Genomic DNA, 72,089 nt, shown 5'->3' on the forward strand with positions numbered 1-72,089 from the left:
CCTGGGAAACGGAGGTCTGCTCCAGAGCTTCTGTTAATCCAGATGAGGAAATGATCTGATCTGATGCCCAGAATCTTTATAAGTCGGATCTAGGACCAGATGAAGAAGGTTCTGAGCATAATGTAGACCCTTGTTCCCAAACTGTAACTCCTGTTGGTGGAGACAATGATGAAGACGATGATGAGACTCAAATACATGATTGGAGCGACAACTTGACTTTTCGGTCAGGGCAGGAAGAGGTTGGCTCTGAGGACGACGGGTGTGATAACACACAGGGTGATGATGACGAGGTTGGAGATCCCACTTACTGTCAACCCACAGTCAGCCAGTCGATGAGGTCAGCAGAGGAGGTGGGGGAAGATGTGACTAGCCCTGGGGATGGGGATGACTCGGTACCCGGGCATTTGCCTGGCCTTGGGGATGTCGCGGTGGTCGGCTCCCTGGCTCGTACCCTGGGGTCTCTCTTTAAAAGGGTGGATAATTGTTAATTTTATAAGAGTTCATGACGCCACCTGTGGTATCTGGTGACAAGCACCAGCGCTGCAGCAGTCCACTGAGGCCGGTGATAAGGCAGCTCGATGGTATAGCTCCCCACAGGTGGAGCTAGGTCTCAGGGCAGCGTATGCAGGTGGAATGCAGGACAGGCGAGACCCAGCTGGGTCAGAGCAAGAACGGGAACGGACACAGTAGTCACTTCAGTACCTTTTACTGGTGGAAATTCAGGCACATCCCGGAGCACTGTAGGGTGAAGGGTGCATATCAGGATCCTCCCCAATGAGCGGGTGTAGGGCCTCCTGTTTCTTGCCTCTGCGTAGTAAGTTTCTGACCTGCCTGGAGCTAGGCCTAACTTTGTCTCTGTCCTGCGCTGGCTGACCTTGTGGTAGGGCCTTCTCTTGGAGTTCACGCTCCCAGTATGCGGGGCCTAAGCGTCTCCTGGCTCTGTTACATATCAGCACCTTAGCGATCCTGGGACTTGTAGTTCTCCAGGGATTCCGGTTATGCCTTACTGGGTCATAGAGATACCGGTAAGCTCGGATCCTGTGTCCGGTAAATGCTTCGGGGTGAGCTGGTTAAGCTCCTCTGCCCCTTATGTACTAACTTGCCACTCGCCTTCGGCCTACTCGGGCCCTCACTAGGCTACACACACTAACGGCAGCTTGCCGCGCTTCACTGATCTTACGGCACCGGCACACCTTAAGCTCTATCTGGGCTCCCTGAATCTAGCAAGCAGGAGCCTCGTGCTCCACTGCTGAACTATTAACTGCGTTCTCTAGACTAGACTGAGCTCCACTGCAGACTGACCTCTCTTAGGCTTCTCTACTGCAGGAACTCTTCAGAGGAACTGAACTGCCTAGCTCCACCTTCCCTATTTATATCCCTAACGGGCTCCCTCTGCTGGTCTGAGGTGGAAGGTGGAGATGTGTGAATGTTTATGGGGGCCTCTTGTGGAGGATTCCATCAATGCACTCTTCTAGGATCTGTGATACCAAGCGCAGCGGGGCATCACAGATGCTATTGACGACGAGGTTAGGTTGCGCCTTCCTGAACAGAGACGGAGTACTGGAAGCACGTCAACAACTGCATCCTCAACCACAACTCTGCCTCTGACCACAAGTCGTAGTGGCTCTTCAGGTCACATGGGCTCTAAGCCTTGCATAGCCTGGGCATTTATTCAGATCGATAAGGATGACCCAACGCGTGTTATCTGTAATATTTGTCAGCAAAAGCTAAGTAGAGGCCAAAAAATCCATAGTTTGAGTACTTCATGCATGTACCGTCACATGGATATGAAGCATAAGTTGCAGTGGGAAGCTCACTGTGCTACAATGCGGCCTAGCCGGCTGGGCCAACCACCGTCTGCCCCATCTTGTGCATCCGCAGCCTCTTCATCCTCTGTGACTGGGGGGACAGCAGTCACACATGTTTTTGGACGCAGACCTGCCACCTCTTTACCCGCAACAGCCAGTGTGATTGGCAGGTCGTCAGTTCATTGGGAAGTGGAAACACCTGCTAGTGTTGAGCGCTCTCCGACATCGAGAGCACCACCTTTGGATCAAGGCAACCTAACATGTCCGCCTGCATCTTCCTCACAGACCGGCAGTTTGCCGGGGACACCCTACTCAACACCGTCTAAGCACAACAGCCAGCCCTCGGTCCCTCAGATGTGGAAAAGTAAAAGACCATTTCCTCCTAGCCATGAGAAAGCTAAGAGGTTGAATTTCACCATCTGCAAGCTGTTGGCTACAGAAATGCTGCCTTTCCACCTGGAGGACACAGAGGATTTTCAAGACCTTATGTCCGTCACAGTGCCCCAGTACCAGATGCCCAGTCGGCACTACTTCTCAAAGAAATGTGTGCCCGCGCTCCACTAGCATGTCGCACACAACATCACCGCTTCTTTGAGAAACTCTGTGTGTGACAGGGTGCACTTCACCACAGACACTTGGACGAGAAGGCATGGACAGGGGCGTTACATGTCGCTGACTGGGCACTGGGTAACTATGGTGACAGCAGGACAAGGGGCTGCTGTCCAAGTCTTGCCGTCCCCACGAGTTGTGCGTCAATCCTCTTTATCTCGAAGTTCCTCCACTGCTTCTGCCTCCTCAACCTCCTCTCGGTCCGCCACCTGCACCCAAAGCCTGTCTGGTAATGCCACCTGCTTTCTAACTGCGCAGAAGGAATCCTGCACACCTCCTTACTATGCTGGCAGCAGGGCTCAACGACATCAGTGTTTACTTTGAAATGTCTGGGAAATGTGAGTCACACAGCTGAGGAGTTGTGGTCAGCACTGGAGACCCAGTTTCATGAAAGGTTGTCTCCACTGGACCTGCAACCAGGGAAGGCCATGTGCGACAATGCTGCAAACCTGGGTGCGGCACTTCGCCGGGGCAATGTCACACACGTGCCTTGTATGGCTCATGTGTTGAACCTGGTTGTCCAGCAATTTTTAGCCCACTATCCCGGACTAGATGGCCTTCTACAGAGGGCACGGTCGCTGTGTGCTCACTTCCGCCGTTTGCATCCCGCAGTTCAATGACTTACATCTCTACAGAAGTCGTTGGGCCTGCCAGTTCACCGGCTGAAATGCGATGTGCCGACACGGTGGAATTCAACTCTGCACATGTTGCAGCGACTGTGGCAGCACCGACAAGCCCTGGTTCAATACGTTCTGACGTATAGCCTGGGCCAACGAGATCCAGAAGTGGGGCAAATCACGCTGCAGGAGTGGTCTCAGATCAGGGACCTATGAAGTTGACGCGCCCCCTGGGCCATGGGGTACCCTGAGCCAGGCCGGTAGACGCTGGGGTTTGTAGTCACTGTGGCGGTGACCCAGTCCGTGACCCAGGGCGGTCAATCCAATGGTAATTTGTATATATGGATTTTATAATGTCTGACTACGTCACCTGTGGAGTGCGGCCAAAGGGGCCGCCGCTGCGGAACAGTCCTCTGAAGCTGGTGGTTTTGCAGCAACGGTATTATTACTCACCACAGGAAGAGTGTAGCTTCAGGGCAGTGTGGGTGGATTATGGTGGTTATAGTGCAGGGAGTCAGTAATGAACACAGAGTCCGTGTGATGCCGTCTCAAGATATTACTCACAGTTGTTGTAGTCCAGATTACAGGTACCAGAGCAATCTCCCCCGTCGTGCTGTGCATACTCAGTGAGGGGCTCAGTCCACCCCCAGATAGCTCCGGAGTACTTAGCAGGACCCCCTTCTGTGTGTCCTTTCTCTGGCCTTCTCCCTGCACCTCACACCCAGTGACACTTCTATCCGGTATCCTCGGGCCTTGGCGGGTGACGTATGTTCCGTCCCCTGGGTCCTATGTGGCTACCTTCTTAGTGAGACTGGTGTGGACTTTGGCCTGCAGTACATGAAATGCAGCAGCCTCCGGTTTCTAGTTGAGCCTTGCTGTTTCTCCGCTAGTTGAGGGACCGGTTCCCCTTATCTGGCCTGACCCCTCTACCTCCTGGTAGCAGCGGGAGTACGGGTGGCCTTCTGCACGGCCCGTAGCCGTAGGGTCCCTTCGGTTCCTGGAGCCTTCCAGCTCCCACTCCTCTCTTCTCTCCTTCAGTCCTGGGCCTCCCAGGCTAGGCCCGCCTCCGGAGCAGAGCTCATGCCTAGTCTCTGCTCCTGTCACTTTTCCTCCTCTGTCTGGCTTGCTCTTTCTAAGATGGCTTCCTATTTATACTTTCCTTGTCATGTGCTCCCCTAAGCTGCTCCCCTAAGCACCCACTACATAGGACCCTCAAACCAGCTAGGGACCTGGGACTGTGCTCTCCCTTAGGAGCAATCTCGCCCTACCCCCACTGCGGGTATGTGTTGGATGCAGGAGTTAGGGTCCCGAGCCATACGCCTTCCTTACCTGAGGGTGAGATACCACACCTCTGGGTGAGATGCAGTAACTCTGTGGCGACTGAACCCTCAGGGGCGCCACACACCCTTCTGCACAGTTTTGAAATGGCGACGAAGATGTTTAGTGCTGACGACGATGCCATTATCAGCATGACTATTCCGGTGATTTACATGCTGGAGCACACAATAAACAGAATTCAGAGTCAGGTGGTGGGACAAGAGGAGGTGGAGGAAGTAGAGGAGGAGTCGTATGCGGAAGGGATAACATCTCCAAGGTCCAGACGGTTGGCAGCACCAAGGCGGCAGGCATGGGAGGGTGGGGGAGAGGGATTAACCAGGGCGCATGGTAGCAGCCAAACTGTTGAGGAAGGTGCAGGAGCCGAGGAAGAAGTGGAGGACGAACTGGCGATGGGCATGGAAGACTCATCAGATGAGGGAGACCTTGATCACATTTCTGTTGTGCGAGGTTGGGGGGAGAGGGCAGAGGAAGGAAGCATGATTCTTACCTCGCTACCAACACAACAAGGACTTGATCCTTCTGGATGCGCAGACACATGAGTGCCTTCTTGCTGTACTACCTGCAACATGACCCCCGGATTGTCAGAATTCGAAGTAATCCCGACTACTGGGTTGCCACACTCTTAGATCCCCGGTACAAAAGTATATTTGCCGAAATAATTCCTGCCATAAAAAGGTATTGATGAATGCAGGAGTATCTGCAGACGCTGTTGCAGAATCTTACATGTGCTTTTCCACAAAACACCAGTGGTGCACGTAGTGAATCTCACAGTTCTAACTTGCCAACGGTGGGACTGTCGAGTCTTCATCACTCAAACAGTAACAGTAACACAGTATCTGCTGGTAACAGCAATTTTGTGGAATCGTTTCACCACTTTATTAGACCATCCTTTGCAAGGCCACAGGAGACAAGTAGTCTGACACATAGTCAATGCCTAGAGAGGATGGTACAGGAGAATCTCCAAGTGAACATCGAAGCCATGACTGTGTCACTGGACCCTTGCTCATTTTGGTATTCCAATCTGGAAAAATCACCGGAGCTCGCCACTCACGCCTTGGAGATCTTGTCATGCCATGCAGCCAGCGTTCTCTCTGAACGTGTGTTCAGCGCTGCTGGTGGTGTGCTGACAGATAAGTGCACGCGGCTGTCCACTGAGAATGTAGACAGACTCACGTTCATAAAGATGAACAAATCATGGATTCGCAAGGACATTTCTACCCCTGTGTCATCCTTGGGAGACTAAAAGCTTGGGGATTTGGTAAAATCACCTCACCAACCGTTTTAAGCAACAGTGGGGCAATTGATGCCACTTAACCCTAGAACGCATGACCATAAAAATCTACACTTTCACATACCTGTGGCCCTTTAGGCCCGTGTGCAAATAACATGGAATAACTCAAACTCAAATGACAAACAACTATATACATGAAGAATACCTAGAGTTTCAAAATTCTAACTAAAGTAATCTTGCAGAAAATAGAAAACAATTAACTGGGCGGGCCTGCAAGGCCACAGGTATGCGTTCTAGGTTTAAGTGGTGTCTGTGCCACAATTTTGGGAGTCCCCTTGCTGTGTCTTACGTGACGTTGGCATCGTCAATTCCAGGTGGGTTGGGTCGCACCCCCCCCCCCTTTTAACTGTAAGAAACTACATACACTATGGCTTGGGGTAACACAGATGGTTGAGTCTGAAGAGCTGTTTACTCAGAGGTCTGCTCCAAATCTTCAGTGTCTGCTAGTCAGTGTAGAATTTTTAACTGCATCTAGCCTAGGCAATACTTTGGGCGTAGTAGCCCAGCTGCGAAGCAAGCTGCACCGCCTGTGTATCTAATAAGAATTTTTAAATGAATCTAGCCTAGGCAGACTGTGGGGACCCCCAACCAAACCCAGACGCTCAGCCCCCCTACCGCCCCCCTTTCATGGACAATACAATAATGTAACTCTTACAACTGGATGGGTGAGGATCGGTCACAGCTTTATTAACTCTTTATACTCATTCCATTAGAAAGGCATCTTATTTCTAAAATAATTCAGCTTGTTGCAGCATGCCCTGGGTCCCCACTCCGGCAAGTTGGCCAACAAGTGTAACTCTCCAACATGTCCTTTCTATTTCCAGGCCACGGAGGATCCAGCGTACTCGTATGCAGGACTCTGACCCCCACCCATCACTCTTAACGCTTGTTCCACTCCGTCCTGGAGTCCTGACAGGAATATGTCCAGTCCAATATCTATTAAGTGAACACCGTCGGGCCGTATGAGGCCTGCTTTATCTCCTTCCAGTTGTCGGTGTCGTATCACTACACCGCCTCTGTCTCTTCTAAATTTTGCCATCCGAATATTTATTACCCGCCTTGTCCATTCGATGGCCGTGATGTCTCGCGCACCTTGCCATACCGCTATCGGCACAATCTCTGACCATACTATAGCTAATTTTGTGAAAAATTCTCTGAAGCGCTCAGTGTCTAGTTTCATTATTGCCATTAGTTGTGCGCTCTTGTGATGACCTAGGTTATTTCCCCCGGCCTGTATAACTAAGATGACCGGACCTCTTGCCTCTCTCCCTACCTTGATTACCTCCATTAGTACCTGTGGCCATAGCAGGCCTCTAATACCTCTCCAGTTGAAATATGTGTTATGAAACTCTAATTTCCTCCCGCCTGGGCGGACTTTCGCCCTATTTTGTGCCCAATATATATACGAGTGGCCTATCACTCACACTGTTGGCTTAGCGTCACCTGTAAAAGAAACAAACCACGTTAGGATAACAAGTCCGGTCTTATGTATCTCGCCAAACACGTGGATCGCCATCTCCCTATCCTCTGAACTTCCGTTTCTGACAGTCCTGCTCTTGCTGCTTCCGTGGCCGCACCTATGCGGAATGAGTGTGTCCCGTAATCTTTGGGGTGGTTCCCTGCCGATGTTATGCATTTATTAAATATAGCTTGGAACAGGTATCTTGATAATGGCGTTCCATCAATGTGTGATAGGAAGAAATTACTTTGTGATCTGATGGTTAGATATGTTTTTACTATTGTTACCTGACTCAGTGTACCGTTTGTGGGTTGTAGAAGTACCCAAGCACCCCTGCCCGCTGGAACCGTTTTCGATTGGTGTATGCGTAGATGTATTGCATTATTGGCTATGACTACGTCCTGGTGTAATAAGCCTCCACTGGTGGTAATTTTGGATTGAGGGACTAATTCGCTTATACATAGTGCCCCGAAGAAGGCGATCACAAATGCAGTAGACATTAGTGTTGCTTCAAATTGTGAGTGTCATGTTAATGGTGTTAGGGATAAGATGTGAGAAATCAGTTTTAGTGACACAGGACGGGACGTCTACATTCCTGACTTGGCTGACCCCTTTTCCACCCTTTTATGGATTGTCTGATGATGAATCTTTGTCACATCTCCCCAATTCAGTAGTTGGAAGTGAAATGCTACTCCGGTCAGACACCGCTGCGCTGACGCTCCTGATATGCCCCACATCATTAGCTGGTGGAGAAATTCTATGGTGACTTGTGATCTGGCTTGTTCACATTGGTCAACCGGTCTGCCTGCTACTAGTCGTGTCCACTCTTCCCATGCCTTACCGCATGCTTGCCACGTTGACGGGGCAACTGACGCTCTGATTAATGGCATCAACTATTCGCCACTAGATCCCATAGGGAGGGTGGGCAACTGTTGCCCGATGGGTGGGTGTTGTGGAAGAGCTCTGTGAAAATCTGCCAATTGAATTGTTAAAAAGCGTTAGCAGCAGCTTTATACCCCTCAGCATAGTGGCTAGCGCGGACCCATACATTGTGTTTTAGGCACAGGAATGCTAGCCTGCGTAGTAGGCCTAGCACTGGGAGAGACGATGATGCCATCTTATTAATGCAGTGTGCTAGGCTGGTGTTTTGTGTTATGAAGCGTATATTTTTGTTAGCCAGGCGCGCGCCCCATATTTCTATTGCTACCACTAGTGGGAAAAATTATTTTCAGGGCTAGATGCAGCTAAAAATTATTATTAATTTCAAAGCTGGTGGAGCTTGGTATAGATGGCCTAATACAATGAGTCCCACACACTGCTAGAAGCCCAAATATTTTTTCAGAGCTAGATGCAGATAAAAATTATTTTTAATTTGCAGCCTGATGGAGGTCAGTATAGATGGACTAATAGAACAAGTCCCACACACAGCTAGAAGCCCAAATATTTTTTCAGAGGTAGATGCAGATAAAAATTATTTTTAATTTGCAACCTGGTGGAGGTCAGTATAGATGGACTAATAGAGAAAGTCCCACACACTGCTAGAAGGCCAATATTTTTTCAGAGCTAGATGCAGATAAAAATTATATTCAATTTGCAACCTGACGGAGGTCAGTATAGAAGGACTAATAGAACAAGTCCAACACACAGCTAGAAGCCCAAATATTTTTTCAGAGGTAATGTAGATGCAGATAAAAATTATTTTTAATTTGCAACCTGATGGAGGTCAGTATAGATGGACTAATACAACAAGTCCCACACACAGCTAGAAGCCCAATATTTTTTCAGAGCTAGATGCAGACAAAAAATTATTTTGAATTTGCAACCTGATGGAGGTCAGTATAGATGGACTAATAGAGAAAGTCCCACACACTGCTAGAAGGCCCAATATTTTTTCAGAGGTAGATGCAGAAAAAAATATATTCAGTTTGCAACCTGATGGAGGTCAGTATAGATGGACTAATACAACAAGTCCCACACACAGCTAGAAGCCCAATATTTTTTCAGAGGTAGATGCAGAAAAAAATATATTCAGTTTGCAACCTGATGGAGGTCTGTATAGATAGATTAATAGAACAAGTCCCAGACACAGCTAGAAGCCCAATATTTTTTCAGAGGTAGATGCAGAAAAAAATATATTCAGTTTGCAACCTGATGGAGGTCTGTATAGATGGATTAATAGAACAAGTTCCACACACAGCTAGAAGCCCAATATTTTTTCAGAGGTAGATGCAGAAAAAAATATATTCAGTTTGCAACCTGATGGAGGTCTGTATAGATGGATTAATAGAACAAGTCCCACACACAGCTAGAAGCCCAATATTTTTTCAGAGGTAGATGCAGAAAAAAATATATTCAGTTTGCAACCTGATGGAGGTCAGTATAGATGGACTAATACAACAAGTCCCACACACAGCTAGAAGCCCAATATTTTTTCAGAGCTAGATGCAGACAAAAAATTATTTTGAATTTGCAACCTGATGGAGGTCAGTATAGATGGACTAATAGAGAAAGTCCAACACACTGCTAGAAGACCACATATTTTTTCAGAGGTAGATGCAGAAAAAAATATATTCAGTTTGCAACCTGATGGAGATCTGTATAGATGGATTAATAGAACAAGTTCCACACACAGCTAGAAGCCCAATATTTTTTCAGAGGTAGATGCAGAAAAAAATATATTCAGTTTGCAACCTGATGGAGGTCAGTATAGATGGACTAATAGAACAAGTCCCACACACAGCTAGAAGCCCAATATTCTTTCAGAGGTAGATGCAGAAAAAAATATATTCAGTTTGCAACCTGATGGAGGTCTGTATAGATGGATTAATAGAACAAGTCCCACACACAGCTAGAAGCCCAAATATTTTTTCAGAGGTAGATGCAGATAAAAATTATTTTTAATTTGCAACCTGATGGAGGTCAGTATAGATAGACTAATAGAGAAAGTCCCACACACTGCTAGAAGGCCAAATATTTTTTCAGAGCTAGATGCAGATAAAAATTATATTCAATTTGCAACCTGATGGAGGTCAGTATAGATGGACTAATAGAACAAGTCCAACACACAGCTAGAAGCCCAAATATTTTTTCAGAGGTACTGTAGATGCAGATAAAAATTATTTTTAATTTGCAACCTGATGGAGATCAGTATAGATGGACTAATACAACAAGTCCCACACACAGCTAGAAGCCCAATATTTTTTCAGAGCTAGATGCAGACAAAAAATTATTTTGAATTTGCAACCTGATGGAGGTCAGTATAGATGGACTAATAGAGAAAGTCCCACACATTGCTAGAAGGCCAAATATTTTTTCAGAGCTAGATGCAGAAAAAAATTATATTCAGTTTGCAACCTGATGGAGGTCAGTATAGATGGACTAATAGAGAAAGTCCCACACACTGCTAGAAGGCCACATATTTTTTCAGAGGTAGATGCAGAAAAAAATATATTCAGTTTGCAACCTGATGGAGGTATGTATAGATGGATTAATAGAACAAGTCCCACACACAGCTAGAAGCCCAATATTTTTTCAGAGGTAGATGCAGAAAAAAATATATTCAGTTTGCAACCTGATGGAGGTCAGTATAGATGGACTAATATAACAAGTCCCACACATATCTAGAAGCCCAATATTTTTTCAGAGGTAGATGCAGAAAAAAATATATTCAGTATGCAACCTGATGGAGGTCTGTATAGATGGATTAATAGAACAAGTCCAACACACAGCTAGAAGCCCAAATATTTTTTCAGAGGTAGATGCAGATAAAAATTATTTTTAATTTGCAACCTGATGGAGGTCAGTATAGATGGATTAATAGAGAAAGTCCCACACACTGCTAGAAGGCCAAATATTTTTTCAGAGCTAGATGCAGATAAAAATTATATTCAATTTGCAACCTGATGGAGGTCAGTATAGATGGACTAATAGAACAAGTCCCACACACAGCTAGAAGCCCAAATATTTTTTCAGAGGTACTGTAGATGCAGATAAAAATTATTTTTAATTTGCAACCTGATGGAGGTCAGTATAGATGGACTAATACAACAAGTCCCACAGACAGCTAGAAGCCCAATATTTTTTCAGAGGTAGATGCAGAAAAAAATATATTCAGTTTGCAACCTGATGGAGGTCTGTATAGATGGATTAATAGAACAAGTCCCACACACAGCTAGAAGCCCAATATTGTTAGAACCTTGCTCTTAGGTTTTTTCCTTTGCTGGTCACATGACCTTGTTGGCCTATTTAATCCTGCTCCGCCCTTCTGGCTTTGCTGGACTTCATTGTATAACTACTTTCTAGCTAGCCTGTGCTCTGTATCTAACTCTGTTAGTTTGCTTGGTCTACGGACCTCTGTGTTCTTTATATTTTGTTTGTTCGTCTGTCTGCTACTATTTCTGTTAGGAGGTGTCCCATTTTCCTCCCAGTCCTTAGTACTTGTAGGGATTCCTTCCCCACATCTATAGGTCTCCGTACAGACTAGCTTAGGACTTTAGCAGGTCTGATCGCAGGATCAGGTCCCCTGTTACATCGTAGGGATTAAGCTGAGTTCTATCGTAGGGACAGATCTCCTCTCTTTCCTTAGCTCTGGTAGCAGAACATAACAGTAAGTCCAGCCTGCAAATTCTCTAAGGAAAGATTTTTCTGTTCCATCATGGTGTCGGTTCAGGATTTGGCTCATCGCCTGCAGGGACTCTCTCTGGAGGTGGCCGAGCTCCGTCAGCACGTGAGTAACTGTCCTGGAGCACATTTCTTGGAGCCTAAGGTATGTTTGCCGGATTTATTTTTTGGTGAACACCGAGAATTTTTTTCATTTAAAAATGCTTGCTTATTGTATTTTCGTTTGAGACCCAAGTCCTCTGGGGATGAATCCCAGCGCATAGGGTTCATAATGTCACTTTTGCGCAAAGAGCCTCAGGAGTGGGCCTTTTCTTTGCAACCTAGTGATACATGCTTCAGATCAGTGGATAGTTTTTTTTCTGCTTTGGGGCTATTATATGATGATCCTGACCGTGTCTCATCAGCTGAGACTGAGTTAAGACGTTTGAGACAGGGATCAGGTAATGTGGAAAAATATTGTACTCATTTCCGTCGTTGGTCTACTCAAACAGGGTGGAACGATTCTGCTCTGAAAAGTCTATTTCTTGCTGGGCTCAATGAAAGGGTTAAAGACCTGCTAATTGCTTATCCTACACCTGAAGATTTGCAACAGGCTATGCAATTAGCTATACGGGTGGATAGGAGACTGCGTGCAAGGGTTAATGAGAGCAAATCCTCTGCTATGTCAGTTTCTGGTTATGAGAATGTGTGTACTAACAGTGGTGAACCGATGGAGATTGGATCGGTGGCACCTCGCTCTCAAGAAAAAGACCGTAGATTTTCTGAAGGCTTGTGTTTCTATTGCGGAAAATCTGGTCATTTGATTAAAGGCTGTGAGCTTCGTATGAAGAAAGAAAAAAAAATGGTCAGTCATGCCCGTATTGCCTGTTTAAATTCCAAGGGTGTATTTTTAGCTGCTTCCACGATTGCTCAGGAAAAATTAATGGAATTTCGGGTGTTTGTTGATTGTGGGTCTACTCTGAATGTAATTGATGGGGGATTCTTGGAAAGACTCAATTTAAAACCCGAACCTTTATCATCCCCCATTGCTGTGGTTTCTGTGGATGGTTCCCCTTTGAAGAATATTACTCTCAAGGTCTGTGAATTTCCTCTCACTATTAATGGTGTTCACCATGAGAAATTGGATTTGGTAGTTTTGAATAACTTGCCTTCTCCAGTAATATTGGGATTGCCCTGGTTAAAATTTCACAATCCTGTACTGGATTGGTCTACCAGTGAAATTAAATCCTGGAGCCATAAATGTTATGACAAGCGTTGTAACGGGCGTATTGCAGCTTTGGATAGGGGAGAATTGCCTGCTCCTATTCAGGATTTTTGGAGAGTTTTTTCTGAGAAGGAATCGCAGGTTTTGCCTCCTCATAGAGACTATGATTGTTCTATTGAATTTGTCCCTGGAGCGACTCTTCCTAAAAGTCGTTTATTTAACCTTACTATTCCTGAGAGGAAGGCTTTGGAGGAATACATACAGACAAGTTTGGCCGCCGGTCACATTAAGCCCTCTAAGTCTCCTGTGGCGGTTGGATTTTTTTTTGTATAAAAAAAGGACGGCGGTTTACGTCCTTGTCTGGATTTTCGTGAGATTAACAAAATTACTGTACGCAATCCTTACCCACTGCCATTGATTCCTGATCTGTTTAACCAGTTAATGGGGGCCAAGTGGTTCTCTAAAATTGACCTTAAGGGGGCATACAATCTGTTGCGCATGAAGGAGGGTGACGAATGGAAGACTGCTTTTAAACACTCCTGTGGGTCATTTTGAGAATCTGGTTATGCCTTTTGGTCTTACTAATGCTCCTGCATTTTTTCAGAATCTTATTAATGACATCCTTAGACCTTTGATCGGCAAAAATGTGGTTGTGTATTTGGATGACATTTTGATTTATTCGCCGGATCTGGAGTCTCATTGGCGGAGCGTACGTGAGGTATTACAGTTATTAATGGACAATTCGCTTTTTGCTAAGCTGGAGAAATGTGAGTTCGCTGTACAGAGAATTAGTTTTTTGGGATACATTATCTCCAGCGAAGGTTTTGAGATGGACCCGGTTAAAGTTCAAGCTGTACAGGAATGGCCTAGGCCTATTGGTTTGAAATCGATACAGAGGTTTTTAGGTTTCGCCAATTATTACAGAAAATTCATAAAAAAATTTTCTAGTATTGTCAAACCTCTGACCGATCTCACCAGGAAAGGTGCTGATTAGAGATGAGCGTTGTTCTACTCGAACTGTTCGCCAATCTCAAATTCGAGCTGTTTTGGGCGGTGTTCGAGCCGTTCGGCGAACACGAACAATTTGAGAAAAATTCGGCTGTTCGAGGTTATGTTCGATAACTGTTCGTGCACCAAAATCATAACTGGATTTTTTCTCAGTAATGATGAAAATTAATGTTAATACGCAGTTTGAGTGTACAGCGGGGTGGGGGGAGGGGCAGGGGATGGATCTCTGCAGGAACAAAGAAGATCTCCATTTTTTTTTCTCTTTCCCGCATTTACAGTGGGGAGGTGCAATCTGTCAGCCTATCAGCAGCGCACACACGGAGCGAAGTGCTTTTTTTCACACAAGCAAGGGCATGTGTCATTGGCAGTGTATGTCACATGTCCTTGCCCTATAAGACCAAGCCATTTTCCCCGTCGCCACCATTTTCTCACTGCTGCAGCTGCGTGTTAGACGGCACCGCTGTTGCTGTGTGCGCTATACCTTGTTAATTTCAAGCCAATTTTCGCACAAATATACAGATAGCTTGGGAGTAGGGAATAGTTGTGATTGCAGTCCTTTTAAGGACTAGGTTACAGCATTTCCTACGACTTTTATCAGGGAGGTCTGTGCTCTTAAATAGATCGGTTGTGGGAGTAAAGACTAATTGTAATTGCAGTCCTTTTCAGGACTAGGTTACATGAGTTCCTATCAGTTTTTGCCAGGCAGGTCTGTGCCAGTGCTGTGCAAGTTTTTTTCACAGCATTTGGCTGAATCTAGCAAAGCTAATCCTTTTTGGCCTATTGCAGAGTGTGTTAGTCAGTGGAGTAGCCTATCTGTGTTGCAAGATATACCACCTGTGTATAGAATACCAATTTTTTTACTGCACCTAGTGAAGTAAAATCTTTTGGGCATAGCATCATTCTATTAGTCCATCTATACTGACCTCCATCAGGTTGCAAATTAAAACTAATTTTTATCTGCATCTACAGTACCTCTGAAAAAATATTTGGGCTTCTAGCAGTGTGTGGGACTTGTTGTATTAGTCCATCTATACTGACCTCCATCAGGTTGCAAACTGAATATATTTTTTTCTGCATCTACCTCTGAAAAAATATTTGGCCTTCTAGTAGTGTGTCGGACTTTCTCTATTAGTCCATCTATACTGACCTCCATCAGGTTGCAAACTGAATATAATTTTTTTCTGCATCTAGCTCTGAAAAAATATTTGGCCTTCTAGTAGTGTGTCGGACTTTCTCTATTAGTCCATCTATACTGACCTCCATCAGGTTGCAAATTAAAACTAATTTTTATCTGCATCTACAGTACCTCTGAAAAAAATATTTGGGCTACTAGCAGTGTGTGGGACTTGTTCTATTAGTCCATCTATACTGACCTCCATCAGGTTGCAAACTGAATATATTTTTTTCTGCATCTACCTCTGAAAAAATATTGGGCTTCTAGCTGTGTGTGGGTCTTGTTCTATTAATCCATCTATACTGACCTCCATCAGGTTGCAAACTGAATATAATTTTTTTCTGCATCTAGCTCTGAAAAAATATTTGGCCTTCTAGTAGTGTGTCGGACTTTCTCTATTAGTCCATCTATACTGACCTCCATCAGGTTGCAAATTAACACTAATTTTTATCTGCATCTACAGTACCTCTGGAAAAATATTTGGGCTTCTAGCTGTGTGTGGGACTTGTTGTATTAGTCCATCTATACTGACCTCCATCAGGTTGCAAACTGAATATATTTTTTTCTGCATCTACCTCTGAAAAAATATTTGGCCTTCTAGTAGTGTGTCGGACTTTCTCTATTAGTCCATCTATACTGACCTCCATCAGGTTGCAAATTAAAAATAATTTTTATCTGCATCTACAGTACCTCTGAAAAAATATTTGGGCTTCTAGCTGTGTGCGGGACTTGTTGTATTAGTCCATCTATACTGACCTCCATCAGGTTGCAAACTGAATATATTTTTTTCTGCATCTACCTCTGAAAAAATATTTGGCCTTCTAGTAGTGTGTCGGACTTTCTCTATTAGTCCACCTATACTGACCTCCATCAGGTTGCAAATTAAAACTAATTTTTATCTGCATCTACAGTACCTCTGAAAAAATATTTGGGCTTCTAGCAGTGTGTGGGACGTGTTCTATTAGTCCATCTATACTGACCTCCATCAGGTTGCAAACTGAATATAGTTTTTTCTGCATCTACCTCTGAAAAAATATTGGGCTTCTAGCTGTGTGTGGGTCTTGTTCTATTAATCCATCTATACTGACCTCCATCAGGTTGCAAACTGAATATATTTTTTTCTGCATCTACCTCTGAAAAAATATTTGGCCTTCTAGTAGTGTGTCGGACTTTCTCTATTAGTCCATCTATACTGACCTCCATCAGGTTGCAAATTAAAACTAATTTTTATCTGCATCTACAGTACCTCTGAAAAAATATTTGGGCTTCTAGCAGTGTGTGGGACTTGTTCTATTAGTCCATCTATACTGACCTCCATCAGGTTGCAAACTGAATATATTTTTTTCTGCATCTACCTCTTAAAAAATATTGGGCTTCTAGCTGTGTGTGGGTCTTGTTCTATTTATCCATCTATACTGACCTCCATCAGGTTGCAAACTGAATATATTTTTTTCTGCATCTACCTCTGAAAAAATATTTGGCCTTCTAGTAGTGTGTCGGACTTTCTCTATTAGTCCATCTATACTGACCTCCATCAGGTTGCAAATTAAAACTAATTTTTATCTGCATCTAGAGTACCTCTGAAAAAATATTTGGGCTTCTAGCAGTGTGTGGGACTTGTTGTATTAGTCCATCTATACTGACCTCCATCAGGTTGCAAACTGAATATATTTATTTCTGCATCTACCTCTGAAAAAATATTTGGCCTTCTAGTAGTGTGTCGGACTTTCTCTATTAGTCCATCTATACTGACCTCCATCAGGTTGCAAATTCAAAATAATTTTTTTCTGCATCTATCCCAGCCAATAGTTTTGGCCTAATACCACAGTTTGGCCACTCAGCTTTGCTCGGTTACCATCCATTGTTTTTTTGTGCAAACAACTCCAGAGTTGTGAATTAGTTAACCACCAAAATGAGTGGAAAAAGGCCTGCTGCTGGTGGAAAGGGGAATAGGCGTGTTGGGAAGGGGAAAAAAGGTTGTGTCCGTGGGGTAGGTGTTAAAGCAACAGTAACATCTGCAGAAGAAAGACCATCTTCCAGCCAAACTAAAATGTCTACTTCTTTTAGCGGACAATGTGATAAGATCCCTTTCTTACGGCCACGCCAATCGCTACAAATTCCAGATGAGGCACAAAAACAGCAGGTGCTTCAACGGATATCAAGTGCTCCTTTAAGTGGGCTCTCCTCCACATCAACTTCAACATCACAAATACTCCAGTCCTCAAAGGTGTCACCCAAATCGCACTTGCTTCCTCACAGCTCCCAAATCTCCAGCTGCCCGTCTGAGTATGAGGTAGAACAGATGGTTGAGTCTGCAGAGCTGTTTACTCATACTATAGCCTGGGAATCAGAGGTCGACTCCAGCGCTTCTGTGAATCCAGACGAGGAAATGATCTGCACTGATGCCCAGAATCTTTATGAGTCGGATCCAGGACCAGACGCAGAAGGTTCTGACCATAATGTAGACCCTCATTCCCAAACTGTAACTCCTGTTGGTGGAGACAATGAGGAAGACGATGATAAGACTCAAATACCTGATTGGAGCGACAACTTTAGTTTTTTGTCAGGGCAGGAACAGGTTGGCTCTGAGGACGACGGGTGTGATAACACACAGGGTGATGATGATGAGGTTGGAGATCCCACTTACTGTCAACCCACAGTCAGCCAAGAGATGAGGTCAGCAGAGGAGGTGGAGGAAGATGCTAGTGACGACGAGGTCAGGTTGCGCCTTCCTGGACAGAGACGTAGTACTGGAAGCACGTCAACAAGTGCATCCTCAAACACAACTCTGCCTCTCACCACAAGTCGTGGTGGCTCTTCAGGTCGCATGGGTGCTAAGCCTTGCATAGCCTGGGCATTTTTTCAGATCGATAAAGATGACCAAACTCGTGTTATCTGTAACATTTGTCAGCAAAAGCTAAGTAGAGGCCAAAAAATACATAGTTTGAGTACTTCATGCATGAACCGTCACATGGACATGAAGCATAAGTTGCAGTGGGAAGCTCAGTGTGCTACAATGCGGCCTAGCCGGCCGGGCCAACCACCATCTGCCATATCTTGTGCATCCGCGGCCTCTTCATCCTCTGTGACTGGGGGGACCGCAGTCACACCTGTTTTGGGGCGCAGACCTGCCACCTCTTTACCCGCAACAGCCAGCGTGATTGGCAGGTCATCATTTTCTTTGGAGGTGGTAACACCAGCTGGTGTTGAGCGCTGTCCGACATCGATAGCACCACCTTTGGATCAAGGCAACCTAACATGTCCGCCTGCATCTTCCTCACAGACCGGCAGTTTGCCGGGGACACCCTTATCAACCCCGTCTAAGCACAATAGCCAGCCCTCGGTCCCTCAGATGTGGACAAGTAAAAGACCATTTCCTCCTAGCCATGAGAAAGCTAAGAGGTTGAATTTCACCATCTGCAAGCTCTTGGCTACAGAAATGCTGCCTTTCCGCCTGGTGGACACAGAGGATTTTCGAGACCTTATGTCCGTCGCAGTGCCCCAGTACCAGATGCCCAGTCGGCACTACTTCTCAAAGAAAGGTGTGCCTGCGCTCCACCAGCATGTCGCACACAACATCACCGCTTCTTTGAGAAACTCTGTGTGTGACAGGGTGCATTTCACCACAGACACTTGGACGAGTAGGCATGGACAGGGGCGTTACATGTCGCTGACTGGGCACTGGGTAACTATGGTGACAGCAGGACAAGGGGCTGCTGTCCAAGTCTTGCCGTCCCCACGAGTTGTGCGTCAATCCTCTTTATGTCAAAGTTCCTCCACTGCTTCTGCCTCCTCAACCTCCTCTCGGTCTTCAACCTGCACACAAAGCCTGTCTGGTCATGCCACAAGCTTTCTAACTGCGCAGAAGGGATCCTGCACACCTCCTTACTATGCTGGCAGTAGGGCTCAACGTCATCAGGCGGTTTTTACTTTGAAATGTCTGGGAAATGTGAGTCACACAGCTGAGGAGTTGTGGTCAGCTCTGGAGAACCAATTTCATGAATGGTTGTCTCCACTGGACCTGAAACCAGGGAAGGCCGTGTGCGACAATGCTGCAAACCTGGGTGCGGCCCTTCGCCGGGGCAATGTCACACACGTGCCTTGTATGGCTCACGTGTTGAACCTGGTTGTCCAGCAATTTTTAGCCCACTATCCCAGACTAGATGGCCTTCTGCAGAGGGCACGGTCACTGTGTGCTCACTTCCGCCGTTCGCATCCCGCAGCTCAGCGACTTACATCTCTACAGAAGTCGTTGGGCCTGCCACTTCACCGGCTAAAATGCGATGTGCCTACCCGGTGGAATTCAACTCTGCACATGTTGCAGCGACTGTGGCAGCACCGACAAGCCCTGGTGCAATACGTTCTGACGTATAGCCTGGGCCAACGAGATTCAGAGGTGGGGCAAATCATGCTGGAGGAGTGGTCTCAGATCAGGGACCTATGCACCCTTCTGCACAGTTTTGAAATGGCGACGAAGATGTTTAGTGCTGACGATGCCATTATCAGCATGACTATTCCGGTGATTTACATGCTGGAGCACATGTTAAACAGAATTCGGAGTCAGGTGGTGGCACAAGAGGAGGTGGAGGAAGTAGAGGAGGAGGAGTTGTATGCGGAAGGGCTAACATCTGCAAGGTCCAGACGGTCGGCAGCACCAAGGCGGCAGGCATGTGAGGGTGGGGGAGATGGTTTTACCAGGGCGCATGGTAGCAGCCAAACTAGTGAGGAAGGTGCAGGAGCCCAGGAAGAAGTGGAGGACGAACTAATGGAAGACTCATCAGATGAGGGAGACCTTGATCACATTTCTGTTGTGCGAGGTTGGGGGGAGAGGACAGAGGAAGGAAGCATGATTGTTACCTCGCCACCAACACAACAGGGACTTGGTGCTCCTGGATGCACAACACACATGAGTGCCTTCTTGCTGCACTACCTGCAACATGACCCTCGAATTGTGAGAATTAGAAATAATCCTGACTACTGGGTTGCCACACTGTTAGATCCCCGGTACAAAAGTAAATTTGCAGAAATTATTCCTGCCATAGAAAGGGATGCATGCATGCAGGAGTATCAGCAGAGACTGTTGCAGAATCTTACATGTGCTTTTCCACAAAATACCAGTGGTGCACGTAGTGAATCTCACAGTTCCAACTTGCCAACCGTGGGACCGTCAAGTGTTCAGCACTCAAACCGTAACAGAACCACAGTATCTGCTGGTAACATAAATTTTGCGGAATCATTTCACCACTTTTTTAGCCCATCCTTTGCAAGGCCACAGGAGACAAGAAGTCTGACACATAGTCAACGCCTAGAGACGATGGTACAGGAGTATCTCCAAGTAAACATTGAAGCCACGACTGTGTCACTGGACCCTTGCTCTTTTTGGGCTTCCAATCTGGATAAATGGCCGGAGCTAGCCACTTACGCCTTGGAGATCTTGTCATGCCCCGCAGCCAGCGTTCTGTCTGAACGTGTGTTCAGCGCTGCTGGTGGTGTGCTGACAGATAAGCGCACGCGGCTCTCCACTGATAATGTAGACAGACTCACGTTCATAAAGATGAACAAATCATGGATCCGAAACGACTTTTCTACCCCTGTGTCATCCTGGGGAGAGTAAAAGCTTGATGATTGGTTAAAATCACCCTACCAAACGTTTTAAGCTTTCAAATTACTAATCATGTTTATCTGTATCTTGACTGGAAAATAATTTGGGCTTTGTAGCAGTGTGCAGCACTGATCCTATTAGGCCATCTATAATAAGCTCCACCAGATTTAAAATTAAAAATAATTTTTAGCTGCATCTAGCCCGGAAAATAATTTTGGGGCTCCGAGATGCGCAAGACACATAAGTGCCTTCTTGCTGCACTACCTGCAGCATGACCCTCATATTGTCAGAATTCGAAGTAATCATGACTACTGGGTTGCCACACTCTTAGATCCCCCAAACTTTTCGATCAACCTTTTCATTTTAATAAAGACCAAAAAAATGGTCATTTTTGAAATTATAAGCATTAGCAGGTTGTTAGAAACTGAAATCAAACAGTTTTCAACTCAAAACTTTATTCTCGGTGATGTTACATTTTCACATAGGACCCCTTGTTCGAAAGGAGCTTCTGAACTCTCTCGTCCATTGAATTTGTCAGGTTTTGGATGGTTTCTGCTTCAATTGTTTTGCATGAGGACAGAATACCCTCCCAGAGCTGTTGCTTAGATGTGAACTGCCTCCCGCCATCATAGACACTCCTTTTAATGATGCTCCAAAGGTTCTGAATGGGGTAGAAGTCAGGGGAGCATGGGGGTCACACCATAAGTTTGTCCCCTTTTATGCCCATATCAGCCAGAAATGCAGATGTTTTATGTGCAGCATGAGATGGTGCATTATCATGCAGAAAAATGATCTTGCTGTGAAATACACAGTTCTTCTTCTTGAACCATGGCAGGAAGTGCTGTTTGAGAAAATCCACATACATTATGGAGTTCATCTTTAGCGCCTTCAGGGATCCTAAAGGGGCCGACAATCTCTCTCCCCATGATTCCAGCCCAAAACATTACTCCACCTCCTCCTTGTTGGCGCTGTAGCCGTGTTTGCGTGGGGTGTCCATCAACCAGCCATCCTCCACTCCATCCATCTGGACCATCGAGCGCTGCACGGCACTCATCCGTGAACAAAACAGTTTTGAAATCAGTCTTCATGTAATATTTGGCCCACTGGAGCCGTTTCTGCTTGTGTGAAGTGGATAGAGGAGGTCGACAGGATGGCGTATGCACAGCTGCAAACCTCTGAAGGACCCTGCATCTTGTTGTTCGGGGGACGTTGGAGGCACAAGCAGCTTCAAAAACTTGTCTGCTGCTATGACAAGTCTTTTTTGCCGCTGCTCTTTCAACCTGACGTAATTGCCTGTAGGAAAGAGTCCTCAATTTGCCCTTATCAGCACGCACACGTGTGTACTGTGAATCAGCTACATACTTCTTGATTGCCAAGACACTTCATCCTGATCATCGCACAATGTTGATTGTAGTCATGCCTTGACCTAAACACTCCACAATTTGTTGCTTCTCAGCAGCCGACACATCCTTTTTCTTTCCCATTTTGGCAGAAAATGTAGGCTGCTTAATAATGTGAGAGAGCCTTCTTAAGTAGTCTTGCCTTTCATTGGACACACCTGCCAAACTAATTAGCACAGGTGTCTGCAATTGCTTACAGTGATATAAAGAGCCCTGACACACATCACCATCAATGAGTTTAACTGACAAACAAACAAATTCTTCCCTTATCACTCCTAAACACTTTTTGCATAATAATTTGGAACGCGGTGTACATGTGCTTTTCCACAAAACACCAGTGGTTCACGTAGTGAATCTTACAGTTCTAACTTGCCAACTGTGGTCTGTATGGAATTGTTCAATAAAGGGCCCAAAATTAAGATAACATAGATGGGAGAGGTCTCTATGAATAGGAATTCCTAAGTATTTGATACCCTGTGAGGGCCAGGCAAAGGGAAAGTTGGACTGGATGGAATCCTATATGGATTTGGGGAGGGAGACATCGAGGGCCTCAGACTTCGCTGCATTGATTTTAAAATTTGACCATGTAACAAAGTGATCTATTTCAGCCATAACAGCATGGATGGATATATGTGATTGAGTGATATATACTAGGACATCATCAGCAAATAGAGAGCACTTGTACTCGGTGCCTCCCACCTCAATCCACCTAATATTGGGGTTATGGCGAATTGATGAGAGCAGGTGCTCCGTCACTAGGATGTATAAGAGAGGGGACAGAGGACATCCCTGCCTTGTCCCATTGGTGATTGTGAAAGGTGATGAAAATGTTCTGACGCACCCCCTGGGCCTTGGGACACCCGGAGCCGGACCCTTTTTGGTGGATGCTGGTGGTTGTAGTCTTCGTGGCGGCGACCCGGTTCCGTGGCTCAGGGCGGTCAAACCAGTGGCGGAACTATTTATGTGGTTTTGATGTTTAAATGTCCGACTACACCACCCGTGGATTGCGGTCAGAGTGAACCGCCGCTCCAGGGCAGACCGCTGAGGCTGGTGTTGTGGGTGCAGCAGAGCGTAGCATAACTCCCCACGGGAGGAGTATAGCCTCAGGGCAGTGTATGCGGAGGATGGGGGTGATGGTGCAGGGCAGCAGCAGTAACGACACGGAGTCAGTGATGCAGTCCAGGGCCTTTACTCACAGTTCTTATTATCCAGACCACGTCTGCAGGTAACGGCTGCCCACGTCGTACTGTGCTCACCAGGTGAGGGGCTCAGACAACTCCCAGATAACTTTGGAGCACTTCACAGGACCCCCTTTGTGTGTCCTTTGTCTGGCCTTTCTTACCAACACTTCTGTCCGGCTGCCTCGGGCCTCCTCTTGGTAAACTTGGCGCCAGTTTCCCTGACCCTATGTGGTGCCTTCCTAGCGGGTGTAGCGAGGGGCTGCGCCACATAAAATGTCAGAGCCTCCGGTTTCTAGCTGAGGGTCGTTTCCTGCCTCCACTAGTTCGGGGACCGGTCTCCCCCTTTGGCCTGACCCCTCCACGCAGGTGGATTCGGGCGTGCGGTGGCGACTCGCCCGTCCGCACCCCTGGGATCCCTTCATTCCTCGTTCCTGGAGCCTTCTCCGCTCCTCTTCCTTCCTTCTCCCTCTTCCAGGCCTGGGCCTCTGTTACTAGGCCCGCCTCCGGAGCAGAGCTCATGCAGAGCCCCTGCTCCCTGCCACTTCTGCTCAGACTTCTCTGCACTGAACTAAGATGGTGCCCACCTTTAATACTCCCTTCTCAATGCACCCAGGAACTGCTTCCTCCCTGCTCCTGCACTACAGGGTTCCCCTTCCTCAGTGTTCCCTCCCCCCACTCCAGCCAGGGACAGGGACTGTCGTGCCCATCTCAGGGGCATATTGGTCGCCCTGCCCCACGGCAATGTGGTGTAATGCATGCAGGTGTCGGGTCCTGATCCACACTCCATCCTTACCTGAGAGTGAGATATCACACCTCTGGGTGAGGTGCAATACGTCTGTAGCAACCGAGCCCTCAGGGTGCTACAGTTCCATTTATCTACAGCCTAGGTGACGTATTGCGATACAGGGGCGTGATTTTGGCTATAAAAGGGTCCCCTAGACCCCTACCCCAAGCTTTTTAAGAGAATCATATATGGCGTGCCAGGAGACTCTATGGAATGCTTTCTCAGCATCCAACGAGAGTATCTAATTACAAATTTTTAACTGCATCTAGCCCAGGAAATACTTTGTGCCTAGTAGCAGTGTCTGCTAGTCAGCGGATTATCCTGGCTGTTAAGCAAGCTACACCACCTGTAGTTTAGACACTTCATTTTTTCAAAGGAAATGCTTCGGGACCACGGGATACTCAGTGAAGAGCATCAGGAGGCACCCCAAGGCATAGGGGCTGGGACTGGCAGTAGGATGCCTTGCGGTGGACAGCCGAGCTCGATCCTTATAAAAGCTTTTTAACTGCAGCAGCTTTAGTGGACGCTACTGGAGCTGGAATTACGCGGCTGCTGGCATGAGACTTGCCCTCCAATAGATCCTTGTAAATGGATTTAAAGTGTATTCATTCAAATTAGAGAGACAATTTAAATTAAAAAGCTTAGAGCTGCCTCCACCACAGGGGGGCTCGCTCGACCCACCAGCGGACAGGCACCAGTATTGGGAGAGGGGGGCTGGCCATCAGGGTTCACCGCGGCTCTGGCACAAACCCGGCGACACGGAGGTGGCACGGGCAGGAGCGGACTGGCCGTGTCGGCTTCTCACTTTTTGGATTTTAGAAGGGCATGACATGCCTATATCTGTGTCTCCCCCTCCTTTTACTCCTCCACCTCTTTTATTTTCGCATGACTATATGTACTTGTCACTTTTCCATGTGTTAGTTGTGTCTTCTGAGCAGTTTGTCAGCTTTTGGACACCTTTGAAGGTGTTTTCTATGTGTTTCTATGTGTTTTTGTTTGCCTGCCATTGGTTTTAACGGTGTTCGAAGGTGTTCGACGAACAGTTCGACGAACAGTTCGGCGAACACACGGGTGTTCGACGAACCGAACCGAACTCGAACACTACGGGGGTGGCTCAACACTAGTGCTGATGCGGTTCAGTGGTCTTCTGAGGCCATTGAAGCTTTTGTGTATCTCAAGGAGAGGTTCACCTCTGCTCCCATCCTTATGCAGCCTGATGTGACTAAGCCGTTTTTGGTTGAGATTGATGCTTCCTCTGTGGGGGTTGGCTCAGTGTTGTCTCAGGATAACGGGGATGGATTACATCCCTGTGCCTTTTTTTCAAAAAAATTTTCGGAGACTGAACTGAGTTACGATATTGGTAATCGGGAATTATTGGCTATTAAACTCGCATTTGAACACTGGCGCCACTTCTTGGAAGGTGCGGAATTTCCCGTTTAGGTTCTTACGGATCATAAAAATCTGATATATCTTGATGCTGCCAAGCGCCTGAATGCCCGTCAGGCTAGGTGGGCACTGTTTTTCTCGCGGTTTAATTTCTCCATTACTTACATCCCTGGTACTAAGAATGTTAAGGCGGATGCCTTGTCTCGCAGTTTTTCTCCCATAGTCGGTGCTGAGAAAGAGGAGAACATTTTACAAGAAGGTGTTGTGATAGCTGCTTTGGACTCCGTTTTGGAAGATGAGATTCTTAAAGCACAGGAGAATGCCCCATCTAACACTCCTCATGGGAGGTTGTTTGTGCCTGGGACCTTTAGGAGAGATTTGTTTGTTGAGTGTCACAAATCTCGGTTGGCAGGTCATCCCGGAATCTCTGAGACCAAGAGACTGGTGGGTCGCAGTTTTTGGTGGCCTGGATGGCAGAAGGAAGTCATTAAGTGGGTGCGTCAATGTACTATATGTGCTAGATCTAAGTCCTAACATACTCCTGCTGCGGGGTTGCTTTGTCCTTTGGAGGTTCCCAGTGCTCCTTGGACACATTTGGCTATGGACTTTATAACTGACCTTCCCCCCTCTGAGGGTTTTACTGTCATCTGGGTGGTCGTGGACCGTTTTAGCAAGATGTGTCACTTGGTTCCCTTCATCAAACTGCCCTGCGCTAAAACTCTCGCTAAGGCCTTTGTCAAGGAAATTGTCAGACTTCATGGTGTTCCTACTGACATTGTTTCTGATAGGGGTCCTCAGTTCGTGGCTCGTTTTTGGCGTGCCTTTTGTGACAGGTTGGGAGTTCATTTGTCGTTCTCGTACGGATATCATCCTGAATCTAATGGCCAGACAGAAAGGAAAAACCAGGATGTTGAGCAGTTCTTGCGTTGTTTTGTGGCAGACAATCAAGAGGGGTGGTCTGAGTTTCTGCCACTTGCTGAATTTGCTCTGAACAATCATACATCTTCTTCTGCTGGTTGTTCGCCTTTTTTTTGTTGTTCTGGGAGACATCCGTCGTTTGGGTCGTTCTCCAAGTTGGGATCTGCCGTGCCTGAGGAGGAGAATTTTTCCGGTGATTTGGAGAGAGTTTGGACGGATGTGCGTGGTAATCTTCAGGAGGCCAACAGAAAATCGAAAGACTACTTTGATAGGAAACGACAGGAGGTTTTGTTCGCTGTTGGTGACATGGTTTGGTTGTCCTCTAGGAATCTGCGGTTGAGGATTCCTTCTAAGAAATTGGGTCCCAAGTTTGTAGGGCCCTTTAAGGTGCTTCAGGTTGTCAACCAATCTGCTGTTAGGTTGGAGGTTCCTACCTCCTGGAGAATTAATCCGGTATTTCATGTCTCTCTGTTGAAAAAAGCTGTTGTATCGGATTGTGACGCCTCTGCCTCTGTTCCTCCGGTGGTGGAGGACGGGGAATATGAAATTTCTCGCATCCTTACCTCTAGACGGTATAGAGGTAGTTTGCAGTATCTTGTGGCCTGGAAAGGTTTCGGACCCGAGGATAACTCTTGGGTGAGGTCGGATGATGTTTCCGCGTCCAGATTTATCAGAGCGTTTCACAGGAGATTTCCTGATAAGCCTGGTCCTAGGGGATCCGGAGGATCCTCTTAGAAGGGGGGGTACTGTTAGAACCTTGCTCTTAGGTTTTTTCCTTTGCTGGTCACATGACCTTGTTGGCCTATTTAATCCTGCTCCGCCCTTCTGGCTTTGCTGGACTTCATTGTATAACTACTTTCTAGCTAGCCTGTGCTCTGTATCTAACTCTGTTAGTTTGCTTGGTCTACGGACCTCTGTGTTCTTTATATTTTGTTTGTTCGTCTGTCTGCTACTATTTCGGTTAGGAGGTGTCCCATTTTCCTCCCAGTCCTTAGTACTTGTAGGGATTCCTTCCCCACATTTATAGGTCTCCGTACAGACTAGCTTAGGACTTTAGCAGGTCCGATCGCAGGATCAGGTCCCCTGTTACATCGTAGTGATTAAGCTGAGTTCTATCGTAGGGACAGATCTCCTCTCTTTCCTTAGCTCTGGTAGCAGAACATAACAAATATTTTTTCAGAGGTAGATGCAGAAAAAAATATATTCAGTTTGCAACCTGATGGAGGTCAGTATAGATGGACTAATACAACAAGTCCCACACACAGCTAGAAGCCCAATATTTTTTCAGAGCTAGATGCAGAAAAAAATTATATTCAATTTGCAACCTGATGGAGGTCAGTATAGATGGACTAATAGAATGATGCTATGCCCAAAAGATTTTACTTCACTAGGTGCAGTAAAAAAATTGGTATTCTATACACAGGTGGTATATCTTGCAACACAGATAGGCTACTCCACTGACTAACACACTCTGCAATAGGCCAAAAAGGATTAGCTTTGCTAGATTCAGCCAAATGCTGTGAAAAAAACTTGCACAGCACTGGCACAGACCTGCCTGGCAAAAACTGATAGGAACTGATGTAACCTAGTCCTGAAAAGGACTCCAATTACAATTAGTCTTTACTCCCACAACCTATCTATTTAAGAGCACAGACCTGCCTGATAAAAGTCATAGGAAATGCTGTAACCTAGTCCTTAAAAGGACTGCAATCACAACTATTCCCTACTCCCAAGCTATCTGTAGATTTGTGCGAAAATTGGCTTGAAATTAACAAGGTATAGCGCACACAGCAACAGCGGTGCCGTCTAACACGCAGCTGCAGCAGTGAGAAAATGGTGGCGATGGGGAAAATGGCTTGGTCTTATAGGGCAAGGACATGTGACATACACTGCCAATGACACATGCCCTTGGTTGTGTGAAAAAAAGCACTTCGCTCCGTGTGTGCGCTGCTGATAGGCTGACAGATTGCACCTCCCCACTGTAAATGCGGGAAAGAGAAAAAAAATGGAGATCTTCATTGTTCCTGCAGAGATCCATCCCCTGCCCCTCCCCCCACCCCGCTGTACACTCAAACTGCGCATTAACATTAATTTTCATCATTACTGAGAAAAAATCCAGTTATGATTTTGGTGCACGAACAGTTATCGAACATAACCTCGAACAGCCGAATTTTTCTCAAATTGTTCGTGTTCGCCGAACGGCTCGAACACCGCCCAAAACAGCTCGAATTTGAGATTGGCGAACAGTTCGAGTAGAACAATGCTCATCTCTAAATATGACACGGAGGAAGACAGAAAAGCAGCAGAAGCAGCAAGAAAATGACAACGTCGAGAGCAACAGACACCAGAACATACTGCCGCCAGACAAGCCCAGGATGCGGAATCTCACAAAAAACGCCGGGAACAGGAGACACCACAACATACTGCCGCCAGACAAGCCCAGGATGCGGAAGCTCACCAAAAACGCCAGGAACAGGAGACACCGCAACACACTGCCGCCAGACAAGCCCAGGATGCCGAATGTCACAAAAAACGCCGGGAACAAGAGACACCGCAACACACTGCCGCCAGACAAGCCCAGGATGCGGAAGCTCAACAAAAACGCCGGGAACAGGAGACATCGCAACACACTGCTGCCAGACAAGCCCAGGATGTGGAAGCTCAACAAAAACGCCGGGAACAGGAGACATCGCAACACACTGCTGCCAGACAAGCCCAGGATGTGGAAGCTCACCAAAAACGACGGGAACAGGAGACACCGCAACACACTGCCGCCAGACAAGCCCAGGATGCGGAATCTCAACAAAAACGCCGGGAACAGGAGACACCGCAACACACTGCCGCCAGACAAGCCCAGGATGCGGAAGCTCAACAAAAACGCCGGGAGCAGGACACACCGCAACACACTGCCGCCAGACAAGCCCAGGATGCGGATTCTCACCAAAAACTCCGGAAGCAGGAGACACCGCAACACACTGCCACCAGACAAGCCCACGATGCGGAATCTCAACAAAAACGCCGGGAACAGGAGACACCGCAACACACTGCCGCCAGACAAGCCAAGGATGCAGAATATCGCCAAAAACGCCAGGAACAGGACACACCGCAACACACTGCCGTCAGACAAGCCCAGGATGCAGAATCTCACCAAAAACGCTGGGAACAGGAGACACCACAACACACTGCCGGCAGACAAGCCCAGGATGCGGAAGCTCACAGAAATCTTCGGAAGCAGGAGACAACAACACACACTGCCACCAGACAAGCCCAGGATGCGGAAGCTCACAGAAAAATTTGGCAACAGGAGACACACGACACACTGCCGGCAAACAAGCCCAGGATGCGGAAGCTCACAGAAAACTTCGGGACCAGGAGACACCACAACACACTGCCGGCAGACAAGCCCAGGATGTGCAATCTCACAGAAAACGTCGGGAACAGGAGACACCACAACACACTGTCGCCAGACAAGCCCAGGATGCCGAATGTCACAGACAACGTCGGGAACAAGAGACTCCACAACACACTGGCACCAGACAAGCCCAGGATGCGGAATCTCACCAAAAACGCCGGGAACAAGAGACACCACAACACACTGTTGCCAGACAAGCCCAGGATGCGGAATCTCACAGACAATGTCGGAAACAGGAGACACCACAACACACTACCACCAGACAAGCCCAGGATGCAGAATCTCACAGACAACGTGAAACACCGCAACACACTGCGGCTAGACAGGAACACGATGCGGAATCCCATAGACAATGTCGGCTGAATGAATCTCCAGAATCCAGGACAAACCAAGAACAACACGATCGACAAATTTATCAAAAACGAATGCTCTACCAACTAAGGCAAACCCAGCAGAACATTCAACAACTTGCACGTTACGTAATAGACAATGAAACTATAATTATTCAACACTACTGTGGGAAGATGAATGTAGTTTGTTCAAAATGCGACTCTCTGAATTTCATCGAGGAAAAACCATCTGACAATCAGTTTACTCAGTGCTGCCAAAAAGGAAAAGTGATGCTACCAAGATGTCACTACTCAGATCTGTTTGAGCAGTTGATGAAAGGAACGCATGAACACAGTAGAAATTTTATGGAAAATATCAGAAGTATCAACAGTTCTCATGCGTTTGCTTCTTTTGGTGCCAACATTGCACCGCCCCCTGGATTCGGACCGTATTGTTTTAAAATTCATGGCCAGATCTACCACCACACTGGAACACTTCACCCAGAACTAGGACAACCACCAACATTTGCACAATTATACATCTTTGATCCAAATGAGGCTACAGAACAAAGGATGAACCGAAAAGAAAATGAAAAGTGTAATGCAGAACTGATGAATCTAATTGCCATACATTTACAAACAATCATCCCATTTGCTGCCGCATATCGCATGCTAAAAGATGTCGAAGCTGACGAGGAACAGAGAACTATACAAAATGGAACGGAAATGCCTTCTATTATCATGCCCATTAAACAAGAATGTCAACAAGATCCCTGATGTTACAACAAACCACGTGTAAGTGAGGTCGCAGTTGTTTTTCAAAATGATGATGGAGAGCCTCCTTTTCAAAGAGATATATTAGTCCATCTTAAGCCAGACAAAAACAACCCTTTCGTTCCTAAAACACAACGTGTTAGCATTTTGCACAGCAACCTTGATGCTCTTCTGTATCTGCTATTCTTTCCAAGCAGTGATCAAGGGTGGCATGAAAACCTACACCAGCAAGAAACTTCAAGAAGAATTACACAACTACAGTACTACAGTTTTCTTCTGTCTGTGCGAAATTACTTCAATCCTATTTTAAACGGTGGGAAACTGACACAACAGTACTTAGTCGATGCATACGTTAAAATTGAAGCTAATCGGCTCAATTTCATATGAATGAACCAAAAAAAACTTAAAGTTGAAGACTACTGCGTTCTTCAAGAACATTTGCAAAAACAATCCATCCAAAAAGGAATTCCAATTGGAAAAACAGTAATTCTCCCGTCGTCCTTTGAAGGTAGCCCCCGCAACATGCAACAGCGTTATCAAGATGCAATGGCAATAGTAACAAAGTATGGAAGACCTGACATTTTTTTAACAATGACCTGTAATCCTAAATGGCCGGAAATTACCGAAAATCTACAACCCAGGCAGCAAGTTGAACACAGGTCGGACTTAGTTGCACGCGTATTTCGACTAAAACTCAGCAGCCTTTTTAAAGACATCAAAAATGGGCTTTTTGGAACAGTCGTAGCAATGGTACATGTCATAGAGTTTCAGAAACAAGGTCTCCCACATGCGCATATACTAATTATTTTAGACGCGGATTCCAAATTTCACACGGAGGACGAAATTGACAACATAGTGTGGGCTGAAATTCCTAACCAAGAAAAGTATCCTGAATTGTATAATATTGTAATCTTTAATATGGTTCATGGTCCATGCGGTGTAGCAAATCCAAAAACTCCATGCATGGAAAATGGAAAGTGTACAAAAGGGTTTCCAAAGCAGTTGAAACAGCACACTGTTAAAGATTTGGACGGCTACCCATCCTACCGGAGACATCTGATTGATAACATTGTACACAACAAAAAGATTATAAATAACTCATGGATAGTTCCATACAACCCGTACTTATTAAAACGCTACAACTGTCACATCAACGTTGAAATCTGCGCTTCAATAAAAAGTGTTAAATATCTTTTCAAGTACATCTACAAGGGGCATGACAAAGCTAACATCGAAATACAACAAAAAACAGTCAATCACGATGAATCATCACGGTTTCTTGACTAAAGATATGTCAGTGCTCCAGAAGCTGCTTGGAGAATATTTGCATTTCCAATCCCATGCCATTACTGTTAGAACCTTGCTGTTAGGTTTTTTTTCCTTTGCTGGTCACATGACCTTGTTGGCCTATTTAATCCTGCTCCGCCCTTCTGGCTTTGCTGGACTTCATTGTATATCTACTTTCTAGCTAGCCTGTGCTCTGTATCTAGCTCTGTTAGTTTGCTTGGTCTACGGACCTCTATGTTCTATCTATTTTGTTTGTTCGTCTGTCTGCTACTATTTCTGTTAGGAGGTGTCCCATATTCCTCCCAGTCCTTAGTACTTGTAGGGATTCCCTCCTCACATCTATAGGTCTCCGTACAGACTAGATTAGGACTTTAGCAGGTCTGATCGCAGGATCAGGTTCCCTGTTACATCGTAGGGATTCAGCTGAGTCTTATAGTAGGGACAGATCTCCTCTCTTTCCTTAGCTTTGGTAGCAGAACATAACAGTAAGTCCAGCCTGCAAATTCTCTAAGGAAAGATTTTTTTTTTTTTTTTTTTTTTGTTCCATCATGGTGTTGGTTCAGGATTTGGCTAAACACCTGCAGGGACTCTCTCTGGAAGTGGCCGAGCTCCGTCAGCACGTGAGTAACTGTCCTGGAGCATATTTCTTGGAGCCTAAGGTATGTTTGCCGGATTTATTTTTTGGTGAACATCGAGAATTTTTTTCATTTAAAAATGCTTGCTTATTGTATTTTCGTTTGAGACCCAAGTCCTCTGGGGATGAATCCCAGCGCGTAGGGTTCATAATGTCACTTTTGCGCAAAGAGCCTCAGGAGTGGGCCTTTTCTTTGCAACCTAGTGATACATGCTTCAGATCAGTGGATAGTTTTTTTTCTGCTTTAGGACTATTATATGATGATCCTGACCGTGTGGCATCAGCTGAGACTGAGTTGAGACGTTTAAAACAAGGATCAGGTAATGTCGAAAAATATTGTACTCATTTTCGTCGTTGGTCCACTCAAACAGGGTGGAACGATTCTGCTCTGAAAAGTCTATTTCTTGCTGGGCTCAGTGAAAGGGTTAAAGACCTGCTAATTGCTTATCCTACACCTGAGGATTTGCAACAGGCTATGCAATTAGCTATACGGGTGGATAGAAGACTGCGTGCTAGGGTTAATGAGAGCAAATCCTCTGCTATGTCAGTTTCTGGTTATGATAATGTGTGTACTAACAGTGGTGAACCGATGGAGATTGGATCGGTGGCACCTCGCTCTCAAGAAAAAGACCGTCGTTTTTCAGAAGGCTTGTGTTTCTATTGCGGAAAATCTGGTCATTTGATTAAAGGCTGTGAGCTTCGTATGAAGAAAGAAAAAAAAATGGTCAGTCACGCCCGTATTGCCTGTTTAAATTCCAAGGGTATATTTTTAGCTGCTTCCACGATTGCTCAGGAAAAATTAATGGAATTTCGGGTGTTTGTTGATTGCGGGTCTACACTGAATGTAATTGATGGGGGATTCGTGGAAAAACTCAATTTAAAACCTGAACCTTTATCATCCCCCATTGCTGTGGTTTCTGTGGATGGCTCCCCTTTGAAGAATATTACTCTCAAGGTCAGTGAATTTCCTCTCACTATTAATGGTGTTCACCATGAGAAATTGGATTTGGTAGTGTTGAATAACTTGCCTTCTCCAGTAATATTGGGTTTGCCCTGGTTAAAATTTCACAATCCTGTACTGGATTGGTCTACCAGTGAAATTAAATCCTGGAGCCATAAATGTTATGACAAGTGTTGTAACGGGCGTATTGCAGCTTTGGATAGGGGAGAATTGCCTGTTCCTATTCAGGATTTTTGGAGAGTTTTTTCTGAGAAGGAATCGCAGGTTTTGCCTCCCCATAGAGACTATGATTGTTCTATTGAATTTGTCCCTGGAGCGACTCTTCCTAAAAGTCGTTTATTTAACCTTACCATTCCTGAGAGGAAGGCTTTGGAGGAATACATACAGACAAGTTTGGCCGCCGGTCACATTAGGCCCTCTAAGTCTCCTGTGGCGGTTGGATTTTTTTTTGTAAAAAAAAAGGACGGCGGTTTACGTCCTTGTCTGGATTTTCGTGAGATTAACAAAATTACGGTACGCAATCCTTACCCACTGCCATTGATTCCTGATCTGTTTAACCAGTTATTGGGGGCCAAGTGGTTCTCTAAAATTGACCTTAAGGGGGCATACAATCTGTTGCGCATGAAGGAGGGTGATGAGTGGAAGACTGCTTTTAACACTCCTGTGGGTCATTTTGAGAATCTGGTGATGCCTTTTGGTCTTACTAATGCTCCTGCATTTTTTCAGAATCTGATTAATGACATCCTTAGACCTTTGATCGGTAAAAATGTGGTTGTGTATTTGGATGACATTTTGATTTATTCGCCAGATCTGGAGTCTCATTGGCGGAGCGTGCGTGAGGTATTACAGTTATTAATGGACAATTCGCTTTTTGCTAAGCTGGAGAAATGTGAGTTCGCTGTACAGAGAATTAGTTTTTTGGGCTACATTATCTCCAGCAAAGGTTTTGAGATGGATCCGGTTAAGGTTCAGGCTGTGCAGGAATGGCCTAGGCCTATTGGTTTGAAATCGATACAGAGGTTTTTGGGTTTCGCCAATTACTACAGAAAATTCATAAAAAATTTTTCTAGTATTGTCAAACCTCTGACTGATCTCACCAGGAAAGGTGCTGATGCGGTTCAGTGGTCTTCTGAGGCCATTGAAGCTTTTGTGTATCTCAAGGAGAGGTTCACCTCTGCTCCCATCCTTATGCAGCCTGATGTTACTAGGCCGTTTTTGGTTGAGGTTGATGCTTCCTCTGTGGGGGTTGGCGCAGTATTGTCTCAGGATAACGGGGATGGATTACATCCCTGTGCCTTTTTTTTCAAAAAAATTTTCGGAGACTGAACTGAATTACGATATTGGTAATCGGGAATTATTGGCTATTAAACTCGCATTTGAACACTGGCGCCACTTCTTGGAAGGTGCGGAATTTCCCGTTCAGGTTCTTACGGATCATAAAAATCTGATATATCTTGATGCTGCCAAGCGCCTGAATGCCCGTCAGGCTAGGTGGGCACTGTTTTTCTCGCGGTTTAATTTCTCCGTTACTTACATCCCTGGTACTAAGAATGTTAAGGCGGATGCCTTGTCTCGCAGTTTTTCTCCCATAGTCGGTGCTGAGAAAGAGGAAAACATTTTACAAGAAGGTGTTGTGATAGCTGCTTTAGACTCCGTTTTGGAAGATGAGATTCTTAAAGCACAGGAGAATGCCCCATCTAACACTCCTCATGGGAGGTTGTTTGTGCCTGGGACCTTTAGGAGAGATTTGTTTGTTGAGTGTCACGAATCTCGGTTGGCAGGTCATCCCGGAATCTCTGAGACCAAGAGACTGGTGGGTCGCAGTTTTTGGTGGCCTGGATGGCAGAAGGAAGTCATTAAGTGGGTGCGCCAATGTACTATATGTGCTAGATCTAAGTCCTCACATACTCCTGCTGCGGGGTTGCTTTGTCCTTTGGAGGTCCCCAGTGCTCCTTGGACACATTTGGCTATGGACTTTATAACTGACCTTCCCTCCTCTGAGGGTTTTACTGTCATCTGGGTGGTCGTGGACCGTTTTAGCAAGATGTGTCACTTGGTTCCCTTCGTCAAACTGCCCTGCGCTAAAACTCTCGCTAAGGCCTTTGTCAAGGAAATTGTCAGACTTCATGGCGTTCCTACTGACATTGTTTCTGATAGGGGTCCTCAGTTCGTGGCTCGTTTTTGGCGTGCCTTTTGTGACAGGTTGGGAATTCATTTGTCGTTTTCGTCCGGATATCATCCTGAATCTAATGGCCAGACAGAAAGGAAAAACCAGGATGTTGAGCAGTTCTTGCGTTGTTTTGTGGCAGACAATCAAGAGGGGTGGTCTGAGTTTCTGCCACTTGCCGAATTTGCTCTGAACAATCATACATCTTCTTCTGCTGGTTGTTCGCCTTTTTTTTGTTGTTCTGGGAGACATCCGTCGTTTGGGTCGTTCTCCAAGTTGGGATCTGCCGTGCCTGAGGAGGAGAATTTTTCCGGTGATTTGGAAAGAGTTTGGACGGATGTGCGTGGTAATCTTCAGGAGGCCAACAGAAAATCTAAAGACTACTTTGATAGGAAACGACAGGAGGTTTTGTTCGCTGTTGGTGACATGGTTTGGTTGTCCTCTAGGAATCTGCGGTTGAGGATTCCTTCTAAGAAATTGGGTCCCAAGTTTGTTTGACCCTTTAAGGTGCTTCAGGTTGTCAACCAATCTGCTGTTAGGTTGGAGGTTCCTACCTCCTGGAGAATTAATCCGGTCTTTCATGTCTCTCTGTTAAAAAAAGCTGTTGTGTCGGATGGTGACGCCTCTGCCTCTGTTCCTCCGGTGGTGGAGGACGGGGAATATGAAATTTCTCGCATCCTTGACTCTAGACGGTATAGAGGTAGTTTGCAGTATCTTGTGGCCTGGAAAGGTTTCGGACCCGAGGATAACTCTTGGGTGAGGTCAGATGATGTTTCCGCGTCCAGACTTATCAGAGCGTTTCACAGGAGATTTCCTGATAAGCCTGGTCCTAGGGGATCCGGAGGATCCTCTTAGAAGGAAGGGTACTGTTAGAACCTTGCTGTTAGGTTTTTTTTCCTTTGCTGGTCACATGACCTTGTTGGCCTATTTAATCCTGCTCCGCCCTTCTGGCTTTGCTGGACTTCGTTGTATATCTACTTTCTAGCTAGCCTGTGCTCTGTATCTAGCTCTGTTAGTTTGCTTGGTCTACGGACCTCTATGTTCTATCTATTTTGTTTGTTCGTCTGTCTGCTACTATTTCTGTTAGGAGGTGTCCCATATTCCTCCCAGTCCTTAGTACTTGTAGGGATTCCCTCCTCACATCTATAGGTCTCCGTACAGACTAGATTAGGACTTTAGCAGGTCTGATCGCAGGATCAGGTTCCCTGTTACATCGTAGGGATTCAGCTGAGTCTTATAGTAGGGACAGATCTCCTCTCTTTCCTTAGCTTTGGTAGCAGAACATAACAATTATACGTTTAGCTATTCATTTACCAAATCAACAGCAGCTTTATTTCTTTGAAAATGCTCAAGTCGAAGATGTCTCAAAAAATTTAAGCACAACATCAACATTAATGGAATGGTTTTTGCTGAACCAATGTGACGAAAACGCAAGGCAGTATTTGTATCGAGAGATTCCAGAGCATTACGTTTGGAATAAAACTTGGAAGCCAAGACAATGAAGACTTATCAGAATAATTGGACGCATGTATACTGTTAGTGTCAAGGATCAAGAAAGATATTGCCTTCGGCTGTTACTACTGCATGTCAAAGGAGCTAGAAGTTACGAAGATTTGAAAACAGTTAATGGAGTATTGCATGATACATTTAAAGCTGCAGCTTTGGCTTTAGGACTTCTATTGGATGATACTATGTGGACACTTACTTTAGAAGATGCAGTTACCCTACATATGCCTAAGAAACTTCGCGAATTGTTTGCCTACATTTGTGTCTTTGGACCGCCTACAAATCCGGCTCAACTTTGGACAAATTTCAAAGAACATATAATTGAAGATTACTGCTTACGTCTTCACAACAAAAGTGGAAATTGTCAAAATTGCGAATCTTATGCCATGCAAGATGTCCAAAATGTCCTACTACTGCATGGAAAAACGTTTTCAGACTTTAATTTGCCACAGCCTGCAAGTCAAGTTGCACAAATTCAAGAGTATGACGAAGCTTATGAATTATTGTTGGCAACAGAGAAGAAAAACTCCTTAAATCAAGAACAATGGATTGCATATGACACTATTGTGAGCGCTGTAGAAAACCAAGCCGATCCAATGCCAAAATGTTTCTTTATTGACAGTCCTGGAGGCAGCGGTAAAACATACCTCTATGAAGTTTTAATGCATCACGTTAGAGGGTTGGGAAAAGTCGTATTGCCATCGGCTACAACAGGTATTGCCACAAACCTTTTAAGAGGAGGTCGCACTATGCATTCACTCTTTGGGATACCAGTTCCAGTCAATGAAATCTCCGTTTCCAGAATCAAGCAAGACACATTTGCAGGAAAACAGTTGAACAGTGCAAATCTTTTGATACTTGATGAGTGCACCATGGCACCCAAATATGCTTTGAGCTTAATTGACAGACTTCTGCGTGAAGTTATGACTACAAATATTGCTGAAAAAAATGAAATTCCTTTTGGAGGTAAAGTTTTTGTACTTGGCGGAGATTTTAGGCAATGCCTTCCAGTTGTACCAAATGGAACAAGAACAAATATTATTGAGTCAATCTTAAAAATGTCAGACCTTTGGAAAGAGTTTAATAAACTCCAACTAATTAACAACATGCGATCTTCTGACCCAGAGTACAGAAACTGGCTTCTTAAACTTGGTAATGGTGAACTTAGCAATGAATATAACCTTGGAGAAGACATTATTGAAATACCAGAAGACATGTTGTGCACTGACTGCATCGTAAGTGATGTTTTTGGACAATGCGTTGAAATAGATGTGAACGACCAAAGCAGTGTTGAGAGTAGTGTTGAGCCACCCCCATAGTGTTCGAGTTCGGTTCGGTTCGTCGAACACCCGTGTGTTCGCCGAACTGTTCGTCGAACTGTTCGTCGAACACCTTCGAACACCGTTAAAACCAATGGCAGGCAAACAAAAACATATAGAAACACATAGAAAACACCTTCAAAGGTGTCCAAAAGCTGACAAACTGCTCAGAAGACACAACTAACACATGGAAAAGTGACAAGTACATATAGTCATGCGAAAAGAAAAGAGGTGGAGGAGTAAAAGGAGGGGGAGACACAGATATAGGCATGTCATGCCCTTCTAAAATCCAAAAAGTGAGAAGCCGACACGTTCAGTCCGCTCCTGCCCGTGCCACCTCCGTGTCGCCGGGTTTGTGCCAGAGCCGCGGTGAACCCTGACGGCCAGCCCCCCTCTCCCAATACTGGTGCCTGTCCGCTGGTGGGTTGAGTGAGCCCCCCTGTGGTGGAGGCAGCTCTAAGCTTTTTAATTTAAATTGTCTCTCTAATTTGAATGAATACACTTTAAATCCATTTACAAGGATCTATTGGAGGGCAAGTCTCATGCCAGCAGCCGCGTAATTCCAGCTCCAGTAGCGTCCACTAAAGCTGCTGCAGTTAAAAAGCTTTTATAAGGATCGAGCTCGGCTGTCCACCGCAAGGCATCCTACTGCCAGTCCCAGCCCCTATGCCTTGGGGTGCCTCCTCATGCTCTTCACTGAGTATCCCGTGGTCCCGAAGCATTTCCTTTGAAAAAATTAAGTGTCCAAACTACAGATGGTGTAGCTTGCTTAACAGCCGGGATAATCCGCTGACTAGCAGACACTGCTACTAGGCACAAAGTATTTCCTGGGCTAGATGCAGTTAAAAATTTGTAATTAGATACTCTCGTTGGATGCTGAGAAAGCATTCCATAGAGTCTCCTGGCACGCCATATATGATTCTCTTAAAAAGCTTGGGGTAGGGGTCTAGGGGACCCTTTTATAGCCAAAATCACGGCCCTGTATCACAATACGTCACCTAGGCTGAAGATAAATGGAACTGTAGCACCCTGAGGGCTCGGTTGCTACAGAGGTATTGCACCTCACCCAGAGGTGTGATATCTCACTCTCAGGTAAGGATGGAGTGTGGATCAGGACCCCGACACCTGCATGCATTACACCACATTGCCGTGGGGCAGGGCGACCAATATGCCCCTGATATGGGCACGACAGTCACTGACCCTGGCTGGAGTTGGGGGAGGGAACACTGAGGAAGGGGAACCCTGTAGTGCAGGAGCAGGGAGGAAGCAGTTCCTGGGTGCATTGATAAGGGAGTATAAAAGGTGGGCACTTTTACTCATCCCCAGTCCCTATCTATTTGCCTTATCCCCCACCATATTTAATTAACCCCTGTCCATCATTAATTGATTGATTCCCCAGACCACAATTAATTATTTCCCCAGTCCATATTTATTGATATTATTGATACTTATTGATCCCCAGTCCTTAGTTAATTGACCCACCGTCCATACCTATTTATTTGCTTTACCCCCCATCCTATTTAATTAAACCCCCTGTCCATAATTAATTGATTGATTCCCTAGTCCACAATTAATTATTTCCCCAGTTCATACTTATTGATCCCAGTCCATAGTTAATTGACACACCGTCCATACTTAATTAATCCACCTGACCCACTCAGCTGATTCCCCGTCCATACTTAATTGATACTTAATTGATCCCCCGTCCATACTTAACTGATCCCGCGCCGATATCTAATCGATACACTTGCACATCCCTAATTGATCCCCGTCCATACACCTATATATAAATAATTGTGTTTTGTACTTGTACATATATACTGACTGTATCCCCATATTTAGAATGACGTCCATGTTGGCCGGAGCCGTGCAGTGTACATCTTGCGCAATGTATGCATTCCCTGAGCTACCGCTCAGGGATCCATACTGCTGCGAGAGATGTGAGCATATCGTGCACTTGGAAGCCCAAATCCTGGATCTAAGTGCTCAGATAGCGGTACTGAGGAGCATCGACAACATGGAACGGAGTTTGCTGCTCACCGAGCAGACACTCAATGGGTCAACACTGGGGGTGGAGCTTAGTGGGGAAGCGCAGGCTGAACAGGCAGGGAGCTGGGTAACAGTTAGAAGGGATAGAGGGAAGAAGTATAGGAAGGCTGGTTCAGAACCGGCATTATTGGAGCACGACAGATCCTCTGACCGCCGGGGGAGTGTATGCTCCAGTAATGAGGGGGAGGGGGGAAGTGTAGGGCAGGCTAGACAGGTCCTGGTAGTGGGTGACTCTATTATTAGGGGGACAGACAGGGCAATCTGTCACAAAGACCGGGATCGCCGAACGGTGTGCTGCCTCCCTGGCGCTCGAGTCCGGCACATCGCGGATCGGGTTGACAGGTTACTGGGTGGGGCTGGCGAAGACCCAGCGGTCATGGTCCACATTGGCACCAATGACAAAGTGAGTGGTAGATGGAGGGTCCTTAAAAATGATTTCAGGGATCTAGGTAGGAAGCTTAGGGCAAGGACCTCCAAGGTAGTTTTCTCAGAAATACTACCAATCCCGCGAGCCACACAGGAGCGCCAACGGGAGGTTAGGGAGGTGAATAAGTGGCTAAAGAGTTGGTGCAAGGCAGAAGGGTTTGGGTTCATGGAGAACTGGGACGACTTTGCTGTCGGCTACAGGCTCTACCGTAGGGACGGGCTGCACCTCAATGGGGAGGGTGCAGCGGTGCTGGGGAAGAAGATGACTAATAGGTTGGAGGAGTTTTTAAACTAGAGACGGGGGGGGGAACCAAGGAAATAGGTGGGATGTGAGGCAAGCAAGGGGGAAGGGGAGAAGTGAATATAATGAGGGTGGAGAGGGGGGTGGGGATAGTACAGTTAGATCGTTAGAGAAGAATAGGATGCTAAATAACCCCAAAGTTTTATCTTGCATGCTGACCAACGCAAGAAGCCTGACCAATAAGGCGGATGAGCTGCAGGCGCTTATATCGGAGGAGAGGTATGACATCGTAGGTATAACAGAGACTTGGCTAGACGATAGCTACGACTGGGCGGTAAATTTATTAGATTATAGTTTATTTAGAAGGGACCGGAAACAGGGGAAGGGCGGAGGAGTCTGCTTATATGTAAGGTCACGTCTAAAGCCCAGACTAAGGGAAGATATAGGAGAGGGAGAAGAGGGGGTCGAGTCCATGTGGGTAGAGATAGAGGGGGCAAAAAATAATAATAAAATATTACTGGGGGTCTGCTATAAGCCACCCAATATAACAGAGGAGAATGAGAAACTGCTATTAGGACAAATAGACAAAGTAGCAAAACATAATGAGGTGATTGTAATGGGGGACTTCAACTACCCGGATATTGACTGGGAAACAGAAACCTGTAGATCGCAGAAAGGAAAAAGGTTCTTGACAAATATCAAGGATAATTATCTCTCCCAACTAGTGCAGGAACCAACGAGAGGGAAGGCCGTGTTGGACTTAATATTGACTAATAGGCCTGATAGAATAACTGAGGTACAGATAGGGGGGCACCTAGGTAATAGCGATCATAATATTATCAATTTCAAAATGCCCTTCAGTAGGGTTATCAATAAGGGAACAACTAAAACATTAAACTTTAGGAGGGCGAAGTTTGATCAGCTGAAAGAAAACCTTCAACTTATAGACTGGGACAAAGTTCTTAATCAAAGGAATACGAATAGTAAATGGGAAACCTTCAAAAGAATTCTGAATACTCAGTGCGAGAGGTATATACCGTATGGGAATAAAAGGGCCAGAAATAAGAGGAAACCAATATGGTTGAATAAGAACGTAAAAGGGGCGTTAAATAGCAAAAAAGAGGCATTCAAGAGATTAAAACAGGAAAACAGCAAGGAGGCACTAATGTGTTACAAGGAAAAAACGAGAACCTGCAAAAAACAAATAAAAATAGCAAAGGAGAAAACAGAGAGACGTATTGCTAGGGAAAGTAGATCAAATCCCAAACTGTTCTTTACGTATATAAATAGTAAAAGGATTAAATCGGATAATATTGGACCGATAAAAAGTGATGAAGGCAAAATCATAGAGAAAGATGAGGATAAAGCTAATCTATTAAATAAATTTTTTTTGTCAACTTTCACAAAGGAAAAAGAACTAACAGGCGAAATGAGAAGTGACAAACTTAATCCTCCACTAAGTATGACAAATCTAACCCAAGCTGGGGTACAGAAACGCCTCAGTAACATTAAAATAAACAAATCACCAGGACCTGATGGCATACACCCACGGGTACTAAGGGAACTAAGTAATGTGATAGACAGACCGTTATATCTTATATTTAAGGACTCTGTTGAGACTGGGTCTGTGCCACTTGATTGGCGACAGGCGAATGTAGTGCCAATATTCAAAAAGGGAGCGAAAAGTGACGCCGGTGAGTCTGACGTCCGTTGTGGGCAAAATTTTTGAAGGCTTTATTAATGAGGCAATTACGGAGCATCTTGATGCTAATAATCTATTAACCCCGAACCAACATGGATTCATGAGGAATCGCTCCTGCCAAACAAACCTGATTGACTTCTACGAGGAGGTTAGCTCTCGAGTAGATCAGGGGGAACCAGTGGATGTCGTGTATCTCGACTTCTCAAAAGCGTTCGATAGCGTGCCACATAATAGGTTGGTATACAAAATGAGAATGATGGGGCTGGGGGAAAATGTCTGCAAGTGGGTAGCTAACTGGCTAAAGGATAGAAGGCAGAGGGTGGTTATAAATGGAATATACTCAGATTGGGTAAGCGTCACTAGTGGGGTACCACAGGGGTCTGTACTAGGCCCAATGTTATTTAATATCTTTATTAACGACATAGTCAACGGGATAAATAGTAAAATATCAATATTTGCAGATGACACAAAGTTATGTAAAACAATTAATACAAAAGAGGACAGTGCAGACCTACAGAGGGATTTGGATAAGCTGGGTAGGTGGAGCATTAAATGGCAAATGAGGTTTAACGAGGAGAAATGTAAGGTCATACATATGGGAAGGAAAAATGGAAGTCACCAGTACTCACTGAATGGGAAATCATTGGGGAATTCAGAGATGGAGAAGGACTTGGGCATCTTGATTGATAGCAAACTAAATTGGAGTGCCCAAAGTCAGGCCGCTGCTGTAAGGGCAAACAGGGTAATGGGATGTATCAGAAGAGGTATAGCTGCAAAGGAGGAGAACATTGTTCTTCCACTGTACAAAGCACTGGTCAGACCACACTTGGAATACTGTGCTCAGTTATGGGCCCCAATATATAGAAAGGATATAAATGAGCTTGAAAAGGTACAAAGGAGGGCAACAAAATTAATAAAGGGAATGGAGGGACTGCAATACCCAGAGAGGTTGGCAAAACTAGGACTATTCAGCCTGGAAAAGAGAAGGTTGAGGGGGGACATAATAAATGTGTACAATATGTTAGGGGACAGTATAGAGACCTTGGCCGGGATTTGTTCAAAAGGAGGGATATTACGGTAACAAGAGGGCATTCACTAAGACTGGAAGAGAAAAGGTTTCAGCACCAGCATAGGAAGGGGTTCTTTACGGTAAGAGCAGTGAGAATATGGAATTCACTGAGTGAGGAGACGGTAATGTCGGATTCACTACACCAGTTCAAGCGGGGACTGGATGCATTTCTAGATACCAGGCAGATTTCAGCATATACTTAAAAATAAAATAAAATAGTAGGTTGATACAGGGATTTATTCTGTCTGCTGGTTTCAGAGTCGGGAGGGAATTTTTCCTCAGGTGAAGATTGGCCAAATCATTTGGGGTTTTGCCCTCCTCTGGATCAACCTTAGCAATTACAGAACTAACAGGTTGAACTTGATGGATGCAAGTCTTTATTCGGCTTTACTAACTATGTACTATGTACTATGTACTATGTACTATTAGTTCAGTGCAGAGAAGTCTGAGCAGAAGTGACAGGGAGCAGGGGCTGTGCATGAGCTCTGCTCCGGAGGCGGGCCTAGTAACACAGGCCCAGGCCTGGAAGAGGGAGAAGGAAGGAAGAGGAGCGGAGAAGGCTCCAGGAACGAGGAACGAAGGGATCCCAGGGTTGCGGATGGGCGAGTCGCCACCGCACGCCCGAATCCACCTGCGTAGAGGGGTCAGGCCAAAGGGGGAGACCGGTCCCTGAAACTAGTGGAGGCGGGAAACGACCCTCAGCTAGAAACCGGAGGCTGTGACATTTTATGTGGCGCAGCCCCTTGCTACACCCGCTAGGAAGGCACCACATAGGGTCAGGGAAACTGGTGCCAAGTTTACCAAGAGGAGGCCCGAGGCAGCCGGACAGAAGCGTTGGTAAGAAAGGCCAGACAAAGGACACACAAAGGGGGTACTGTGAAGCGCTCCAAAGTTATCTGGGAGTTGTCTGAGCCCCTCACCTGGTGAGCACAGTACGACGTGGGCAGCCGTTACCTGCAGACGTGGTCTGGATAATAAGAACTGTGAGTAAAGGCCCTGGACTGCATCACTGACTCCGTGTCATTACTGCTGCTGCCCTGCACCATCACCCCCATCCTCCGCATACACTGCCCTGAGGCTATACTCCTCCCGTGGGGAGTTATGCTACGCTCTGCTGCACCCACAACACCAGCCTCAGCGGTCTGCCCTGCAGCGGCGGTTCACTCTGACCGCAATCCACGGGTGGCGTAGTCGGACATTTAAACATCAAAACCACATAAATAGTTCCGCCACTGGTTTGACCACCCTGAGCCACGGAACCGGGTCGCCGCCACGAAGACTACAACCACCAGCATCCACCAAAAAGGGTCCGGCTCCGGGTGTCCCAAGGCCCAGGGGGTGCGTCAGAACATTTTCATCACCTTTCACAATCACCAATGGGACAAGGCAGGGATGTCCTCTGTCCCCTCTCTTATACATCCTAGTGACGGAGCACCTGCTCTCATCAATTCGCCATAACCCCAATATTAGGTGGATTGAGGTGGGAGGCACCGAGTACAAGTGCTCTCTATTTGCTGATGATGTCCTAGTATATATCACTCAATCACATATATCCATCCATGCTGTTATGGCTGAAATAGATCACTTTGTTACATGGTCAAATTTTAAAATCAATGCAGCGAAGTCTGAGGCCCTCGATGTCTCCCTCCCAAATCCATATAGGATTCCATCCAGTCCAACTTTCCCTTTGCCTGGCCCTCACAGGGTATCAAATACTTAGGAATTCCTATTCATAGAGACCTCTCCCATCTATGTTATCTTAATTTTGGGACCTTTATTGAACAACTCCATACAGACCACGGTTGGCAAGTTAGAACTGTAAGATTCACTACGTGAACCACTGGTGTTTTGTGGAAAAGCACATGTACACTGTGTTCCAAATTATTATGCAAAAAGTGTTTAGGAGTGAATTTGTTTGTTTGTCAGTTAAACTCATTGATGGTGATGTGTGTCAGGGCTCTTTATATCACTGTAAGCAATTGCAGACACCTGTGCTAATTAGTTTGGCAGGTGTGTCCAATGAAAGGCAAGACTACTTAAGAAGGCTGTCTCACATTATTAAGCAGCCTACATTTTCTGCCAAAATGGGAAAGAAAAAGGATGTGTCGGCTGCTGAGAAGCAACAAATTGTGGAGTGTTTAGGTCAAGGCATGACTACAATCAACATTGTGCGATGATCAGGATGAAGTGTCTTGGCAATCAAGAAGTATGTAGCTGACTCACAGTACACACGTGTGCGTGCTGATAAGGGCAAATTGAGGACTCTTTCCTACAGGCAATTACGTCAGGTTAAAAGAGCAGCGGCAAAAAAGCCTTGTCATAGCAGCAGACAAGTTTTTGAAGCTGCTGGTGCCTCCAACGTCCCCCGAACAACAAGATGCAGGGTCCTTCAGAGGTTTGCAGCTGTGCATACGCCATCCTGTCGACCTCCTCTATCCACTTCACACAAGCAGAAACGGCTCCAGTGGGCCAAACATTACATGAAGACTGATTTCAAAACTGTTTTGTTCACGGATGAGTGCCTTGCAGCGCTCGATGGTTCAGATGGATGGAGTGGAGGATGGCTGGTTGATGGACACCCCACGCAAACATGGCTACAGCGCCAACAAGGAGGAGGTGGAGTAATGTTTTGGGCTGGAATCATGGGGAGAGAGATTGTCGGCCCCTTTAGGATCCCTGAAGGCGCTAAAGATGAACTCCATAATGTATGTGGATTTTCTCAAACAGCACTTCCTGCCATGGTTCAAGAAGAAGAACCGTGTATTTCACAGCAAGATCATTTTTTTGCATGATAATGCACCATCTCATGCTGCACATAAAACATCTGCATCTCTGGCTGATATGGGCATAAAAGGGGACAAACTTATGGTGTGACCCCCATGCTCCCCTGACCTCTACCCCATTCAGAACCTCTGGAGCATCATCAAAAGGATTGTCTATGATGGCGGGAGGCAGTTCACATCTAAGCAACAGCTCTGGGAGGGTATTCTGTCCTCATGCAAAACAATTGAAGCAGAAACCATCCAAAACCTGACAAATTCAATGGACGAGAGAGTTCAGAAGCTCCTTTCGAACAAGGGGTCCTATGTGAAAATGTAACATCACCTAGAATAAAGTTTTGAGTTGAAAACTGTTTGATTTCAGTTTCTAATAACCTGCTAATGCTTATAATTTCAAAAATGACCATTTTATTGGTCTTTATTAAAATGAAAAGGTTGACCGAAAAGTTTGGGGGATCTAAGAGTGTGGCAACCCACTAGTCATGATTAGTGTTGAGCCACCCCCGTAGTGTTCGAGTTCGGTTCGGTTCGTCGAACACCTTCGAACACCGTTAAAACCAATGGCAGGCAAACAAAAACACATAGAAACACATAGAAAACACCTTCAAAGGTGTCCAAAAGCTGACAAACTGCTCAGAAGACACAACTAACACATGGAAAAGTGACAAGTACATATAGTCATGCGAAAAGAAAAGAGGTGGAGGAGTAAAAGGAGGGGGAGACACAGATATAGGCATGTCATGCCCTTCTAAAATCCAAAAAGTGAGAAGCCGAGACGGCCAGTCCGCTCCTGCCCGTGCCACCTCCGTGTCGCCGGGTTTGTGCCAGAGCCGCGGTGAACCCTGACGGCCAGCCCCCCTCTCCCAATACTGGTGCCTGTCCGCTGGTGGGTCGAGAGAGCCCCCCTGTGGTGGAGGCAGCTCTAAGCTTTTTAATTTAAATTGTCCCTCTAATTTGAATGAATACACTTTAAATCCATTTACAAGGATCTATTGGAGGGCAAGTCTCATGCCAGCAGCCGCGTAATTCCAGCTCCAGTAGCATCCACTAAAGCTGCTGCAGTTAAAAAGCTTTTATAAGGATCGAGCTCGGCTGTCCACCGCAAGGCATCCTAGTGCCAGTCCCAGCCCCTATGCCTTGGGGTGCCTCCTGATGCTCTTCACTAAGTATCCCGTGGTCCCGAAGCATTTCCTTTGAAAAAATTAAGTGTCCAAACTACAGGTGGTGTAGCTTGCTTAACAGCCGGGATAATCCGCTGACTAGCAGACACTGCTACTAGGCACAAAGTATTTCCTGGGCTAGATGCAGTTAAAAATTTGTAAGTAGATACTCTCGTTGGATGCTGAGAAAGCATTCCATAGAGTCTCCTGGCACGCCATATATGATTCTCTTAAAAAGCTTGGGGTAGGGGTCTAGGGGACCCTTTTATAGCCAAAATCACGGCCCTGTATCACAATACGTCACCTAGGCTGAAGATAAATGGAACTGTAGCACCGAGGGCTCGGTTGCTACAGACGTATTGCACCTCACCCAGAGGTGTGATATCTCACTCTCAGATAAGGATGGAGTGTGGATCAGGACCCGACACCTGCATGCATTACACCACATTGCCGTGGGGCAGGGCGACCAATATGCCCCTGAGATGGGCACGACAGTCCCTGTCCCTGGCTGGAGTGGGGGGAGGGAACACTGAGGAAGGGGAACCCTGCAGTGCAGGAGCAGGGAGGAAGCAGTTCCTGGGTGCATTGAGAAGGGAGTATAAAAGGTGGGCACCATCTTAGTTCAGTGCAGAGAAGTCTGAGCAGAAGTGGCAGGGAGCAGGGGCTCTGCATGAGCTCTGCTCCGGAGGCGGGCCTAGTAACAGAGGCCCAGGCCTGCAAGAGGGAGAAGGAAGGAAGAGAAGCGGAGAAGGCTCCAGGAACGAGGAATGAAGGGATCCCAGGGGTGCGGACGGGCGAGTCGCCACCGCACGCCCGAATCCACCTGCGTGGAGGGGTCAGGCCAAAGGGGGAGACCGGTCCCCGAACTAGTGGAGGCAGGAAACGACCCTCAGCTAGAAACCGGAGGCTCTGACATTTTATGTGGCGCAGCCCCTTGCTCCACCCGCTAGGAAGGCACCACATAGGGTCAGGGAAACTGGCGCCAAGTTTACCAAGAGGAGGCCCGAGGCAGCCGGACAGAAGTGTTGGTAAGAAAGGCCAGACAAAGGACACACAAAGGGGGTCCTGTGAAGCGCTCCAAAGTTATCTGGGAGTTGTCTGAGCCCCTCACCTGGTGAGCACAGTACGACGTGGGCAGCCGTTACCTGCAGACGTGGTCTGGATAATAAGAACTGTGAGTAAAGGCCCTGAACTGCATCACTGACTCCGTGTCGTTACTGCTGCTGCCCTGCACCATCACCCCCATCCTCCGCATACACTGCCCTGAGGCTATACTCCTCCCGTGGGGAGTTATGCTACGCTCTGCTGCACCCACAACACCAGCCTTAGCGGTCTGCCCTGTAGCGGCGGTTCACTCTGACCGCAATCCACGGGTGGCGTAGTCGGACATTTAAACATCAAAACCACATAAATAGTTCCGCCACTGGTTTGACCGCCCTGAGCCACGGAACCGGATCGCCGCCACGAAGACTACAACCACCAGCATCCACCAAAAACTGTCCGGCTCCGGGTGTCCCAAGGCCCAGGGGGTGCGTCAGAACATTTTCATCACCTTTCACAATCACCAATGGGACAAGGCAGGGATGTCCTCTGTCCCCTCTCTTATACATCCTAGTGACGGAGCACCTGCTCTCATCAATTCGCCATAACCCCAATATTAGGTGGATTGAGGTGGGAGGCACCGAGTACAAGTGCTCTCTATTTGCTGATGATGTCCTAGTATATATCACTCAATCACATATATCCATCCCTGCTGTTATGGCTGAAATAGATCACTTTGTTACATGGTAAAATTTTAAAATCAATGCAGCGAAGTCTGAGGCCCTCGATGTCTCCCTCCCTAAATCCATATAGGATTCCATCCAGTCCAACTTTCCCTTTGCCTGGCCCTCACAGGGTATCAAATACTTAGGAATTCCTATTCATAGAGACCTCTCCCATCTATGTTATCTTAATTTTGGGCCCTTTATTGAACAATTCCATACAGACCACGGTTGGCAAGTTAGAACTGTAAGATTCACTACGTGAACCACTGGTGTTTTGTGGAAAAGCACATGTACACCGCGTTCCAAATTATTATGCAAAAAGTGTTTAGGAGTGATAAGGGAAGAATTTGTTTGTTTGTCAATTAAACTCATTGATGGTGATGTGTGTCAGGGCTCTTTATATCACTGTAAGCAATTGCAGACACCTGTGCTAATTAGTTTGGCAGGTGTGTCCAATGAAAGGCAAGACTACTTAAGAAGGCTCTCTCACATTATTAAGCAGCCTACATTTTCTGCCAAAATGGGAAAGAAAAAGGATGTGTCGGCTGCTGAGAAGCAACAAATTGTGGAGTGTTTAGGTCAAGGCATGACTACAATCAACATTGTGCGATGATCAGGATGAAGTGTCTTGGCAATCAAGAAGTATGTAGCTGATTCACAGTACACACGTGTGCGTGCTGATAAGGGCAAATTGAGGACTCTTTCCTACAGGCAATTACGTCAGGTTGAAACAGCAGCGGCAAAAAGCCTTGTCATAGCAGCAGACAAGTTTTTGAAGCTGCTTGTGCCTCCATCGTCCCCCGAACAACAAGATGCAGGGTCCTTCAGAGGTTTGCAGCTGTGCATATGCCATCCTGTCGACCTCCTCTATCCACTTCACACAAGCAGAAACGGCTCCAGTGGGCCAAACATTACATGAAGACTGATTTCAAAACTGTTTTGTTCACGGATGAGTGCCGTGCAGCGCTCGATGGTCCAGATGAATGGAGTGGAGGATGGCTGGTTGATGGACACCCCACGCAAACACGGCTACAGCGCCAACAAGGAGGAGGTGGAGTAATGTTTTGGGCTGGAATCATGGGGAGAGAGATTGTCGGCCCCTTTAGGATCCCTGAAGGCGCTAAAGATGAACTCCATAATGTATGTGGATTTTCTCAAACAGCACTTCCTGCCATGGTTCAAGAAGAAGAACCGTGTATTTCACAGCAAGATCATTTTTCTGCATGATAATGCACCATCTCATGCTGCACATAAAACATCTGCATCTCTGGCTGATATGGGCATAAAAGGGGACAAACTTATGGTGTGACCCCCATGCTCCCCTGACCTCTACCCCATTCAGAACCTTTGGAGCATCATTAAAAGGAGTGTCTATGATGGCGGGAGGCAGTTCACATCTAAGCAACAGCTCTGGGAGGGTATTCTGTCCTCATGCAAAACAATTGAAGCAGAAACCATCCAAAACCTGACAAATTCAATGGACGAGAGAGTTCAGAAGCTCCTTTCGAACAAGGGGTCCTATGTGAAAATGTAACATCACCTAGAATAAAGTTTTGAGTTGAAAACTGTTTGATTTCAGTTTCTAACAACCTGCTAATGCTTATAATTTCAAAAATGACCATTTTTTTGGTCTTTATTAAAATGAAAAGGTTGATCGAAAAGTTTGGGGGATCTAAGAGTGTGGCAACCCAGTAGTCATGATTACTTCGAATTCTGACAATATGAGGGTCATGCTGCAGGTAGTGCAGCAAGAAGGCACTTATGTGTCTTGCGCATCTCGGAGCCCCAAAATTATTTTCCGGGCTAGATGCAGCTAAAAATTATTTTTAATTTTAAATCTGGTGAAGCTTATTATAGATGGCCTAATAGGATCAGTGCTGCACACTGCTACAAAGCCCAAATTATTTTCCAGTCAAGATACAGATAAACATGATTAGTAATTTGAAAGCTTAAAACGGTTGGTAGGGTGATTTTAACCAATCATCAAGCTTTTACTCTCCCCAGGATGACACAGGGGTAGAAAAGTCGTTTCGGATCCATGATTTGTTCATCTTTATGAACGTGAGTCTGTCTACATTATCAGTGGAGAGCCGCGTGCGCTTATCTGTCAGCACACCACCAGCAGCGCTGAACACACGTTCAGACAGAACGCTGGCTGCGGGGCATGACAAGATCTCCAAGGCGTAAGTGGCTAGCTCCGGCCATTTATCCAGATTGGAAGCCCAAAAAGAGCAAGGGTCCAGTGACACAGTCGTGGCTTCAATGTTTACTTGGAGATACTCCTGTACCATCGTCTCTAGGCGTTGACTATGTGTCAGACTTCTTGTCTCCTGTGGCCTTGCAAAGGATGGGCTAAAAAAGTGGTGAAATGATTCCGCAAAATTGATGTTACCAGCAGATACTGTGGTTCTGTTACGGTTTGAGTGCTGAACACTTGACGGTCCCACGGTTGGCAAGTTGGAACTGTGAGATTCACTACGTGCACCACTGGTATTTTGTGGAAAAGCACATGTAAGATTCTGCAACAGTCTCTGCTGATACTCCTGCATGCGTGCATCCCTTTCTATGGCAGGAATAATTTCTGCAAATTTACTTTTGTACCGGGGATCTAACAGTGTGGCAACCCAGTAGTCAGGATTATTTCTAATTCTCACAATTCGAGGGTCATGTTGCAGGTAGTGCAGCAAGAAGGCACTCATGTGTGTTGCGCATCCAGGAGCACCAAGTCCCTGTTGTGTTGGTGGCGAGGTAACAATCATGCTTCCTTCCTCTGTCCTCTCCCCCCAACCTCGCACAACAGAAATGTGATCAAGGTCTCCCTCATCTGATGAGTCTTCCATCAGTTCGTCCTCCACTTCTTCCTGGGCTCCTTCACCTTCCTCACTAGTTTGGCTGCTACCATGCGCCCTGGTAAAACCATCTCCCCCACCCTCACATGCCTGCCGCCTTGGTGCTGCCGACTGTCTGGACCTTGCAGATGTTAGCCCTTCCGCATACAACTCCTCCTCCTCTACTTCCTCCACCTCCTCTTGTGCCACCACCTGACTCCGAATTCTGTTTAACATGTGCTCCAGCATGTAAATCACCGGAATAGTCATGCTGATAATGGCATCGTCAGCACTAAACATCTTCGTCGCCATTTCAAAACTGTGCAGAAGGGTGCATAGGTTCCTGATCTGAGACCACTCCTCCAGCGTGATTTGCCCCACCTCTGAATCTCGTTGGCCCAGGCTATACGTCAGAACGTATTGCACCAGGGCTTGTCGGTGCTGCCACAGTCGCTGCAACATGTGCAGAGTTGAATTCCACCGGGTAGGCACATCGCATTTTAGCCGGTGAAGTGGCAGGCCCAACGACTTCTGTAGAGATGTAAGTCGCTGAGCTGCGGGATGCGAACGGCGGAAGTGAGCACACAGCGACCGTGCCCTCTGCAGAAGGCCATCTAGTCTGGGATAGTGGGCTAAAAATTGCTGGACAACCAGGTTCAACACGTGAGCCATACAAGGCACGTGTGTGACATTGCCCCGGCGAAGGGCCGCACCCAGGTTTGCAGCATTGTCGCACACGGCCTTCCCTGGTTTCAGGTCCAGTGGAGACAACCATTCATGAAATTGGTTCTCCAGAGCTGACCACAACTCCTCAGCTGTGTGACTCACATTTCCCAGACATTTCAATGTAAAAACCGCCTGATGACGTTGAGCCCTACTGCCAGCATAGTAAGGAGGTGTGCAGGATCCCTTCTGCGCAGTTAGAAAGCTTGTGGCATGACCAGACAGGCTTTGGGTGCAGGTGGAAGACCGAGAGGAGGTTGAGGAGGCAGAAGCAGTGGAGGAACTTTGACATAAAGAGGATTGACGCACAACTCGTGGGGACAGCAAGACTTGGACAGCAGCCCCTTGTCCTGCTGTCACCATAGTTACCCAGTGCCCAGTCAGCGACATGTAACGCCCCTGTCCATGCCTACTCGTCCAAGTGTCTGTGGTGAAATGCACCCTGTCACACACAGAGTTTATCAAAGAAGCGGTGATGTTGTGTGCGACATGCTGGTGGAGCGCAGGCACACCTTTCTTTGAGAAGTAGTGCCGACTGGGCATCTGGTACTGGGGCACTGCGACGGACATAAGGTCTCGAAAATCCTCTGTGTCCACCAGGCGGTAAGGCAGCATTTCTGTAGCCAAGAGCTTGCAGATGGTGAAATTCAACCTCTTAGCTTTCTCATGGCTAGGACTAAATGGTCTTTTACTTGTCCACATCTGAGGGACCGAGGGCTGGCTATTGTGCTTAGACGGGGTTGATAAGGGTGTCCCCGGCAAACTGCCGGTCTGTGAGGAAGATGCAGGCGGACATGTTAGGTTGCCTTGATCCAAAGGTGGTGCTATCGATGTCGGACAGCGCTCAACACCAGCTGGTGTTACCACCTCCAAAGAAAATGATGACCTGCCAATCACGCTGGCTGTTGCGGGTAAAGAGGTGGCAGGTCTGCGCCCCAAAACAGGTGTGACTGCTGTCCCCCCAGTCACAGAGGATGAAGAGGCCGCGGATGCACAAGATATGGCAGACGGTGGTTGGCCCTGCCAGCTAGGCCGCATTGTAGCACACTGAGCTTCCCACTGCAACTTATGCTTCATGTCCATGTGCCGGTTCATGCATGAAGTACTCAAACTATGTATTTTTTGGCCTCTACTTAGCTTTTGCTGACAAATGTTACAGATAACACGAGTTGGGTCATCTTTATCGATCTGAAAAAATGCCCAGGCTGTGCAAGGCTTAGCACCCATGCGACCTGAAGAGCCACCACGACTTGTGGTGAGAGGCAGAGTTGTGTTTGAGGATGCAGTTGTTGACGTGCTTCCAGTACTACGTCTCTGTCCAGGAAGGCGCAACCTGACCTCGTCGTCACTAGCATCTTCCTCCACCTCCTCTGCTGACCTCATCTCTTGGCTGACTGTGGGTTGACAGTAAGTGGGATCTCCGACCTCATCATCATCACCCTGTGCGTTATCACACCCGTCGTCCTCAGAGCCAACCTGTTCCTGCCCTGACAAAAAACTAAAGTTGTCGCTCCAATCAGGTATTTGAGTCTTATCATCGTCTTCCTCATTGTCTCCACCAACAGGAGTTACAGTTTGGGAATGAGGGTCTACATTATGGTCAGAACCTTCTGCGTCTGGTCCTGGATCCGACTCATAAAGATTCTGGGCATCAGTGCAGATCATTTCCTCGTCTGGATTCACAGAAGCGCTGGAGTCGACCTCTGATTCCCAGGCTATAGTATGAGTAAACAGCTCTGCAGACTCAACCATCTGTTCTACCTCATACTCAGACGGGCAGCTGGAGATTTGGGAGCTGTGAGGAAGCAAGTGCGATTTGGGTGACACCTTTGAGGACTGGAGTATTTGTGATGTTGAAGTTGATGTGGAGGAGAGCCCACTTAAAGGAGCACTTGATATCCGTTGAAGCACCTGCTGTTTTTGTGCCTCATCTGGAATTTGTAGCGATTGGCGTGGCCGTAAGAAAGGGATCTTATCACATTGTCCGCTAAAAGAAGTAGACATTTTAGTTTGGCTGGAAGATGTTCTTTCTTCTGCACCTACCCCACGGACACAACCTTTTTTCCCCTTCCCAACACGCATATTCCCCTTTCCACCAGCAGCAGGCCTTTTTCCACTCATTTTGGTGGTTAACTAATTCACAACTCTGGAGTTGTTTGCACAAAAAAACAATGGATGGTAACCGAGCAGAGCTGAGTGGCCAAACTGTGGTATTAGGCCAAAACTATTGGCTGGGCTAGATGCAGAAAAAAATTATTTTTAATTTGCAACCTGATGGAGGTCAGTATAGATGGACTAATAGACCAAGTCCCACACACTGCTAGAAGCCCAAATATTTTTTCAGAGCTAGATGCAGAAAAAAATTATTTTTAATTTGCAACCTGATGGAGGTCAGTATAGATGGACTAATAGACCAAGTCCCACACACTGCTAGAAGCCCAAATATTTTTTCAGAGCTAGATGCAGAAAAAAATTATTTTTAATTTGCAACCTGATGGAGGTCAGTATAGATGGACTAATAGACCAAGTCCCACACACCGCTAGAAGCCCAAATATTTTTTCAGAGCTAGATGCAGAAAATTTTTTTATTCAATTTGCAACCTGATGGAGGTCAGTATAGATGGACTAATAGACCAAGTCCCACACACTGCTAGAAGCCCAAATATTTTTTCAGAGCTAGATGCAGAAAAAAATTATTTTTAATTTGCAACCTGATGGAGGTCAGTATAGATGGACTAATAGACCAAGTCCCACACACTGCTAGAAGCCCAAATATTTTTTCAGAGCTCGATGCAGAAAAAAATTATTTTTAATTTGCAACCTGATGGAGGTCAGTATAGATGGACTAATAGAACAAGTCCCACACGCTGCTAGAAGCCCAAATATTTTTTCAGAGATAAATGAAGAAAAAAATTATTTTTAATTTGCAACCTGATGGAGGTCAGTATAGATGGACTAATAGACCAAGTCCCACACACTGCTAGAAGCCCAAATATTTTTTCAGAGCTAGATGCAGAAAAAAAATATTTTTAATTTGCAACCTGATGGAGGTCAGTATAGATGGACTAATAGACCAAGTCCCACACACTGCTAGAAGCCCAAATATTTTTTCAGAGCTAGATGCAGAAAAAAATTATTTTTAATTTGCAACCTGATGGAGGTCAGTATAGATGGACTAATAGACCAAGTCCCACACACCGCTAGAAGCCCAAATATTTTTTCAGAGCTAGATGCAGAAAATTTTTTTATTCAATTTGCAACCTGATGGAGGTCAGTATAGATGGACTAATAGACCAAGTCCCACACACTGCTAGAAGCCCAAATATTTTTTCAGAGCTAGATGCAGAAAATTTTTTTATTCAATTTGCAACCTGATGGAGGTCAGTATAGATGGACTAATAGACCAAGTCCCACACACTGCTAGAAGCCCAAATATTTTTTCAGAGCTAGATGCAGAAAAAAATTATTTTTAATTTGCAACCTGATGGAGGTCAGTATAGATGGACTAATAGACCAAGTCCCACACACTGCTAGAAGCCCAAATATTTTTTCAGAGCTAGATGCAGAAAAAAATTATTTTTAATTTGCAACCTGATGGAGGTCAGTATAGATGGACTAATAGAACAAGTCCCACACGCTGCTAGAAGCCCAAATATTTTTTCAGAGATAAATGAAGAAAAAAATTATTTTTAATTTGCAACCTGATGGAGGTCAGTATAGATGGACTAATAGACTAAGTCCCACACACTGCTAGAAGCCCAAATATTTTTTCAGAGCTAGATGCAGAAAAAAATTATTTTTAATTTGCAACCTGATGGAGGTCAGTATAGATGGACTAATAGACCAAGTCCCACACACTGCTAGAAGCCCAAATATTTTTTCAGAGCTAGATGCAGAAAAAAATTATTTTTAATTTGCAACCTGATGGAGGTCAGTATAGATGGACTAATAGACCAAGTCCCACACACTGCTAGAAGCCCAAATATTTTTTCAGAGCTAGATGCAGAAAAAAATTATATTCAGTTTGCAACCTGATGGAGGTCAGTATAGATGGACTAATAGAATGATGCTATGCCCAAAAGATTTTACTTCACTAGGTGCAGTAAAAAAATTGGTATTCCATACACAGGTGGTATATCTTGCAACACAGATAGGCTACTCCACTGACTAACACACTCTGCAATAGGCCAAAAAGGATTAGCTTTGCTAGATTCAGCCAAATGCTGTGAAAAAAACTTGCACAGCACTGGCACAGACCTGCCTGGCAAAAACTGATAGGAACTGATGTAACCTAGTCCTGAAAAGGACTCCAATTACAATTAGTCTTTACTCCCACAATCTATCTATTTAAGAGCACAGACCTGCCTGATAAAAGTCGTAGGAAATGCTGTAACCTAGTCCTTAAAAGGACTGCAATCACAACTATTCCCTACTCCCAAGCTATCTCTATATTTGTGCGAAAATTGGCTTGAAATTAACAAGGTATAGCGCACACAGCAACAGCGGTGCCGTCTAACACGCAGCTACAGCAGTGAGAAAATGGTGGCGACGGGGAAAATGGCTTGGTCTTATAGGGCAAGGACATGTGACATACACTGCCAATCACACATGCCCTTGCTTGTGTGAAAAAAAGCACTTCGCTCCGTGTGTGCGCTGCTGATAGGCTGACAGATTGCACCTCCCCACTGCAAATGCGGGAAAGAGAAAAAAAAATGGAGATCTTCATTGTTCCTGCAGAGATCCATCCCCTGCCCCTCCCCCCGCCCCGCTGTACACTCAAACTGCGTATTAACATTAATTTTCATCATTACTGAGAAAAAATCCAGTTATGATTTTGGTGCACGAACAGTTATCGAACATAACCTCGAACAGCCGAATTTTTCTCAAATTGTTCGTGTTCGCCGACCGGCTCGAACACCGCCCAAAACAGCTCGAATTTGAGATTGGCGAACAGTTCGAGTAGAACAACGCTCATCTCTAGTCATGATTACTTCGAATTCTGACAATATGAGGGTCATGTTGCAGGTAGTGCAGCAAGAAGGCACTTATGTGTCTTGCGCATCTCGGAGCCCCAAAATTATTTTCCGGGCTAGATGCAGCTAAAAATTATTATTAATTTTAAATCTGGTGGAGCTTAGTATAGATGGCCTAATAGGATCAGTGCTGCACACTGCTACAAAGCCCAAATTATTTTCCAGTCAAGATACAGATAAACATGATTAGTAATTTTAAATCTGGTGGAGCTTATTATAGATGGCCTAATAGAATCAGTGCAGCACACTGCTACAAAGCCCAAATTATTTTCCAGCCAAGATACAGATAAACATGATTAGTAATTTGAAAGCTTAAAACGGTTGGTAGGGTGATTTTAACCAATCATCAAGCTTTTACTCTCCCCAGGATGACACAGGGGTAGAAAAGTCGTTTCGGATCCATGATTTGTTCATCTTTATGAACGTGAGTCTGTCTACATTATCAGTGGAGAGCCGCGTGCGCGTATCTGTCAGCACACCACCATCAGCGCTGAACACACGTTCAGACAGAACGCTGGCTGCGGGGCATGACAAGATCTCCAAGGCGTAAGTGGCTAGCTCCGGCCATTTATCCAGATTGGAAGCCCAAAAAGAGCAAGGGTCCAGTGACACAGTCATGGCTTCAATGTTTACTTGGAGATACTCCTGTACCATCTTCTCTAGGCGTTGACTATGTGTCAGACTTCTTGTCTCCTGTGGCCTTGCAAAGGATGGGCTAAAAAAGTGGTGAAATGATTCTGCAAAATTGATGTTACCAGCAGATACTGTGGTTCTGTTACGGTTTGAGTGCTGAACACTTGACGGTCCCACGGTTGGCAAGTTGAAACTGTGAGATTCACTACGTGCACCACTGGTGTTTTGTGGAAAAGCACATGTAAGATTCTGCAACAGTCTCTGCTGATACTCCTGCATGCGTGCATCCCTTTCTATGGCAGGAATAATTTCTGCAAATTTACTTTTGTACCGGGGATCTAACAGTGTGGCAACCCAGTAGTCAGGATTATTTCTAATTCTCACAATTCGAGGGTCATGTTGCAGGTAGTGCAGCAAGAAGGCACTCATGTGTGTTGCGCATCCAGGAGCACCAAGTCCCTGTTGTGTTGGTGGCGAGGTAACAATCATGCTTCCTTCCTCTGTCCTCTCCCCCCAACCTCGCACAACAGAAATGTGATCAAGGTCTCCCTCATCTGATGAGTCTTCCATCAGTTCGTCCTCCACTTCTTCCTGGGCTCCTGCACCTTCCTCACTAGTTTGGCTGCTACCATGCGCCCTGGTAAAACCATCTCCCCCACCCTCACATGCCTGCCGCCTTGGTGCTGCCGACCATCTGGACCTTGCAGATGTTACCCCTTCCGCATACAACTCCTCCTCCTCTACTTCCTCCACCTCCTCTTGTGCCACCACCTGACTCCGAATTCTGTTTAACATGTGCTCCAGCATGTAAATCACCGGAATAGTCATGCTGATAATGGCATCGTCAGCACTAAACATCTTCGTCGCCATTTCAAAACTGTGCAGAAGGGTGCATAGGTCCCTGATCTGAGAACACTCCTCCAGCGTGATTTGCCCCACCTCTGGATCTCGTTGGCCCAGGCTATACATCAGAACGTATTGCACCAGGGCTTGTCGGTGCTGCCACAGTCGCTGCAACATGTGCAGAGTTGAATTCCACTGGGTAGGCACATCGCATTTTAGCCGGTGAAGTGGCAGGCCCAACGACTTCTGTAGAGATGTAAGTCGCTGAGCTGCGGGATACGAACGGCGGAAGTGAGCACACAGCGACCGTGCCCTCTGCAGAAGGCCATCTAGTCTGGGATAGTGGGCTAAAAATTGCTGGACAACCAGGTTCAACACGTGAGCCATACAAGGCACGTGTGTGACATTGCCCCAGCGAAGGGCCACACCCAGGTTTGCAGCATTGTCGCACACGGCCTTCCCTGGTTTCAGGTCCAGTGGAGACAACCATTCATGAAATTGGTTCTCCAGAGCTGACCACAACTCCTCAGCTGTGTGACTCACATTTCCCAGACATTTCAAAGTAAAAACCGCCTGATGACGTTGAGCCCTACTGCCATCATAGTAAGGAGGTGTGCAGGATCCCTTCTGCGCAGTTAGAAAGCTTGTGGCATGACCAGACAGGCTTTGTGTGCAGGTGGAAGACCGAGAGAAGGTTGAGGAGGCAGAAGCAGTGGAGGAACTTTGACATAAAGAGGATTGACGCACAACTCGTGGGGACGGCAAGACTTGGACAGCAGCCCCTTGTCCTGCTGTCACCATAGTTACCCAGTGCCCAGTCAGCGACATGTAACGCCCCTGTCCATGCCTACTCGTCCAAGTGTCTGTGGTGAAATGCACCCTGTCACACACAGAGTTTCTCAAAGAAGCGGTGATGCTGTGTGCGACATGCTGGTGGAGCGCAGGCACACCTTTCTTTAAGAAGTACAGTACAGACCAAAAGTTTGGACACACCTTCTCATTTAAAGATTTTTCTATATTTTCATGACTATGAAAATTGTACATTCACACTGAAGGCATCAAAACTATGAATTAACACATGTGAAATTATATACTTAACAAAAAAGTGTGAAACAACTGAAAATATGTCTTATATTCTAGGTTCTTCAAAGTAGCCACCTTTTGCTTTGATGACTGCTTTGCGCACTCTTGGCATTCTCTTGATGAGCTTCAAGAGGTAGTCACCGGAAATGGTTTTCACTTCACAGGTGTGCCCTGTCAGGTTTAATAAGTGGGATTTCTTGTCTTATAAATGGGGTTGGGACCATCAGTTGTGCTGTGCAGAAGTCTGGTGGATACACAGCTGATAGTCCTACTGAATAGACTGTTAGAATTTGTATTATGGCAAGAAAAAAGCAGCTAAGTAAAGAAAAAGGAGTGGCCATCATTACTTTAAGAAATGAAGGTCAGTCAGAACGAAAAATTGGGAAAACTTTGAAAGTGTCCCCAAGTGCAGTTGCAAAAACCATCAAACGCTACAAAGAAACTGGTTCACATGAGGACCGCCCCAGGAAAGGAAGACCAAGAGTCACCTCTGCTTCTGAGGATAAGTTTATCCGAGTCACCAGCCTCAGAAATCGCAGGTTAACAGCAGCTCAGATTAGAGACCAGGTCAATGCCACACAGAGTTCTAGCAGCAGACACATCTCTTCAACAACTGTTAAGAGGAGACTTTGTGCAGCAGGCCTTCATGGTAAAATAGCTGCTAGGAAACCACTGCTAAGGACAGGCAACAAGCAGAAGAGACTTGTTTGGGCTAAAGAACACACGGAATGGACATTAGACCAGTGGAAATCTGTGCTTTGGTCTGATGAGTCCAAATTTGAGATCTTTGGTTCCAACCACCGTGTCTTTGTGCGACGCAGAAAAGGTGAACGGATGGACTCTACATGCCTGGTTCCCACCGTGAAGCATGGAGGAGGAGGTGTGATGGTGTGGGGGTGCTTTGCTGGTGACACTGTTGGGGATTTATTCAAAATTGAAGGCATACTGAACCAGCATGGCTACCCCAGCATCTTGCAATGGCATGCTATTCCATCCGGTTTGCGTTTAGTTGGACCACTTTTTATTTTTCAACAGGACAATGACCCCAAACACACCTCCAGGCTGTGTAAGGGCTATTTGACCAAGGAGGAGAGTGATGAGGTGCTACGCCAGATGACCTGGCCTCCACAGTCACCAGACCTGAACCCAATCGAGATGGTTTGGGGCGAGCTGGACCGCAGAGTGAAGACAAAAGAGCCAACAAGTGCTAAGCATCTCTGGGAACTCCTTCAAGATTGTTGGAAGACCATTTCAGGTGACTGCCTCTTGAAGCTCATCAAGAGAATGCCAAGAGTGTGAAAAGCAGTCATCAAAGCAAAAGGTGGCTACTTTGAAGAACCTAGAATATAAGACATATTTTCAGTTGTTTCACACTTTTTTGTCAACTATATAATTCCACATGTGTTAATTCATAGTTTTGATGCCTTCAGTGTGAATATACAATTTTCATAGTCATGAAAATACAGAAAAAAATTTAAATGAGAAGGTGTGTCCAAACTTTTGGTCTGTACTGTAGTGCCGACTGGGCATCTGGTACTGGGGCACTGCGACGGACATAAGGTCTCGAAAATCCTCTGTGTCCACCAGGCGGAAAGGCAGCATTTCTGTAGCCAAGAGCTTGCAGATGGTGAAATTCAACCTCTTAGCTTTCTCATGGCTAGGAGGAAATGGTCTTTTACTTTTCCACATCTGAGGGACCGAGGGCTGGCTATTGTGCTTAGACGGGGTTGATAAGGGTGTCCCCGGCAAACTGCCGGTCTGTGAGGAAGATGCAGGCGGACATGTTAGGTTGCCTTGATCCAAAGGTGGTGCTATCGATGTCGGACAGCGCTCAACATCAGCTGGTGTTACCACCTCCAAAGAAAATGATGACCTGCCAATCACGCTGGCTGTTGCGGGTAAAGAGGTGGCAGGTCTGCGCCCTAAAACAGGTGTGACTGCTGTCCCCCCAGTCACAGAGGATGAAGATATGGCACAAGATATGGCAGACGGTGGTTGGCCCGGCCGGCTAGGCCGCATTGTAGCACACTGAGCTTCCCACTGCAACTTATGCTTCATGTCCATGTGCCGGTTCATGCATGAAGTACTCAAACTATGTATTTTTTGGCCTCTACTTAGCTTTTGCTGACAAATGTTACAGATAACACGAGTTGGGTCATCTTTATCGATCTGAAAAAATGCCCAGGCTATGCAAGGCTTAGCACCCATGCGACCTGAAGAGCCACCACGACTTGTGGTGAGAGGCAGAGTTGTGTTTGAGGATGCAGTTGTTGACGTGCTTCCAGTACTATGTCTCTGTCCAGAAAGGCGCAACCTGACCTCGTCGTCACTAGCATCTTCCTCCACCTCCTCTGCTGACCTCATCTCTTGGCTGACTGTGGGTTGACAGTAAGTGGGATCTCCAACCTCATCATCATCACCCTGTGCGTTATCACACCCGTCGTCCTCAGAGCCAACCTGTTCCTGCCCTGACAAAAAACTAAAGTTGTCGCTCCAATCAGGTATTTGAGTCTCATCATCATCTTCCTCATTGTCTCCACCAACAGGAGTTACAGTTTGGGAATGAGGGTCTACATTATGGTCAGAACCTTCTGCGTCTGGTCCTGGATCCGACTCATAAAGATTCTGGGCATCAGTGCAGATCATTTCCTTGTCTGGATTCACAGAAGCGCTGGAGTCGACCTCTGATTCCCAGGCTATAGTATGAGTAAACAGCTCTGCAGACTCAACCATCTGTTCTACCTCATACTCAGACGGGCAGCTGGAGATTTGGGAGCTGTGAGGAAGCAAGTGCGATTGGGGTGACACCTTTGAGGACTGGAGTATTTGTGATGTTGAAGTTGATGTGGAGGAGAGCCCACTTAAAGGAGCACTTGATATCCGTTGAAGCACCTGCTGTTTTTGTGCCTCATCTGGAATTTGTAGCGATTGGCGTGGCCGTAAGAAAGGGATCTTATCACATTGTCCGCTAAAAGAAGTAGACATTTTAGTTTGGCTGGAAGATGGTCTTTCTTCTGCAGATGTTACTGTTGCTTTAACACCTACCCCACGGACACAACCTTTTTTCCCCTTCCCAACACGCCTATTCCCCTTTCCACCAGCAGCAGGCCTTTTTCCACTCATTTTGGTGGTTAACTAATTCACAACTCTGGAGTTGTTTGCACAAAAAAACAATGGATGGGAACCGAGCAGAGCTGAGTGGCCAAACTGTGGTATTAGGCCAAAACTATTGGCTGGGTTAGATGCAGAAAAAAAATATATTCAATTTGCAACCTGATGGAGGTCAGTATAGATGGACTAATAGAACAAGTCCCACACACAGCTAGAAGCCCAAATATTTTTTCAGAGGTAGATGCAGAAAAAAATTGTATTCAGTTTGCAACCTGATGGAGGTCAGTATAGATGGACTAATAGAACAAGTCCTACACACAGCTAGAAGCCCAAATATTTTTTCAGAGGTAGATGCAGAAAAAAAATATATTCAGTTTGCAACCTGATGGAGGTCAGTATAGATGGACTAATAGAGAAAGTCCCACACACTGCTAGAAGGCCAAATATTTTTTCAGAGTTAGATGCAGATAAAAATTATTTTTAATTTGCAGCCTGATGGAGGTCAGTATAGATGGATTAATAGGGAAAGTCCCACACACTGCTAGAAGGCCAAATATTTTTTCAGAGCTAGATGCAGACAAAAAATTATTTTGAATTTGCAACCTGATGGAGGTAAGTATAGATGGACTAATAGAGAAAGTCCCACACACTGCTAGAAGGCCAAATATTTTTTCAGAGCTAGATGCAGATATAAATTATTTTTAATTTGCAACCTGATGGAGGTCAGTATAGATGGACTAATAGAGAAAGTCCCACACACTGCTAAAAGGCCAAATATTTTTTCAGAGCTAGATGCAGAAAAAAATTATATTCAGTTTGCAACCTGATGGAGGTCAGTATAGATGGACTAATAGAACAAGTCCCACACACAGCTAGAAGGCCAAATATTTTTTCAGAGGTAGATGCAGATAAAAATTATTTTTAATTTGCAGCCTGATGGAGGTCAGTATAGATGGACTAATAGAGAAAGTCCCACACACTGCTAGAAGGCCAAATATTTTTTCAGAGCTAGATGCAGACAAAAAATTATTTTGAATTTGCAACCTGATGGAGGTCAGTATAGATGGACTAATAGAGAAAGTCCCACACACTGCTAGAAGGCCAAATATTTTTTCAGAGCTAGATGCAGACAAAAAATTGTTTTTAATTTGCAACCTGATGGAGGTCAGTATAGATGGACTAATAGAGAAAGTTCCACACACTGCTAGAAGGCCAAATATTTTTTCAGAGCTAGATGCAGAAAAAAATTATATTCAATTTGCAACCTGATGGAGGTCAGTATAGATGGACTAATAGAATGATGCTATGCCCAAAAGATTTTACTTCACTAGGTGCAGTAAAAAAATTGGTATTCCATACACAGGTGGTATATCTTGCAACACAGATAGGCTACTCCACTGACTAACACACTCTGCAATAGGCCAAAAAGGATTAGCTTTGCTAGATTCAGCCAAATGCTGTGAAAAAAACTTGCACAGCACTGGCACAGACCTGCCTGGCAAAAACTGATAGGAACTGATGTAACCTAGTCCTGAAAAGGACTGCAATTACAATTAGTCTTTACTCCCACAATCTATCTATTTAAGAGCACAGACCTGCCTGATAAAAGTCGTAGGAAATGCTGTAACCTAGTCCTTAAAAGGACTGCAATCACAACTATTCCCTACTCCCAAGCTATCTGTAGATTTGTGCGAAAATTGGCTTGAAATTAACAAGGTATAGCGCACACAGCAACAGCGGTGCCGTCTAACACGCAGCTGCAGCAGTGAGAAAATGGTGGCGACGGGGAAAATGGCTTGGTCTTATAGGGCAAGGACATGTGACATACACTGCCAATGACACATGCCCTTGCTTGTGTGAAAAAAGCACTTCGCTCCGTGTGTGCGCTGCTGATAGGCTGACAGATTGCACCTCCCCACTGTAAATGCGGGAAAGAGAAAAAAAAATGGAGATCTTCATTATTCCTGCAGAGATCCATCCCCTGCCCCTCCCCCCACCCCGCTGTACACTCAAACTGCGTATTAACATTAATTTTCATCATTACTGAGAAAAAATCCAGTTATGATTTTGGTGCACGAACAGTTATCGAACATAACCTCGAACAGCCAAATTTTTCTCAAATCGTTCGTGTTCGCCGAACGGCTCGAACACCGCCCAAAACAGCTCGAATTTGAGATTGGCGAACAGTTCGAGTAGAACAACGCTCATCTCTAACTCTAACAAGGATCAGCAGGACAAATGGGCACATGGCACTGGAAATTACATGAAGATTTACAAGGCAAGTAATAATTTTGAGTACTCCCTCCTATGTGTCCATTACTTAAAATTTTTATACAACTTAAAATGTACCTATAATTCATGCACAGAACATCATCACTGCAGACCACTTAACAAAGGCTGATGGCATTACCGGAGTGGCGGGATTAGAAGCATGGATGATTTATAAGTAGTGTTGAGCGATACCTTCCGATATCAGGAAATATCGGATCGGATTGGATCGGGCCGATACCCAAAAAGTATCGGATATCGCCGATTCCGATACCGGAAACCAATCCAAGTCAATGGGACACAAATATCAGAATGAAAATAAACCCTTTCTTTCCTTGTAGTTTAATTCTACATGAAGGAAAACAACTAACAATAATGTAGAATGTATTGGGGGAGGTGGTTGCCCAAATCGATGGGAACAGTGCTCACAGTGAAACATGAAAAGCCGGCAATTCAGCAGCGGCATACACCGGTACCCGACAATTTAGAACAGAAAGAATAGAGCTTCACACATAGATTAGATAGATAGAAACACGTCAGTCATATATATATGAAGTACAGTGACAGTGTTGCTTACTGTTCTTGTCATTTAGTGTAAAGTATTTATTTAAAAAAATATTAGTGTTTTCATGCACCGTCTCTTTAAAAAAGCCGGCCGGCAATTCAGCAGTGGTACCCGACAATTTATAACATAAAGATAGAGCTTCACACATAGATTAGATAGATAGAAACATGTCAGTCATATATATATGAAGTACATTGACAGTGTTGCTTACTGTACTTGTCATTTAGTGTACAGGATTTATTTAAAAAAAATATTAGTGTTTTCATGCACCGTCTCTTTAAAAAAGCCGGCCAGCAATTCATCAGTGGCATACACCGGTACCCGACAATTTACAACAGAAATAATAGAGCATCACACATAGATTAGATAGATAGAAACATGTCAGTCACAAATATAATAAGTACAGTGATATTGTTGGTTATTGTACTTGTCATTTAGTGTTAAAATAAAGGATTTATTAAAAAAAAAATTGGCGTGGGGTTCCCCGTAATTTTAGTCTCTAGCGGAGGTTAAGCAGACAGCTGGGGCACATGTTTGAAGCCTGGGAAGAGGGTAATACCCACGGAGCTTCCCAGGCTACTAATATCAGCCCCCAGCTGAATACCTAGCCTTTACTAGCTATTAAAATGGGAGACCCCCCCCCAAAAAATGACGTGGGGTCCCCCTATTTTAATAGCTAGCAAAGGCCAGGCAGACAGCTGGGGGCTGATATTAATAGCCCAGGAAGGGTGCCATAAATATTGGCCCCCTCCCAGGCTAGAAACACCAGCCGTCAGCCGCCCCAGAAATGGCGCATCCATAGGATGTGCCAATTCTGGCACTTAGCCTCGCTCTTCCCACTGCCCTGTAGCGGTGGCAGTGGGGTAATAGGGTTGGGGTTGATGTCAGCTTATAATGCCAGCTGACATCAAGCCCAGGTTAGTAATGGAGAGGCGTCTATAAAACACCCCCATTACTAACTCCATAGTCAAAGTTAAAAAAATACATAAACACCCAGAATAAAGTCCTTTAATTGAAATAAAGACACAATTCTTTATTGTTCTAAATTAAACCATACTTACCATCACGCCCATTTCAGCTGAAGCCAGCGATCTCCTGCAATAAAAGAAAAATAATAAAGCAACATCATCCTTACCTTTCAATGGTTCCCAGGACAGCTCCAGCTCTGCTACATCGAGATGACAGGCTGGACCGCAGCAGAACGCTGCCATCCAGCCTGTCATCCCGCAGACACTGAGAAGCGCAGGCATGCTTACGCTCCTCAGTGTCAGGCTGTGACGGCATCCAGATGAGCCGACAATGAACTCAGCTCACCTCATGCACGTCACTGACAGCGTGGGAGAATTCTCCTGCGCATGCGGTGAGTGTGAGAGACTCGGCTCATCTGGATGCCGTCACAGCCTGACACTGAGGGGAGCAAGCAAGCCTGCGCTTCTCAGTGTCTGCGGGATGACAGGCTGGATGGCAGTGTTCTGCTGCGGTCCAGCCTGTCATCTCGATGTAGCAGAGCTGGAGCTGTCCTGGGAACCATCGAAAGGTAAGGATGATGTTGCTTTATTATTTTTCTTTTATTGTAGGAGATCGTTGGCTTCAGCTGGAATGGGCGTGATGGTAAGTATGGTTTAATTTAGAACAATAAAGAATTGTGTCTTTATTTCAATTAAAGGACTTTATTCTGGGTGTTGTGTTTCTTTTTAAATACTTTAATAGAAATTCATGGTGTTCATGTGTAATATTGGCGTGACCCCATGAATTTCGGGCTTAGGGCCAGCTGATAATGCCAAGCTGGCCCTAACCCCTTTATTACCCAGTGTGCCACCGCACCAGGGCCCTGGATGAGTTGGGTACAGCGCCAGAAGATGGCGCTTCTATGAACGCGCCATTTTCCGGGGTGGCTGCGGACTGCAATTTGCAGCAGGTGGGGCCCAGAAAGCTTGGGCCTCCCTGCGCTGCAGATTCCAGCCCCCAGCTGCCTAGTTGTACCTGGCTGGACACAAAAATAGGGCGAAGCCCCACGTATTTTTTTTTTAAATTATTTCATGAAATTCATGAAATAATTAAGAAAAAAAGGGCTTCCCTATATTGTTGTGTCCGGCCAGGTACAAATAGGCAGCTGGTGGTTGGGGGCAGCCCGTTCCTGCCTGCTGTACGTGGCTGGACACAAATATAGGGCGAAGCCCCACATCAATTTTTTTTTAATTATTTCATGAATTTCCTGAAATAATTTTAAAAAAATTGACGTGGGGCTTCGCACTATATTTGTGTCCAGCCAGGTACAGCAGGCAGGAACGGGCTGCCCCCAACCACCAGCAGCCTATTTGTACCTGGTTGGACACAACAATATAGGGAAGCCCTTTTTTTCTTAATTATTTCATGAATTTCATGAAATAAATAAAAAAAAAATACGTGGGGCTTCGCCCTATTTTTGTGTCCAGCCAGGTACAACTAGGCAGCTGGGGGCTGGAATCTGCAGCGCAGGGAGGCCCAAGCTTTCTGGGCCCCCCCCCGCGGCAAATTGCAGTCCGCAGCCACCCCTGAAAATGGCGCGTTCATAGAAGTGCCATCTTCTGGCGCTGTACCCAACTCATCCAGGGCCCTGGTGCGGTGGCTCACTGGGTAATAAAGGGGTTAGGGCCAGCTTGGTATTATCAGCTGGCCCTAAGCCCGAATTTCATGGGGTCACGCCAATATTAGACATGTCCGCCATGAATTTCTAGTAAAGTATTTAAAAAAACCACAACACCCAGAATAAAGTCCTTTAATTGAAATAAAGACACAATTCTTTATTGTTCTAAATTAAACCATACTTACCATCACGCCCATTCCAGCTGAAGCCAACGATCTCCTGCAATAAAAGAAAAATAATAAACCAACATCATCCTTACCTTTCGATGGTTCCCAGGACAGCTCCCGCTCTGCTACATTGAGATGACAGGCTGGATCGCAGCAGAAAGCTGCCATCCAGCCTGTCATCCCGCAGACACTGAGAAGTGCAGGCATGCTTGCGCTCCTCAGTGTCAGGCTGTGATGGCATCCAGATGAGCCGAGTCTCTCACGCTCACCACATGCGCAGGAGAATTCTCCCACGCTGTCAGTGACGTGCATGAGGTGAGCTGAGTTCATTGTCGGCTCATCGGGATGCCGTCACAGCCTGACACTGAGGAGCGCAAGCATGCTGCGATCCAGCCTGTCATGTGAATGTAGCAGAGCTGAAGCTGTCCTGGGAACCATGGAAAGGTAAGGATGATGTTGCTTTATTATTTTACTTTTATTGCAGGAGATCGTTGGCTTCAGCTGGAATGGGCATGACGGTAAGTAGAGTTTGTAACGGGTCTGGGAGGCGGAACCTCTGAGCAACTATACAAGGGGGCGGTCCTTGTAAGGAAGTGGGTGGCTCCCAGGGAAGACGGGCAGGTAGTCACGGCAAGTGACAGGGACAGTCTCTGGGTAGAAGGGCAGGTAGTCGCGGCAAGTGACAGGGACAGTCTCTGGGTAGAAGGGCAGGTACTCACGGCAAGTGACAGGGACAGTCTCTGGGTAGAAGGACAGCAGGCAGGTGGCTGGTGAGCGCTCCCAGGTGAGCGGGCGAGAGTCTCTGGACAGGCAGGTGGTCACGGCAAGTGACGGTGGAGCCTCCAGGTAGGCTAGCAGGCAGGTAGCAGGTGAGCGCTCCCAGGTGAGCAGGCAAGAGTCTCTGGACAGGCAGGTGGTCACGGCAAGTGACGGCGGAGCCTCCAGGTAGGCTAGCAGGCAGGTAGCAGGTGAGTGCTCCCAGGTGAGCAGGCAAGAGTCTCTGGACAGGCAGGTGGTCACGGCAAGTGACAGCAGAGCCTCCAGGTAGGCTAGCAGACAGGTAGCAGGTGAGCGCTCCCAGGCGAGCAGGCAAGAGTCTCTGGACAGGCAGGTGGTCACGGCAAGTGACAGCGGAGCCTCCAGGTAGGCTAGCAGGCAGGTAGCAGGTGAGCGCTCCCAGGTGAGCAGGCTAGAGTCTCTGGACAGGCAGGTGGTCATGGCAAGTGACAGCGGAGCCTCCAGGTAGGCTAGCAGGCAGGTAGCAGATGAGTGCTCCCAGGTGAGCGGGCAGGCTGGTCCATAGACAGACTGACAGGTGTCGGAAGGCAGACCGTCGGACCACAGGCTTGCTAGCAGGTAAACGGATATCAGGCAGGTATCAAGCAGGAATCTGGCAGGTGACTGGCAGGTAACTGGTAACGGGACCTGAGGGCTGAAGCAGAGTGAAGGCTTTGCAACAACATTGCTCGGGCACCTCTATTTTGGAGGAGGTGCCTTATATATGGTGAGGTCCTCCGGACTCCTTAGGATGGCGCGCACGGCCTCTTTAAGAGAGGGGGAGCGCGCGCGCGCCCTAAGCACAGTGGCCGGGAAGCAGCGCACGCTGCCAGCAGAGCGGGAGGAGGACGCCGGGCACGGAGTGGAGAGGTGAGGGGAACAGCGTCCCTGCCTAGCAGGAGGCAGGGACACCGACACTACAGAGTTTAATTTAGAACAATAAAGAATTGTGTGTTTATTTCAATTAAAGAACTTTATTCTGGGTGTTGTGTTATTTTTAAATACTTTACTGGAAATTCATGGCTGTCATATCTAATATTGGCGTGACCCCATGAATTTCGGGCTTAGGGCCAGCGGATAATACAAAGTTGGCCCTAACCCCTTTATTACCCAGTGATCCACCGCACCAGGGCCCTGGATGAGCTGGATACAGCACCAGAAGATGGCTCTTGTATGAACGCAACATTTTCTGGGGTGGCTGTGGACTGCAGTTCGCAGCAGGGGGGGCCCACAAAGCTTGGGCCACCCTGCGCTGTGGATTCCAGCCCCCAGCTGCTTAGTTGTACCTGGCTGGACACAAAAATAGGGAGAAGCCCCACGTATTATTTTTTTTAAACTTATTTCATGAAATTCATGAAATAATAATAAAAAAAGGGCTTCCCTATATTGTTGTGTCCAGCCAGGTACAAATAGGCAGCTGGGAGTTGGGGGCAGCCCGTTCCTGGATGCTG

Source organism: Phyllobates terribilis, unplaced genomic scaffold (assembly GCF_046119375.1).
Source record: "Phyllobates terribilis strain yellow unplaced genomic scaffold, ASM4611937v1 Scaffold_1__5_contigs__length_1240528914, whole genome shotgun sequence".
Lineage (NCBI taxonomy): Eukaryota > Metazoa > Chordata > Amphibia > Anura > Dendrobatidae > Phyllobates > Phyllobates terribilis.